This window comes from Ixodes scapularis, unplaced genomic scaffold, assembly GCF_016920785.2.
Source record: "Ixodes scapularis isolate PalLabHiFi unplaced genomic scaffold, ASM1692078v2 PGA_scaffold10__122_contigs__length_95168666, whole genome shotgun sequence".
Classification (NCBI taxonomy): Eukaryota; Metazoa; Arthropoda; class Arachnida; order Ixodida; family Ixodidae; genus Ixodes; species Ixodes scapularis.
The window spans coordinates 83,081,405-83,153,493 of record NW_024609836.1 but is presented as its reverse complement, the minus strand read 5'-3'; the positions used below and the strand labels follow the sequence as shown (position 1 = coordinate 83,153,493).

Below are 72,089 nucleotides of genomic sequence, written 5' to 3'. Positions count from 1 at the left end.
TGTACACCTTCTAGCATATGAATATTACTTTTAATGAACGGGTCCCAGACAGCATTTGAGTATCCTAAAATTGGCCTTTATATCGTTTTATAAACTTTAAGTTTTGTGTTGGGGGAAGAGTGCCTCAAGAGACGTTTCAAGGCCCAAAGTCGCTGGGTCGCTTTCAGTGTAATGTAATCAATGTGCTTGTCCCATAAGGGTTTATTACTAAAATATAACCCCAAGTACTTGTACCCTCCGACGCGTTGAATAGGCTTATCATCAATTCAATAGGAAAATTCCAGGGGACACTTTTTACGAGTAATGGACATTGAAACAGTTTTTGATGTATCGCAGCTTCATTTGCCATTCCGGACACCAAGACAATATCCTCTCTAAGCAATTATTCAAAACTATTTGGCCTTGTTAGAACTTAACGTATTTGTTAAAAACGCAATCGTCTGCGAATAGTCTACCGTTGACATCAACGTTTTTAGTGATATCGGGGTTATATAATACGAAAAGCAAGGGCCCCAAGACGGAGCCTTGTGACACGCCGGAGTCAACGGGAATATAAAATAAACGTACTGTTCTCTTCCTTCTAGGTATGAGGTTAACCATTTCACTAACTTATTTAAGTTAAGTATGGTATTCAGTTTTAGAAGACGCTTGTTGTGAGGAACTTTATCGAAGGCTTTATTAAGATCCAGGAATAAAACATCTGCCTGACTTCTGCTATTTATTACCTGACCTAGATCATGCGTTATTTCTATTAACTAGGTTACTGTAGAAAGGCCTCTTCTAAATCCATGCTGACTTGCCGCTAAGACCTTTTCAACGTAATCGAAAATGCGCCTAGAAGTTATATGTTCTAACAGTTTACAACACAGATTCGTTATGAAAATGGGCCTATAGTTTGCAACATTTTTTTTTGTCGACTGATTTAAGAATAGGCATAATTCTAGCTATTTTCCATTCTTTAGGAACAATACTCCACCCTAATGATTTTCGGAATATGATTACCGTAAAATACCGGGCAAGCGCCCACTGAAACTTTGCAGGTAATCTAAAAAAAAAAAATGCGGGAGTGGGGATGGGCGCTTGTCCGGTCATCAGTTTTACATATAAATGTACTTTCTCAGATCTTACAAATTTGTTCAGGGGCGCTTAATGTGGAATGGGTGGATGCGTGGTATTCTACTAACAATTGTACTTAGTTATCCACTCGGGGTAACGCACCAGAAAAGCACTGGGAAATTAATCTGGCCCCATTGACTTTTTAGGACCGAAGTTAAGAAGCAAATTAAGGATGCCTTCATCAGTTAAAATAAGGTCAGAAAACTCTGGAAGAGCCTGATCAACAGTGTAATTTGGTAGCCGTCGAGTAAAAACAGATTTAAAATGTTCATTAAAACTGGCGGCAACCTTTCTGGGCTATTCAACGATCTCGGCGTTTATTTTAAACGCAGTAGGAGGATCTTGTTTGGCTGATACATATTTCCAAAACTTCGCAGGAGACGATTTCAGGAATCTTTCCAGAGTTGTATTATGATAGCGAAACTTTGCCTCAGATAACATACATTTTAGTTCCCGGGACAGAGTTGTTACAGCTTGTTTTCTTATTTCTAATACAGTGGCCTTGGCCCTTTCACGAGCACGCGCAATCCTACGTTTCAAATGTATTATGCCACGATTAATCAAACGCCGCTCGCGCTTAGTAATCTTCATTTTGTATGGGACAAAATTAGTTAGACACTTCTGCAGAATATTTTAAAAATGAAGCCAAAGCTCCTCTATATTAGCGTTGCAATGCTCTAAATGATCAGCAAACTTATTAAGTGACTAGTCCAATGTATATCTATAATACTAACGTCATCTGCATTATTGAAATCAAGCACTTTAGTCTTCGTAACTTGAGGCCTGTGGAAGTGTAAGGGTAGCTCTAGCCGCACCAGCTTATGATCAGAGATTCCGTCCAGTACTTCAACGCTAAACTCTTTGTATTCACTACCCCTAAACAGAACATAACCAAGTATATAAATTTAATTTCCCCGAATTTTAGTATAAGATTGCACTATCTGGACTAGGTCAGACGTGAACGCGATATCTAAAAGGCATTCCGCGCTGTCAGTTTCTTCAGAACCGGCCGATAAGGAGTCCCAACTTATCGATGGCAGATTCACCTTACATTCGGACTGTGCCCCCTTCTCCAGGGTCACGTGACAGCCACAAGGTCTTTGATTGGCTCCAATGGCTCGTAGCATCCGCTGCGCTGGGACGTAAGGTGAAATGGAGTATAGCAGAATTTTACTGTCACTTCTACAGTGATTTAGAAGATATGACGTAGTCTCTTCTAAAACCGAAAGGGGTGCGTTAGGAGGCCTGTTTAACGCTCCAAAGTCTTAACAGGAGCCATGTATTCTTACCTTACACCAAAGTGCTTCGGCCCGTTTCTGTTCTTCCATTTCAACGAAAGAAATTCCCGATTTCAACACTATTGAAACACCTCCGCCCAAAGTGTGCCTATCCTTTTCGAATTATTTCATACCTTGGAGGAACGATTTCATTGTTCGCTATACTTCCGTTAAGCCAAGTTTCAGTTATTACGATAATATCTGAATCGTACGTCAACAGAATGTGTCCCAGATCCGACACCTTGTTTATAATACTTGTTGCATTCAGATTTCTAACGTTCAACGTCTGTAACTTTCCTTGGGTATTTTGTGGGGTTTGTCATTTGTTCTTCTGGCTATTACATTTATATCTCTCGCCACTAACGTGATTCCAACCATAAGTTTCATTCCTCATGATCATTTTATCAAATCTCAACTTAATTTGAACGCCGTTATCGCTTTCCTGCTGCTAACTTTCCCAAATACATTTCCGTGCCGTCCTGACAACTTTAGAATAATCCTCAGAAATTCGTAAAGCCGTTCCCCTAAGCTTGGAGCAGTTTCAATGCAGGCGTCTGGAATTCGCGAAATTTAGTGGCCGTGATTATGTCCTTCGTGACTGATTCGCGAAAAATAGGGGCTGCGGAAAAGAAGGGTTTTACAGTATGGTTTGGGAAGCATTTTTACATCCGGATTCGTCTGATGGCACTTTTTTGTGTATGCGCTTGTGCTGCTATGCCTTGAACGAGGCGAGCAGTATCAGTAAACAAGAAATTAATCTTAAGGCCTAAGTGGTGGTGGTGGTTGTGGTGGTGGTGGTGTTTGCCTGACGTGAGGTTTTTCTCACTGGCTGTGGAAAAGTTTCACGGGCTTGGTTTATTGCAGTATTGATGAGAATGAATGCAGGGGAAAGGAGGGAGAACAGATGGTGATGAGAAATAGTGTTTGTTAGCCAAGTGTATTTAGTTAGGAGCCTCTACAATGCTGAGGTCAGTGCTCGCAGCAGGCAAAGGTAACGGAGCGAACAGTGCAGTCTTGCGCTTGCCACCTTTGATCGACGAAACTGCCGAAAGGCTGGACAGGAGACGTGACAAGTCAGACAGCTGCAACTTACCGCTTTCAGATCAAACCATGTGTTATATGAGGAGGTAGGCCTTGACATCAGACGTCCTTGCTGGACTTAGCCGTCATTTCTAATCTTTGCCTCGTTTTTTTTTTTTGGCTTTGTTTCTTGTCGTTTTTTGCCGTGTTGGTTTTAACCTTCGTAAACCCACACTCGTATAAGTATCACGCGTGTGGCAACATGATCCCCGTCGTCATCGAAGAAACGTAAGAACTGGTATGATGACTGAGAGGGTCAGAACGGCAGGGCAACTCTTTCGGATGCCTCCAGCGCGTTGACCTCCATCGCGCTTCGTGGTAACCAACCAGAAGCTCACCGGACAAAGGCTGACCTATTATTTGGCGGACCCGGACAAGGGCTCACTAATGTTTTAACGAACCCAAACAAAAGCTCACTTTTTTTTTAATAAGTTAGACGAAATTTACTTGGGGTAACATGGGCTGACTAAACTGTGGGCTAAATGGGGTCATGTCAACAGCCCTCTGAAAAATATATTGTTTGAACCCGGCTAACTAAAAAACAAGGTAAGACTTTTAGAGGTTGAGATGGGATTTTTTCCTACGAGTTGACGTGTACGCAGGGTGACCGTGCTCCGACGACGACCGGAATTTTCTCCAGATGTGTTGAATCTGCACGACGCCACGCTAAAGGGCGAAGACAAAACATATTACTAGTGTCACACACACACAAAAAAAACACAAAAAAACGGGTTTTACAAGTTTGTGGGAAAGAACGATCCAGGTGTCTGTAGGCTGACCGAATGTCTTCAACAGGATCAAGCGTTCGTCGTGCTGCAAGCAAGGCAAGGTGAACCCTTGGGGGCAGTGTTCGGCAGGCAACGAAACGTCTTCAGAAGAATCAGAACCACCTGAGGAATCTATATGTGTGGACATACCAGCTGGGCAGAGACATGCCGAAACTGCTGGAGGCAGTGAGAGTTTGTATTCGTATTTTAAGATCTTACCGATAAGCATCTTTTCTTTAACATTAAATATACCTTGCGCGAGTTATACGTACTTTTTTTTTTTTTAATATAGAATGCGCTGCTTATTTTTTCATGTTATTTGAGGTAGGTAGAAAAGCAAACAATTTTGACTGGGTGAGCTTTTTTCCATGTTCACAAGTAAGACGGTGAGCTTTTGTCCGGGTCTGTAAAAAATCCAGTGTGGTTTTTTTTTTTTTTGGTGATCTTCTGTCCACCGAGCTTTTGTCCGGTGAGCTTCTGTCCGGGATTCGCGCTTTGTATGCTTGTGCACGTCCGAAGCTGACGAGACATCGAAGCGGAAGTAGGAAGCTCGGTCAGTAAAACGGAAGAACCTCTCATTCGTTCTAATTCTGTCAGTGACTATAAAAAAAATCACCTTCCTTAGCGCGGCCAGAACCAATTCGTCACCCCTTCCTTCATCGTCGCCAGGATCCATGTTTCAACGTGCGCCGAGAGCGGACGACGTGCGGCGGTATCCACACTAGCAGTGTTTCCAATATCGGCCGCACAGTGGCGAGTCTGTTCGATCTCGAGGCCAACAGACCCTTTTCTTTGCAAATGCTGCCAGGCGGTGCTCCAGTCTTCGACGTCCCATCGAACTTCCGGTTCATAAAAAGAATTAACAAAGCCAACCTTAACACCGCTGCTTGAGACGTTGATGAAACATTTAACCTGCAATTCTGCGAACGAGCGCCCAAAGAACCAAGAAGCACGAGATCTGTTTACATTTTTCTAATATTATTGTAAACGAACTTGTCTCCTCCAAGATGTTTAATCCTACAACCGTAGGTACTCGTTAAATGTACAACTTTGTTGTCCGTGAACATTTATGCTTTCTAGCGCTGGTGACGTAAGCAAGCTCGACAGGCTCACAAATACGGAGCAACCGGAAGTCACTTGGGACGCAAGCAGCGGTTCATGTTAGTAAACAGTAAAATGGTCTATAAAAGTATGGCGCCCTGACTGGTGCCCCATGCCATAGCCTCCTCTGTACTCACAAAGCCCGACAATTCGACGACGGAGCAATAGAGTGTTCGGTCGCAGATTTGGAGCGCGAGGATCTGGTATCACAGAGCATCAAAGGGCCATTTCTCGGGAAACCTGGACGCCAGCGCACAGCTTTTGCAGCGGCGGGGACCCGAAACAGGCTTGTTCGCTCGGGAGAAGTGTGTTTCGGCGTTCCGCCGCAGCGGTGCGCTAGTCACGTGGCTTTCCTCTCATCCGTTGTCTGCCGCCCCACCTTTTCCATTTCGGCAGCCGCTTCTCGTAGCGATCTTCCAGGCTTTGTCAGTATATAAGAGAAAGGCTGCGTCTGCACGTACAAAGCTAGCCGCGTGCGTGCGCAATAGCGGCGTCTCTGTTGCAGAGAGCAACGAATGTTAGAATAGGGCACCCAAAAGCTTTGCGTAAGCTAAGAAATAGCGATGTCTCCAGTGCGCGTGCGTCGAGTCCAAACCGCGTTTTGAATTGGCGCATGGCTACGACGCTATTTCTTAGCGCGCACAAAGTTCTCGGTTACGCAATTCTAGAACTCGCTAGCGCTGCCGCTCGTAGCGTCTTGTTTCGCCGCAAGTCGCTCCATGATGTGGGGAAGACACCCCTCAGGCTCTCCGCCGCCTTTGGCCAATACACCATTTTTGTTTAATGTCGTCCCCAGCAGGGCTGGGTAGAGATACTCCAAAAAGTATTCGGGAATACAAATACTGAGATACATGTGTTTTAAGGCCAAAATACATATACTGAGATACATTTGTCTTTTATGCAACGGGATATCCCTGAGATACTTCTGCAATAATAGCGAAAAGGTATTCCAGAATACAGATACAGATACTCATAGAAATATATTTGTTCCCGAACGGTGCTACGTGAAGAGGGTGCCGTTCGTGGCGAATGCAAAAGGCAATTTATGTTTGTGCTCCTCTTTTTGTGCCATTTTATGCACTACTCATTACCTAAAATTATTTAGCTAATATTATTTCCGCAAAAAAAAAAAAAAAAAAGAAAGAAAAAGAAACATGTCACCTCCGTTTAACCACATAGTTAAAGAACGGTAAAAGCGTCTACCCGAAATGAACCCTATTTTGCATTGAGGGCGCATCTGAAACTGTCATAGTACAAGCTTCTGAGTCACCCATTGTGTAGGGAGATTGGACAACAGGGCCGTACTTTTTCTCCACTCAACTCCTCTACAGCGTCAGCTCCGCTAAATTGGAAAGAGTGGAGGGCTTTTTGAGAGGAGCTGATTTTGTTATTCTTGCAAGTAACCTTCTTCAAACTACAATTTTTTTTATTGTTGGTGATTGAGATGGATTATGTTATAGGGCAGGCTTACATTATAAATTCCGAAGCAAGCTGCATCAAACAGATGTTTGTATACTTTAATTTTATCTTGCAAAGGGCACCAAATGTAACGAGATGCCTAAGTCAAACAAAGTATCGCGATACAAGCGATACATTTTAGATGTATTTCACTACTGAGATCCAAATACATTTTACAAATGTATCTCGATACACAGATACAGATACTCGAAAGTATCTCTAAGATACTATCGCGATACATTAGTATCGCGATACTGCCGAGCCCTGGTCCCCAGCCACCTGGTACACATATCTCGTACGGTAGAAGAAAGAGCGATACATAATTTGGGTACAGGACATTTCATCGAACGCCGTTTCATCGAATTAGTGGCCATCTCATCGAACGCCGATTCATCGAACGCCGTTTCAGCGAATTTCAGTTTGCCGAATTTTGGAGCATTATAGTGTTTTTAGATGATTTACTCTCGGCCTTACGCTGTTGTCGAATCACCGGAAATATAACTACTACCTTGGTTACTTTTTTTAATCAGAAGTTTGATTTTTGAATCATAGAACATAAAACTTGAGTGGTTATATGTGACTTACTGTTTTCAGGCAACATAAGCGGCTGTGCTCAACCAGGTCTAGGCCAACTCGTCGAAAGCCAACTCGTCGTCGGCCCGTTCGTCGACTAGGCCAATTCGTCATAGGGCAACTCGTTGAAGGAAAACTCGTCAAAGAGGTCAACTGGTCGTCGCTCTTTCAAAGCCAAAATATATAACCTTTGTCTTAAAACTTCAAAACAAAAAAACAACAAAAAAAAAAACAAATTATTTCAATGAAATGCATGTTTTGATGCACAGCGTCTAGATGGCGTTTCGCCGTACTTTATAGAAAAGACAGCTCTGAAACGAAAATCTAGATGGCGCTTCAAACGAAGGAAGGCCAGAGCCGTACATTGGGAGAGTCTGGCCAGTAGGTGTGACGACGAAGGCGCTGGAGAGGAGAAACGTGAAGGAAAGGTAGGAGAGCGCCGAACGTGCGAGAGAGGACGGAGGGAGCAAAGAGGAAACAACCGCCATTTTGACGCAACACTGAACAGGCTACGCGTCGTCTGTTACGGGCCGACTTCTTTTTCGCCTGAACGAAAGTATGCAGTCAAACGTCAAGAAAACGTCATTCGTTAGCTTTTTAATCCAACGAGGAATAACACTGTATCATTTTCGTTCCAGAGCCAGCAAAATTAAAGGAAAGAAGCGAAATTCGGATGTCGATCCCATGCATTCCATTGGGCGAATGAAAAAAAAATGGCGGCCCTTTTCGCACAGCTGGGAGCAGCCGGGAGTTCACGCGCATGCTCTCGCGCCTCGTACTCTGCGCCGCGGGCTGATTGGCTTACTCGGGAGGGGGGCGTTACGGCGGCGAGATCATAAAATAGCCGAACTCTCCCGATATACGACTCTGCGAGAGGCAGACGGAAGTGAGGAAGGGGGGGGGGGGGGGGGAATTCATTCCCTCTGTGGGAGTTCTACAACTGGCCTAATCCAGAAATTTTTGCTTCGCACCACGGGTCACGTGACGCCGCAACCTATTTGATTGTCTTAAGCCCTAGTCGGGTGAACGAATTTATTACAATCAGTGCCGCCAGATATTTGGGTATCCGCTCGTGTTCAATCAAAGATGAGAATAGCCGAACTCTAACAATGTCTTAAGCTCGACATATGGTCTATGTAGTGAGCACGGTGGAAGAAACACATTTAGGTGATGAATCTGTCTGACGCGGCGGCCACATTATGTTCAGTGGACTACGCGCTTCACTCGCACGGGGATAGATGGCGCCCAAGTATGGGGTCCCTCCAAACCAACCGCTCCGGTTGTTTCTCCCAGCGGAGGTCCAGCCATTCCTTCGCTCACCGCTTCTTGTTGTACCTCACCGCCGCCACGCCGCCACCAAGTCGTCAGAGTCAGTAAATCTCCTGTTCTCTTCCTTCTTCTTCTTCTTCGGGCTAAAGGCGGGGGGGGGGGGGGGGGGGGGGGGGGGAGGAGGGTGCAACGAGTTGCGGACTTCGGTCAAACATTTGTGGAAGTTACCTTCTGACACTTCTAATGTAAAGAACAGAAAACTTGTTTCGCCTGCGTGTCCTAGATGTTGCGACAGAAAAAAAAGAAGATAAATATTGGCATTTCTGGCACCCCTCAACTCACACCCAGTCTTCGGGGTCACACCTGGTCCCCCTCCTGGTGACGTTATTCGGGGTGTCGTGTAGCTTCCCGTGTGCTCTCTCGGAGGACGCTTCCTCTCCCTCTCTTTGCTGACATTAGCGGGCGTTATGCTGCGGCTTAGAGCCGAGCGAGGTCACGTAGGCTTTTCGCCGTAGTTCCTTCGGCTGCCATTCGCGGCTGCAGGTGGGTAAAAAAGCTCAACTTTTGCTTTGTGACTATGCAGCGGAATCGCGGCATTTTTAATGAAGGAGATTTTTTTCTATATCGTCCGGGAAACAATGAACAACGTATAAATGACGAAATGCAAATTCTTTTATTCTTAAAATCGTTGCACCCCCTTTACGGCTCACGCCTTCGTGCACGATGGTGGCACCTGTGATGGACACAGCACCAAAGCACAACACAAGGCCAGCCACTGGCCTCACACCATCACCACACCACGAAAAAGGCGAGCACGCTACGCCGCCGACACCGTGGCCGCCGAGGTGGGACCTCATACCACAGCACCCTCCGCGGCGGCGCGAACTACTCCTGGCCTGGACAAGAATGATGAAACTTTTCGTCATTCTTGTCCAGTTTGCTTGCACCTTTACATTAAATTGCATTATAATCATAACCTTAAAAATGCAAGCTTTCACTCTTGTTGCTGTTACACTGGTGGCAGCTAATAAAACCTGTTTGCTCTTCTGACGCTAAAGGGGGGGGGGGGGGGGTCGCTCTCCTAAAGTGGAAAAAGGTGGGAGGAGCTTCCACTTTGTAATTGACCCGGCAGAAACACAACCCTGCCCATTACAAAAAGAGAGAGAGAGAGGGGAGACTTTTTTTTTCTTTTCCTGTTTGATGCGACGTAGACATGTCACTGCTTCAAGCACAACTTCGTGCTTAAAACAGGGTGTCTCTCTAAGGACGGGGGTACACTCTTGAAGAAACGTACGTTCGTCACTGTACCCGATGATCGCAGGTTTCATAAAATGTCAAGGCGGTGTTCTCGTTTATTATTGACTACATTACCGAGAAATGGAAGATGTAGGTGAGAAAATGAAATGCATTATTATTATGAGATCCGGTCTCTGTGGGGAAAAAAGTACTATCATTCCAGTGTTTAAGAAAACAACTTTTCTTGATCAATTTTATTTTATTGCTCAACTATGCGGTGTTCGATGAAATGGCGTTTGATGAAACGGCTTCAATGTAACGGTATTCAATAAATCGGTGTTCGCTTAAAACTCCGAAACCAAAATAATTTCATCCTGCAAATTATAACAAAAAAAAAAATAGAGACGATGTTAAAACGAGCTTTCCCCCTCCCCCAACAAAACGTCATCACTATCCACGCAGTGCCGCCCAGCTCGCGTCAGTGTGTCGTGCGTCGCGTCAGTGCGTCGCGTCAGTGCGTCGCGTCAGTGCGTCGCGTCAGTGCGTCGCGTCAGTGCGTCGCGTCAGTGCGTCGCCTCAGTGCGTCGCGTCAGTGCGTCGCGTCAGTGCGTCGCGTCAGTGCGTCGCGTCAGTGCGTCGCGTCAGCGCGTCGCGTCAGCGCGTCGCGTCAGCGCGCGTCAGTGCGCGTCAGTGCCGCCTAGCTCGCGTCAGTGCGTTCGTCGCGTCAGCGCATCAGCGCGTCGTGTCTCACAACGAGCGCGACGCTAGGACGTGGCGACGCCAAGACGAACGCGTCTGCCACTTTGCGTCGTCTCTCGTCGAGATTGCTTTCAACGTGCGTCGTGCGGTGGGGTGAATCGGGGATCCCGTAACGATGACGTTGTGCGCAGGCCTTCTCTTCGAGGTAGGTAGAGCGTCCAGGGGGGCGTCATCTACAAGATCCCGTGTATTGACGTAGTGCTTCGCATATTGGTGAAACCGAACGCAGGAGAGACACTCGTCCGAAAGAACACAAGCGTTGACGTCTCCTATGCACCGCATCGTGCAACCAGCCTGAAGATCGAACTTGTGGAGCGTATTTTGGACAATGGGGTCATTCTTTTTGTCTTCGCGGCCGCAACGAACTTGGCGAGGGAGGAAGGGGGGGGGGGGCACCGAGAACTGCTAGAATCGTGGTTCATTCGAAGGGACAACGTCATCGTGCAACAAAAGACCGCGGTCTTCTCCCCGAAGCGTACACGGAACTTTCCGATAAATGCCGAGCGCAAGTTCGTCTGCTTCTTGCACGGGGGCTGCGACGATGTCAGAACGCCAAAACCTAAATGGCTCATTCAAAAAAAAGAAAAAAAAAGAAAAAGAAAAAGAAAAAAAAAGATAGTGCGCACATCTTAAGGAAATTTATTGAGTTTTGCGAACTATTCTTTTAACCAAAGCCAATCAGAGCTATGAGTCGTTCTGACATTACCGCAACCCATAGGCAAAGAGCAGACGACTTCCTCTCCGAATAGAACTTTACATTGCTGCTGTACTTACTGAGGATACCTCCCACATGGTAGGCGAAACGTTTAATGAAATTGTTTTTCTTTTACAGCGAAACTGTGTATGGCTAGGGTTCCATGAATATTTCGTGTGCGTGACCAAGAACTCTACGCTCGCACGGTATACCGACGCGCCGCACCGCACCCATTCGCCGCACGAGCCGGCGTTTGCAGCAGTAACTGTTCTAAAGCAAAAGCCTAAAACGAATGGCATCTTGCACGCGCGTTCGTCAACGCTTTATTTGGGTTACTTACTTAGAATCTTTTATACGGGGAAGGCGTGCGCGTGCGGTGCGTGAAACAACATTCCCTGCATTCCTCTTGAAGCTTGGTTAATTTAGTAATCTTCGTGTGCGTGTTCAAAAAACTAGGCTCGCACAACCCTCCCTTTGTCGCCGTTCCAAGCGTCTGCGTGCCTAGTTTCCTTTCCTTCCGCTGTCCCGGGGTGGCGGTCCCGTCGCGCGTGTCTAGTTTCCTCCAGTTCCTCGGGTCGGCGATAGTCGTCCACGCAATTGCATACAAAAAAAGAAAAAGAAAGACAAGTTGCCCGTCTTCCATTCTCAATTTTACTTCTCTCGTCGTGATGGGGAGGCCGCGTATGGTCCGGACTCCCGAAGAGCAACGCGCCTTCGAAGAGCAACGGCGGGAACGGCAACGAGAATGTCAGCGGCGGCGGCGGCGCCGGCGGGCGGCACGTGTACCTTTCGTCACGATGACCACCGATCAAAAGAATAAATGTGTTCGTACCTTTGTTCAAAATTCTGCGTCACGTCTGTGTCGCATTCTAAACCGCTTCACTGGGCGTCCACCTTCACAGAGTTGAATGGCTCCCAATTTTTTAAAATGTCATGTCAAGTCGGAGTCTTCATTTTAATTCACGACGTCTCTCGGCTTTTGGAGTACTTTCGCAACAATTCAAACGAATCAACGATTGGACCCGAGTGGGACAGCGAACGTTGATTGGACACGAGACCCAGCCGTACGCTGACACAGCGCTCGTGTGCTCGATCTCACGGTGATGACGTCACCATCCCAGCACAGCCTTTCATTATTCTGGGCGGTGTTTTGCCTTCGATACTGGCGCCATCTAGAAGTCGCGCGTTCAACCGGATGGATGGATGAATCCGGCTGATCCCTCTGGATCGGGCGGTAGCTTACGCCACCTAGCCATTTCAACCACGTCACGAGCCGCGCGCCATCTGGTGTCTGAAACGGAAGAATAAATAGAGGTACCGCACCCTCTTAAATCAAACAAATACGAGCGTTTTGTTTTTTTATTATTTATCTTCAACTTTATTTACTACAACCCGGCTTCAATCGCTCAATTGCTTGTAAACATCGCGTAATAAAAATATTAAAGAAAAACGAAAGAAATAAATGGCACCTTACAAACATACTTACATATACATACATGCGCACATACGTACACAAATACCCACACATACGCACTCGCACATTGCCTCAGGGCGAAACGATATAAATCTAACAGTGACAATAATTCTAGAGAATTACGAACGCCGTTTTCGGGAAGTCGACCGCATGCATGAAGAACATTCCGCCACTGGTGAATGAAACATTGTATTGGGACGCGTCCACAAATTACTTTCGGAATTGTAGGCACCAAATGAAATAGATATAACGAAGAAAAAACAAATTAACATTCTGTATGTTGTAGTAGCCATTCAGTCTCCACAATCGAATGCACTACCAGCATTATGACATGTTCTTCCTTCAAACGTAAAATTATTCCGCATTAAAAAAAAAGTGTAGGTTTTACGTAAATAAATTTGAAGTTTGTTAGGGCAAATGTACTTTGAGAAAATAGAAGTATACGTTTAATATCTAAATTTAGACGACCGCATTGAGCGCTAGTCTTATAGGACACGGGTTTCCATTCCTATTAGTTTTAATGAAAACCTTTAGAAAAGCGACGATTTTCTATGGTCGTTAAAAAAAATTAGGATGATATTCAACAGTCATTAAAGTAATTAGAGTAATTAAGGAAACTACTTAATCGCTATGTAAGCTCGAGCACCAAATAAGAGCTTTCATTTTAAAAGCGAAGCTCTTGCAAATGCATACTGAAATCATTTTACGAATGATATATGTACAGGAAAGGAACTGCAGTCTTTTGTTAATTTTTTATTTCTGCACCCCAATTCACTTATGTCTAAAAAAAAAAAAAGATTATCAGTTTCTGTTTACAATGTAAACACACGTAAAATAGGAATTTTTGATGTAATCCAAAACCTGCATTTCTTTAAAAAAATTAAAAAAAAAACAGAAAATTTATTTACATACAGACCCTAATCAAAGACGATTAAAACCATATTGTCTATTTCTGTCTTGCGGAAGCTGTGCCAAAGCGTGTGAAGAAGGTGTATAACCTAAAGTTTTTTTTTGTTTCTTTTTGAACTAGGCGTTATACGATGTTTGATTAGTGTCCGATGCATTCCTTACTATGGGAAACTTGATGCCTCGGGACGCTAAAGTGTGAGGCAGGCTGAAGTCACCAGGCGAAGTTTTATTTGGATAAACGTCAAAAGTACCAGTCACTGAACAAAATTCAATGACTGGACCAAAGGTCCAATCATTTCATTTTAGATTGTGGCACGACTCAGGGTACCAAAGACACCAGATTCGAGCCTATGGGAAACGGAAAGACTAGATGCGCCCCCGGAGCTGAAAACATGCGTGGGCGCTGCCACAAATGAAACAAACAAACATTAAAGAAGATGAGAACAACAATAATAATAATGATGACTATATTGTAACAACACTCAAAACAACAGCAGTATTCGGTGCCTACACCCGGCTCTCAAAATAATAGAAGGAAGAGGAATGTCGCTACAGCACGCTATTGTTCGTGCTGAAGCGAAAAACGCTGAATTGTGAAAGGAACGCTGAGGTAATTACTTTGAGTTTGAATGACCGGCCGGCCGTACGCTCTCGAAACTGAACATATCAATGAATGAATGGCTCTACATATTGTTTCGGTCGTGATGGCCGTGTGATCTGAATGAACCCTACCATCCTAAAATAGTCGGAGCCCGTAAGCAGCGTAACATATCATCACACTTGGGTGACGCTGAGCGTTTTTCGACGGGTGGACTGGACGCAGCACCCGTATTCGAACAAAGCCTGCACTTAATCTCACTGCGATGACGTCGAAAGTGGAAAGGCTGGAAAGGTTGCGCCATCTATGGGCGACGGCGGGAACCTGAGAACCGGCAAGTCGGTTGCTGCCGTCGCTCATAGATGGCGGTAGCTGCCCAGAGTTTCGTGTCATCATTTGTTCGCTGACGGACACGCTTCCGGAGAAACTAGCCCTTAACAGCTCCGCTGTTGCGAGGGTTGCTTGGTTGTATGGCTTAGGCGCCCTGACCTCTACCTTAGTTTTTGTAGTGCTGTCCAACAAGCATAACTGCGCATGACCGGGAGCTATAGAGCTATGTGAAGCGTCACATGGTTGGAGGCAAATTAAGAGAAGCGTTACTACAATAGCCACGATGAAAAATCGAGCCACATTTAATTTGAAGGTTCAACTATTAATAATATTGTTGGGACGGTTGCTTTCCTGCCTTAAGAATAAAGACAAAGGAGAGGAGAAAATTGGTGCCGTCAGACTGATAAATTTGTCGCTGTATAAAATTAGTGGTTCGTGGAAATTTGTAATTATGAAATGTCTGGATAACAGATTTTTTTATTAGGGGTAGGTCACTCGCCGTAAGGCGACCCTACCTGTTTACACAAGATGTAAAAAAAAAAAAAAAAAAAAAAAAACCTGGTCGAGCATAATTGTTTTTGAACCAGAAAATACCAATCTTATACTTGTTTTCTTTTTTTTAGTTCCTATCGAGTTTTCAACTTTACTTCCAACAGAGTCCCGTACCTTCCAAAATATTTGGCCTTGTCGAAAAAGAACTACTTATTTTATTTTTCCTACAAAAGTTTCACGCGGCTTATTTTCTAAGGTAAACTTGCGTTAAGTCTATCGCTTTCCGTCATCTCGATCAATAATTACATCCACCATTTTGTTTTCCACATTACATAATTTAATGAAAAATGACATGCGTTTCTTTTGGCACGCTTTTGTCGTTTCAAGCACACATAAAGAACACTCACATATGAAACAAGCTGAACTAGCACTCACACACACACAACGTCGCGATTATAACTCTCCCGCTCGCTGGAACCGAACTTTCACAACAATGATACACGCGCGAGCTCTCCAAACAAAAATAAGAACAAAAAAATGCAACTAGAAGGAACTGGACAAGTATATCAAAGGGGATTCAGGTTAGAACAAATTTCGAACATGGTAACCGCCACTACTACGAAGTAGCACGCTCAGGTGCTACGGCACAAAAAACAAAACACAAAGCTATGGTACAGCACAACCCCCCCCCCCCCCCCCTTTTTTTTTCCCCCGCTCAAAAAAGAAAAAAAAAATAATAGGAAAAAGATTTACGGCAGTTACAAATTGGGATTGAAGGCAGGTGAATTTCGCTCGGGACGCTACACCTGAGCCGGGACTTCCGAGATGCATTTATACCACGTGTCAGCAATGAGCGTGCCTGGCTGCATTGCGTTTTTAATTTTAAAACCTTTCCGCTGGTCCGACAGAAAATGACATTGGACCCCCTAACGTGAAGCGTGACACGCGCAAAACACGCAATCATAGCATCAGCTTAAAAAAAAAAAAAAAATATATCGGCACTTTTTGCGCATATAAAGCGTGATAAGTTTCACGGCTAATGCGCATCACGGCTATTATGGCCTTACATGGGAGACTCCTATTAAGCGTTACGCAAACCTCATCAAGTGACGTACTACGTGTACCGTAGGCGTGAAATGCAAGTCGTATTACGCGTGACAGTTTACTTATCTCAAGTGACTGGCGTCATGCCTAGTGTGGATAGAGGTTCGCGCTCAAGATCGATCGGAGTAACAGTGAAACTAAGTGGAACATGAACCAGTCACACAGTCGCCCTCGTTAACGCTAAACGTTCCAGATCAACCTTGCTTTCAACAGGACAAGACGAGGGCATTTCGACCAATCCGCGCTCCGCTTCAATCGGTTTTCACGGCATGCGACCGTATGCATTTGCGCCAGTAATAAACGAGTCAGCTGTGAACAACGTCACCATTTGAAAAGCCTGTCTACAAGGTGACACGTGGTATTCCATCTCGGCCGTCGCTATCAAAATATGGCAGCTCTCGACAAGCTCGCACAACCTAAGAGCGCTATGCTATGTACAGGCGTAGGAAAGAAAACAAAAACAAAGAACTAACCAAACATAATGGAACACAACCTATGGTCACTAGAGGCAGTAAACTATACATGCACAAGTGTTTCTCGTCTTCACCCAACTAAGAGAGGCTCCGGTAAAGTTACGTGAACGAACATTAATATGACAGCGACGGGTGAGTGGACTGGGGCGGAGAAGCGTTTTTTTTTTTTTTCTCTTTCTTCCTCCGCACGTGGAATCATCGCTCCCGGGCTGTGTGGTCACGTGACCAGTTCTTTTTCACGCAGCCAGCAGAAGCAGCAGCCATTTTGTTTTTGGTCGGTCCTTCCGAGGTTGCGCCGGCGGCCGTCGCCGAGCGCCCCCTGGTGGCGGCGTGGCTGGGGTTGGTCGTGACGTCACCGTCGCTTCGTGCTCGCCGATTGGCTGTGAAGGGTGGCGCGGTGTTTCCGGGCGTGGGGGCCCCGACTACGCCAGGCTGTTTTCGGCCCGGTTGATTTCCATCACTATTTGGGCGTGTTCCTCGAGCAGTTTCGCGAACTCCTCCTTGCGAAGTTCGGCGTTCATCTAAAAAAATAAAATAAAATAAAAAAAAAGAAACAAAGGAGGTTACGCAATGATTTGTTGTTTACAAATAAGCGCGTTCGTTCATAGCAGCCGAGGTTCTTACGCGTACCATAGCCTCTGCGCACATTCCATACGACAGGCAGCGTAACCACCATTGCGTGACGTCGGAATTATACGAGATGAAATATTCACGCCGCTATTTCTTATAATTCTAAAACCGGCAACGATACACCGAGAAAAGAGTCAAAGTACAGGCTAGCTGGTGGAAGTCAACCATTTCGTCGTTTACCCTGAGACTGGGGTTTTTTTTTTTTTTTTGAAGAGCAGAAGTAACAGAAAAAACAGACAGGTCTCAAACTCAGCTACGCGTTTTTTTCTTAAAAACGCGTAGCTGAGTTTGAGACCTGTCTGTTTTTTCTGTTACTTCTGCTCTTCAAAAAAAAAAAAAAAAAAAAAAAAAAAAAAAAAAAAAAAAAAAACAACAACCCCAGTCTCAGGGTAAGCGGCGAAATGGTTAACAATACACCCTTTTCAAAAGTACGCGCCATACAGCAGCTGCTGTGCCAGTTATCCCGAGTCCATCAATGAACGGGCACCTAGTCTGACCTGCGCTGGTCACGAGGGCTGTGGCAGCGTTCGGCTAAGACACAAATCCTACCACACGCTTCGTGGGAAAAAAAAAAAAAAAATGGCGACCGCCAGTGTTGTTTGGTGAGGTTTTGAATGGGGCCCATTGGTTACGGCAGTCGGCGCCGTAACAAACCGTCGCGACCTGCAAGAAGTCAAATCTGGGGGTTTTAACGTTGCCAAACTTAGGAAGGGGGTATCTTGCGGAGAAGTGAGCTAGACTGATTTCGACCACGTATGAATCTTTTGACGTGCAACCGAAATCTCGGTCGTACGTCGTCCTCTTCTCCGCGATAAGCCTCGGTCAGATTGCGGGCACCTCGGCCGGGATTCGGACGCGCCACCTGAGGATCCGTATAGGCCGGCGTTTTTCGCCTCGGAGCCGCCGAGGCACCACGACCTGCTACAAGCACAAGGCGAGTCTTTCATCTGGAAAGATTTATAGATCTCTTAAGAGATTAAAGGCGATCCGTCTCAGATTATTTTTAAAAACCGCGATCTTACCACTAATGCATCGCACAAAAGAGAGTCCGCAGATATTGTCCGCAGATACTGTCCGTAAATACTGTCTGCAGATACTGTCCGCAGATACTGTCTGAAGCATGTTTATTCCTCGTAGGGCGTTCCTGTCACGTTGGTCATACAAAAACTGTCTGGAGGCGTATTCGAAGCCTACATATGAATAAAGCAGAAGCTTCAAACATATGCTTCAGGCCTGCCCGCAGGTAATTTTGCCATCTTGTCTGCAGTGAACAGCGTGTCTTTTGTATGAGCGGTGTTATTGCGGCTTAGAACTGTATAGGTGCACCGCACTGCACTCGAGTACACCAATCACGTCTCATCAGCTCAACCAATGACAGATCGGTTTCACATGTTCCAATGACGAGGCAGTCTCAGCGTCAAAACGAGGTGAAAGGGTCGGACGCCATTCCGGACGCCATTCCGGCAGCCATATACCGTCGCCCTAACTTTGGGAAAGACCAGTGATCGGACCAGTGATTGGACCAGTGATTGAACCAGTGATTGAACCAGTGATTGAACCAGTGATTGAACCAGTGATTGGACCAGTGATTGGACCAGTGATTGGACCAGTGATTGGACCAGTGATTGGACCAGTGATTGGACCAGTGATTGGACCAGTGATTGGACCAGTGATTGGACCAGTGATTGGACCAGTGATGGGTACTTCGATGCCTCGCGCGGTGCATCTCCGGTTAAACGAGATCGCAGATGGGTGGCGACACGTACGATTAGACTCCGCACCATGTCCTCTTCAGCCGGTGTGGGCGTTTTGCACACTGGAATGAAACAGCGGAAAGAAGGCTTAGACAGGTTGCATGATCTCAAAGCTGTAACGCTCTTTTTTTTTCAGTGAAAAGACAACGAACTGTGCATGGAAGTACGGTGTCTGGAACCCGTCTCTGATTGGTGTGTTTAGCGTCCTATTATCCGAAGTAGCAACAAAGTACGTCGCAAAAGCCGGATTTAATGTTACTAAATTAACTGAATTACGGAACTGCCCATAGATGCTGCTTCCACAAGCAGCACCCCCTCTCTCCCCACGTTCGTCTCCCTTCGTTTGACGCGCCACCGTTTTGGGGACGGCTGCTATGGTAAATGCACGCAGTGCGTTCCATAGAATACGTATACGTCTTGAGACACAACGTTTTGATTGTGCTTCGCCGTATACTCTATAATAAAGCGCTTTACTCTTGGGAATACACAGTTTTGAAACAAAACTCTGGATGGCGCTTCAAACGAAGGGAGACGGACTGGATTGGGACACGTGGGGTACGCTAAAGCACCTTGATAAAAGAGGTTTTTTTTTGTTTTTTTTTTTACAAGTACAGTACAAGTACCGTTAACTATTGTTGTGGAAATGCGCACGACACGTGCCACGAGCGGGTGCTGCGGGTGCCGCCATTTGCGTCCAAGGGCCGCTCGAGACAAGGGCCTCGTGCACTGGGGCATGTGACGTCACTAGGGTGCCTTCATGTGCGCTTTGCTTAGGGTGGAGACGTTGGGCCCATTTTGTCCCACACTTATTCTTTCTCTTTTGTTCAGGAGAGCGTAAAAAAGCGTGTCCCTGCACGCGTTTGTGGCGCTGACTGTGCTATGGCGACATTTTGTTTTCGTCGATTTCTTTGTATTTTACCAGTGAGCGCGTGCTGTCGGCATCGGGTACTAGAAAGGGTGGCATCACCCTATACAGAGGTACATTGAGGCACCCTAGACGCTACTTTTAAAACAAACGCAAACACACATGGCGCTCCCAAGCACCATATACTAGAGGTATTCCGTCTGAACTCACTGTAGAGGTCGTCGTCGGTGACGGCGTCGTCGTCGGTGGCGCTGTCTGACGGCTCGACGGGCTCCACCACGATGCTCACCGTGTGCACAAGGCCGGTCTTGGCCAGTCCCTTCTCGCCCAGGGACAGCATGGCCCCCTGCTCGCCGCCAGACACCACGCCGCTCTGGAGACGTCCTTCGCTCTGCTAAGAACACAAAACGCGCATGCGCGCTCTGGAGACTCGCCGTAGTGGGGCAAAACAAGAACGTCCACGGGGGCAGTTAAGTCCAGGACTAGCTATATCGGAAGAGTTCGCGTGCGCAGTTTTGATTGCCACTCAAGATATGCAAGTGCGCCCTCACTCTTGACGGCCCCAGAAAGCTGTCAAGGGTGAAGCGTTGTAACTGTGGTTAAGCGTAACCGCAGTCAAACGCGCTCGTGTAACTAGGGTGTTAGAAACCTAAAGCCGCACTTCACGCAGCTCGCACATCCTACCATAACCCCCTCTATACTCACACAGCCTAGCAGTTCGACGACGGAGCCATAGAGTGCCCGGTCGCAGATTTGGAGCGCGAGGATCTGGTAGCACAGATCATCAAAGAGCCATGTCTCGGGGAACCTGGACGTCGGCGCACAGCTTTTGCAGCGGCGAGGACCCGAAACACACTTGTTCACTCGGGAGAAGTGTGTTTCGGCGTCTCGCCGCAGCGGGGCGCCAGTAATGTGGCTCTCCACATTACTGGCACAAAATGGCTAGGTGGCGTAAGCTACCGCCCGATCCAAAGGGCTCAGCCGTATTCATTCATCCATCCATCCATCCATCCTGTCATCCGTTGTCTGCCGCTCCACCTTTTCCATTTCTGCGGCCGCACCTCGTGGCGATCTGCCAGGCTTCGTCAGTATATTATAGGAGGCTATGATCCTACAAAAGGTTCGTTGCAGACATGTTGAGACAAGTGTCTGCTGGCATTCCTCAGGCATATGTTCGATCTCTGCTCGCTTCAATATCTGAAGACAGTGTCTGCATGACCGATGTGACCGTCATACAAGAAAAAAACACGCGTCAAACAGTAGCCTTGTTCCCATTACCTGGACCGCCTGCACCGGTGCAGAAAAGTGCAGGGCAGTGTACTTCCGGTATCTGTATGGAGATACGACCAGAAGTGACCACCATACACCTTCTGCACCGGCACAGGAGGTGCAGGAAAATCGAACGAAGCTATGGTCTGCAGGCTCTCTTTGGTACGATGTAAGAGCACCTGTGACAGCCGCTCAAAGGATGGTTCGCACACTTGGGACTGCTTAGGACCGAGCGCCTTAAATGCCGACGACCAGACCCGAGATTCTGCAGGGCAGAAGATCCTCCTCACCGTGGGGGAGGAGCAAACAGGCAACGGTGGACAGGGTATAAGGGGGGAGAGGAGGAAGTGGGGGAAAAGTGGAAGGCGCGAATTAGTCGTCGGTCTTTAGTAGAGCCACTCTATATGGCAGCGCAGCTACGCTGCCATATCGAGTGGCTCTAGTCTTTAGAACCTCTTGGGATCTCTCGCGACAAGAGAACACACTGGCGCCATCTACCGGGTAGCCGTGGAACACTTTGTTTCCTTATATTTCCTATTTCTCTTTCGGGCACCATTCATTTTCTCTCTCTTTCTCTTGGCTCGAAAGGCATTTTGCAATGTTATAAACGACCATTTTATATAGATGGTACGCTCATTTGATCCGACAAATAATGCTTCAAGACCTTCGCTCTAGTGGTGAAGTTACTTATTTACACCTGGAGCTGACAGTTTTTGAACATTGGTGGGAGAAATGTTGTACGAAGAACTCCCTACATTGAAAAAAAAATCCAGTACGTCTACTTCCCTGCAAGGAACCTGGGATCGAGAGAGCCAGTCGCTGCAATGTATACACAGAAAGATCGGCCGAGATGACGAGGCTGATGTGCTCAGACCTAACACACAGCCTGCGCCTTGAAAATGACCACGACGGAGGCACGTGAAATCACATGTTCAGTGTCACAGCGCGCACGTTGTTTGGAGGGATCTAAGCAGAAACTCAGCCGCATAGTCACTCGCCGAGCACCCCCCGTAGATTGCAAGATTCCAGAGATCGGCTCTCCCAAGTGTGAGATGATGATGTTAAGCAAGTTGCCATCCGATCGATAGATATTTGTGTTTCTGTGTATTCATCCATCCATCTATCCGGGTTTTGAGGGTTAAGATTCGTGTAGCAATACACGTAAATCACTGTATGCAGACAAAGTATATTGTCCCAAATAAAAATATAAAAAATAGTAGAATGCAGAACTGGAAACAAAAGTTTACTCCGGCGAACTTCTGTTTGCCACTAATAACAGTAAAAAACGTACCGCACATACTGCGGTGGCAACAAAAACGCAACTGACCCGAACCAGAACACTCGATAACTATCGAAAATAAACTGGAACTTTCCAAAAGAGCAATGAGTGGTCAAATGAAAGAAAGGAAGAAAAAAAGCTAGGAGTGTGGACTCCATGCTTTCACGCGGCAACCGCGCGCTGCGATATGTGGATGGCAAATTTAAAGCATCCGCAAGCCGTTACATGTTGAAAATTGTTGAGATGTATTCATCCATCAGTGCCAGCACATAGAGGACTGGCACTGGCAACACGGGCGTCGACAGTACGCCGAAGCGATCGAAGGGCCAACTTAAATCAACTGAGATAGTGCGGAGCGGCATGACACGAATGATGGATCGTTGGCGGTGTTGCGTCGATATCAGCTCGGTGTTGACTCGCAACTAGAGATTGATAACAGGTGTTACGAAAAGAGGCAGGAAAGCCGTTGCGACGCTTCAGACGTCACGCCGACTGGATGACTGTGCAGGTTTTAGGAAGAAACCATAGGCGTACAATGAACTGGAAGAGCGCAATGCTCTTAATGCTAAATGCACGCGTGGTCATGCTTGTTGGTAGTCGTTGCTCGTAAAAGGTGGTGAAAAGAACTAATGCGCAATCAATGTCCGCAGCAGCATATGGTGTCGCAATACGAATATTAGAGAGTTTTAGCGGATCGTGTTTTCAGGCCACGCTTTTTGCAGTGGGAGCTCGCGGTACTATACTTCGATGCATGCACTCTAAAGCGCGCGCCCGTAGCGGTAGCGGGCCTTTGAAAACGATTTACTAAAACTCCATATTAGGGAGTTTTCGTAGACCGCGTAGCCTCCTCCGCTAAGCGTTCCGGAACAAAGAAGTTGCTACTGCGCCTGCGCGCCGATAGCCTTGACTGTGGAGTTCCCGCTATCGTAGCGGGTTGCGGAGGGCCTTGCGGGACGGCGAAAACGATCTACGAAAACTCCCTATTGATTTTGTTAGCGCTCCTGAGTGTACAAAAAGAATACTAGGCGAAGATAAACACCTCGCCCTTTCGTGATATCGGACCACCGTGGTATATGATATGCGAAGGTATACTTATCATGCGGACAGGTCTCATTTTGAAACCCGAGATTGAAGATAAACAAACGGACCAAGTCGGCCGCGGGGATCGGTATTACGAACCCATTTCCCCAACGGCGCCGCCACCGGCGTCGTGGAAGCGGCAGGCCATATACGGGTCGATCGCTGCATGACGGCCAAGACTATCTACCGACATTGTTTTGCAGATTGCCACACCACCACGAGCATACTCCCAATTTTCCTTCACTCCCCAAAAAATGAACAAACTACGCCCTGAAGCTAGCGTATTGGGTTTAGTTCTGGATATCCTTCAACTTGCTTAACCTATCTCCTGGATATTGTGAAATCCTCGATCACGCAGCTTCGTCAACAGCGCCTGAAAGTTGGGGGCAAAAGTTTAACGGAGCGCACCGACTGGATTCTCGCGCGTCGAGGACGCCACGTTCTTGTCCAATCGGCGTGCTCTGCGACCTTTCGACTACAACTTTACGTTTGACGAGTGAAGAGATACCCCTCAAGAAAAAAAAACGGCATCGAGGAAAGCCCATCGTTGTAGCAAGCTGGTCTATAAACTATAGAGTTGAAATGACTGCCCCAGTAGCCCTTCTCGTATATATACACCATACATCGCTGCAGACAGTGATGACAGGACTGTCTGCGAACAAGCCTGAAGCATGGTCCAAGTATGCATGCTTTGTAGTCTGTCTGCAAACTTTCTTTTGTGTTAGCAGTGTTGACCGCGCTCAAGATGAAACCCGTGGTCTACTCACCATGTTCGCTGCTGCTTGGCAGGCCGGCCTAGCTTCAGACGCGCTGCAAGTCGTAGGAAGCTGGGCCCGCGGTGCTGGCGTCAGCGTTGGCTCTGGCGGCTGTGGCGCTGTCGACTGTCCCGGTTGCTGCGGAGGACGGCTGTCTCGGTGCGGCCTCTGCAAGGGCGCGGCCACGAAGGGAGAGTTGCCCATCAGGAATTAGGCGTAAGTGCAGCACAGCGCGAAGGTCACACGAAGAAGGCAAGCAAGAGACGGCACCAAAACAGCCCGAGTTCTTTGCAATGAGTGTATACGTCGAGCAAGTTGTTCCAAAGTACGCCTTTGGCGCGTCCAAATGGAAGACGCGCGGAAGATGCGCGATGACGAGACGGCTAAGCGAATGGGCCGTCGTTGGTTGAAGTCGGGGAGGAAGTAAACCACCCGGGCGCATTTGGCGGATGTACATACAAACGCGGCGCGACAGGAGCAGCCGAAATTGCACGCCGCGCAGGCTGGACTGCGCAACGCTTCCTGAGCATGCGCAGTAGCTCTGATCTATGGAATGTCAGACCCCGCACGTGTGACCACAATTCAGTGACTGTGCAATTTCGCCCGAGTGATAAGCGCTGGATACCTTGTTTCACCTTTCGCTTTTTCTGTTTTCGCTAAAAACTACTTAGGATCACTCCCTAACGTTAATGAGTGAATCAACTGGCCTTAGTTTTTCTTTCTAGGCAATGGCAGTCGCCAAATAAATTCGAGAAATACGAGCATCGTTCTTCAACTCAAATCGGAGCCAGAACAAGCGGCCACGTGGCCTGGTGCCCATTCTGTATGCCGTCAACGTTAATCACAGCCACGCGCTGGGGGTCGGCAAAGTGGGAAACGCGTGCTGAGCTCCAGGCATTGTTAGGGCTCGGCCATTCTCATCCCCGCAGTGGTTGGACACGGTCCGTGCGAGTATACTTGCCTAGACAAGACCAGAGCGCCTCTGTAAAGTCACGAACATTTCAACCCGATATCCTTTCATGGCCCCTTCAAGTCCAGACGCATCCGACGCTACGAGGTAATAGACAGTTTTAGTGGACCGTACGCTATATCTTTGCGTACGCAAGGAAATTGCGGGTCGTGAGTGCGCATGCGCAGAACGCAATAAAAGGGCTAGAGTATTGCGTACGCACGCAACGCTGGGGATTTTGCGTTGCTGGCTAGCGGGCCTTGCGGGACGCTCTCGAGAGATCTCGGACCCAACGAGAGCGCCAGTTTCAAGATGGCGGTTGCCCCGACTGGCGCAGCAAGGGCTACGGGATGTTTTCGAAGTTCTGTGTTACGTGAAATTGCGTGGCGTTCAGCTCGGCGATTCTTTCTGGGACCTACCGCGGTCGAATCAGAGATCGCCGTGCAGCTGAAGGAGTGCACAGTGAAAATGTTCGCCGCTCGGAATGTGCGTCGACGCTGCGATCTGCTCAACGCTAAGCCAGGGGTGCTATGTTGCGCTTTTTGCACTCCCAGGAGACTAGGGAGAGGGAAGTGACGTTAACGACACAGAAAACGCAGATTGGGTGTTGATTTCGTTTTCTTCTGTCAACATCCAATCTGCGTTTGCTGTGTCGTTGACGTCACTTCCCTCTTCCAAGTCTCCTGGGAGTCCAAAAAGCGCAACATAGCACCCCTGTTCCCACAGTTCATCGCCGACGGACGAACGACTCTAAAAGAAATCGCCGAAGTTCTCGCTATGCACTGGACATCAGGGTCATGAATTTCATTCCGTGATAGCATTGATAAAAGGTGCCGTTTCCACGGGACGAGTGACGGAGGCTCCGTGATCGAATTTGGCTACGTACTCGTAGCCTCTGTACCCCGCAGATAAGCGCGCTTGACGAGGCAGCTGTGGCTTGGTTTAATATGAAATAAAATGATTGGACGCGTTTTCATTTTCAATATGTCTATCCAGGAGCGTGGTTGCGCTATAAGCACGTAGAATTTTACGGCTCTAGCAAATTTAACCAAGATCATGCGCGGTGTTCACTCGAAAACGTAACGCACAACTAAATTCGGTCCGAGCAGGTCATTTTTAGCGTACGCTATACTATTGCGTATTGCGTACGTAAGGTCCAGCAACGCTATACTAATACTCTCTAATGGCACCAATTAATAAGCGTAAAAAGCGTTTTCGTTTACTATTGATTCAACGATGATAGAACAATTGTGGAGAAACATGACGAACACCATGATAGTGCAATTTTGACGCTGTCCGATTGGTTCACTTAGCTCGTAGGGTCAACTGCGTAAATAAACCAAACTCCACAAAAAAGAAAAAAAGAAAAACCGAAGCGCGCGATAAAGCGCGTTTGATGATTCCTTCTTATCGGGTCGGCTGACGTGTGGCGCTAAGCCTCGCGGACTATATTAAGGTGAAAGTGACGCAGGTGAACGAGATAAGCCGACGAGTTGCGTTGGAGTCTCAAGCATGGGCTCCGCTTATCCGCTAAAGGCGATAAGCCGCGTCTCGGAAGCGTCCACATATTCATTTGGGGTGCATGAACGTTTCAAGTTTTCAGCGAACGGTGTGGCGTGTTCGACCAAGACCGGAATCGGAAGTCACATGCTGGTTATTAGAAGGTCGGAACCACTGCACAATAACGGAACGATTGGAATTGTGAAAGTGAAAGCCATTTCGTAAGATAGCGAACGTCGGAGCGCGGTGAAACAGCGTCGAAAGTCCAATATCACTGCGCTCATCCCCTTTTTTTTCTATGAATGTCTTCTCACCGTCGTCCAACCAACCGCATAAAGCGTGCCTTGACGCTACGGTTTTAAGGCGAAAGCCTTATATCTCTCATTGTTCAGTCGACCTTCAAAATCTTTGAGCGAAAACGCGTCGACGACACGAAAAGTACGAAAACACGTCGGCGACACGAAAGGTACCAAAACCCACGGTTCTTCACTGGACCACGAGATGGCGTTACTTGTGCCGGAATTGGCGGAGGCGTGGCGGAAACCAAAGGGGAGAGGAGGACACCCTCGCTTGGGCAGCGGTGAAGAGCGGGCGTGCGACATGCCGTGAGACTAAAGCGCGATCCAAACCAACGCTTCTTTCTGCGCCTGTAGGTCGTGCGGCTGCGGATGTGACGCATTTCGTGGCGTTTTTGCTGTTTCCGGGCGCGCTTTCTGAGTCAGAACCGTGCGCTTTGTTTTGGACGGGCGACAGTTCGGGCGAGCGCGCACGCGCGCACGCGGGCACGAGCGCACAAGCAAAGTGCAACTGCGACAGACTGGCCGGCCAGACGGCCAGACGGCAAGAGAAAGAGAGGGAGAGAGATCGTGTTGTCATGTTGGAAGAGAATAAAAGGGGGGGAAGAGAGGGCAGCCAGACGGCGAGAAACGCGGAGCCGGAACTAGCTTGCCCTCCACCGATTGGCCGGGACACAGGAGCGCCCTATACGTCACCGCGCGTTTTTGTGCGCGTTGAGAAGAAGTTGAAATCATCCAACTTTCTTGTGCGCGCCCGGAAGGAGCGAAGAAGCGGCGCGACGTCACGAAAATACGTCACATCCGCAGCCGCACGACCTACAGGCGCAAAAAGAAGCGTTGGTTTTGATCGCGCTTAACGGCGCCAAAAGTGCGTCGTCAGAGAGCTGGCTGTCTTCGGAGGTTCGCTAGCCCCGGGATCGGTGCTTGGGCTTTTGCCTTCAAGTCTTCCTAGGGATAACCTAAAACACCCTGTGAATTTTTTTGTCCGCCATTGTGCAGGAATTCCACAGCTGCCAACAAAGGGAGGTCGTTTGGAAGGGGTCTACGGACGTTTCTCGTTTCTTCTCTTTCTCAGTCACGTGGATTCCGTATCTGGTATGCGGGACGAAAGTATAATAAAAACTTTCGACCCGGAATATGCAAGAAAATATAGGCGAGGCTAGAGCCACTAAACGAGCTGAGCATAGAGTGTCGGCATTCCGTTCCCCGACATTGTTGTGGGCGCCGCCATTATTGTGCTTGTGAAGAGCAGACGCAACTGCCGATCGTCATGATTCAAAAGTGCGACATCTTGAGCATTAGATTCGGTGTTAGGAAGCTCATGTAACATTGCTTTGCTTTGTCGCGAACTGTCTAAAGATATGTGGAGGGCGGAAAAGCGTTTCCTTTGATTCTAAATAAAGCGTCAGGTAACTGCACAACTATGATTTTAAGCCACAATATGGCCAAGTGTCGTTACTTTGGTAGCTTATTTAGTGGCACTAGGCGAGGCAAAACAAGAATGCGAGATAATCACGCATTTTTTGTGAACACCTTCCAGAAGCGTTGAGAGATCAAAACAAAGTTTTACCGCGTACCAGAAGTGACGACATCCGAGATGGCTGTGTGCGCCCTCGTGGAAAAGGCGCATGGAAGGCAGGCTTCGCGCATCTTACAATGAGGGACATTCTTCGCCGCGACAATGCATGTTTTGAGGAAGGAAACGAATCAAACGATCAAGTGAACGACGCAATTCGTTTTCGCAGTACGCGCTCTTCGACATCTATGTCGTACTCCTTTTCACGTTAGGTCCAACCGAGTGGATCGTCAGGACGCCATACTTCGTTTTAGCTCAGGTCCGGGCGCAGACGATGCTACGAGCGCGAGCATGTGGCCCTGAACAGTGCCTGCCTGCCCTGCACGAGCGCGCGTGCTTGGCAGGGACCCCAAAAGCCCGGAGCCCAAAAGTTTGTATTGGCGACGTGAGCGATCGAAAGCGTCGCGCTGCAGTCGGCCTGAGACGAGTGGCCGAATGCTGACTACGACGTCAGCAAAGTGTTTCTCATGGACAGAAATAAGAGAAATGTAAGAACTTTAATGTTGACGGTGTTGGCAGTGTTGCTTTGAGGGCGCATTGATTTTAAGCTTCCACCTTGCTAATTACAAACACCATTGAACTTGTTGTTCGCAAGGTAATGACGTCACGAGAGGGAACCATAGAAGGGCGCCACCACAACATCTCGCCGCTAATAGAGGAGGCTGGCTTAGAGAATGCGTTAGTATGACCCTTGGCAAAGGCCGCACACGTACCCTCTTTGGGAAACGATAACAGTGACCCCGTAACGAAGCCAGAAATAGTCTGCAAAATATAGAGGAAGAGAAAGAGAAAGCCAAAACAAAAAGGTGAAGGGTTCAGCGTTAGCGTTTCCCAAAGGGCGTTTTTTAAGGGTCGTATTAACGCACTCCTTAAAGATACACCGATAGATTTGCTTTTACTCTTGTAGTCTATGGGTGCGCGAATTTTGAATTGAATAGCGCGATAGCGTCACCGCTATAGGCTCACCACTGACAAGAAAAGAGCGTGGCTTTTCCCCCTTGCACTGTGAAGGTTACGAATGACGCGGAGGTATTGAGTTCGAACCACACCCCCGCTTACTTCGAAAAGGCGGTACACACTATCGATCAACTTCGAGTTGGCGTGGAAGAAAGTCGATGGCACCGCAAGCGTTCATGCGCGACCATGCGCGGGAACTTGTAGAAACAGGAACGAAGGTCTTTAACCGGAATACGGGTTTCTCTTTGTAATAAATACGAATTATCATTATTATTACTATTATTACTAAATATTAGACATCGCGGAAATAAGTGCGCGCGGGAATTGATAACAAAAAACAATTGCATTCGATGGTTTTTGGTTTAGAAGGAGCCTATCGGAAATAATTTCGCGTCATCAACTGGGAACGGCTCGTGACAATAAAAAGAAAAAGAACAACGAAAAAACAGAGTATTATAGTTTGTTTCATTGTAAGGCCGAGCGCGGACAAAAACGAGAGGACTCGCATAATCCATACGCACGCAATACACCTCGTTTCATTTTAAGCCCAGATGCAGCTCACGCAACGAGCTGGGACTATTTAAAGCAAATCGAGCATGAATAAACATTTAAAAAAAGCATATGGATGGTATCCTATAAGCCGTCTGGTTACCTCTCTACAAGGAACTCTTTGTGTCAGAATACGGTGAAAGTCATTTGATCGTATTCTGCATTATCGTATTTCTAAAAAAGGCGATCATCCTTCCAGAGCCACTTCGCATCGCTCGAAAGACGATCGCAGTTCTGAGATTGTCTTGGGAGCCCGTGACCCTGACACTCTGTCCAGTATATGCGATCAAAAGGAAGGACACTTTATATGTATTTTTCATTTTTGGTTTGTAAAACCACTTTCAAGCCGACAGATATTTTATAAACACGAAAATTGACAAAAGACAACATGAATTCATTTTATTTAAGCGAACAAAAAAAAAAAAAAAAGGGGGGGGGGGGGGGAGGAAAGGCGCTTACTCGCCGCAGCAAGATACTCGCGTATGTATGGTAAGGCGCTAGTACAGAACAAGAAAAATATTACAATACTTAATAATGCCAACACTTCCTATCGGTCTCCATTTTAAACACGAACCCGTCAAGTGCGTGCTCGGAACCATATACTTAAAAACAACTCGGTGCCAACTGTCGATAAAAAGAAAACGCACAGACACGCCACGTTTCACGTGTCGAGGTTGCTGTGTAGAAGAAAAACAAAATATCGTCAACACGCACGAATCCCAGACGGGGTCGCCCCTCGAATTAATACCCGCTAATGAGAAGTTCCTTCCTGCTGGCGCACTTGCTGCTGGGATGGTACGCACGAACTGCGCTATAAGAAGGAGGTTCGGAACCTGGTGCTGGCGCAAGTCCCACGACTCCAGGGAATCGAATTCAGTCTTTTCATTATATACTTGTAGGCTTTGCAGGCTTCTTCTACTTTTTGTGGCTCGTACGTTTTGAGTTTTCTTTGCCCAAGAAACGTTTTCCGCTCTTTCCCTGGCAAACAAGAACACGCTTCCCGGGACGACTGATAGCTCTGCGTTCCGATATAAAACGTTCTAAAGCGATCTTTCGTGAGAATCAAATCTCTATTGACGCAAAGAACAATCTTCCCCCCGACTAACTCCTTCCGTCTAAGAGAGTAGTTTGCCCCCGCAATACATTCGACGATGCACTTCATTGTATCACTCACTTATTCACTCTCTACACCGTACGGTAGCACAGGTATTTATCCGGACTCGCGGATATCCGCATCCCAGTGGCGTACGCAGGATTTCATTTCGCGGGGGGCCGGACCAACGAGAGTAAAGGGGGACAAGATAAAAAGAAAAGAAAGTCCAAGAGAAAATAAAAGCATGTGAATTTTTTTCTAATAACTATGCATTCTTCTATTAAGTAATTAAAATAAAGTTGTCATATTGGTTTTGGGATGATTATGATACATAAAAATGATGCTCCGGAAATTCCACACTAGGAAGGAATGTGCATTTTACTTTTTTTATTTACAAGTCACGTCAAAAGAAGGCACCGGAGTAAGCAGAAAACAAGAATCATAAAAACAAATATTTTATGAAGCACGACTCCAATGCACAAAGCCTCCAGTCATCGGGACTGATAAAACAATGATGCATAAGTAGAAACGCGGAACATTTTGATGGATAGACGATAAGCACTGGAAAGCTGCTCCACCATAAAGTACTCCCTATCTTAACCTGATCTAACCAACAAAAATCTCACGTGATTTGTTTGTTGGTGTCGATTTCTAAGGTTTCCGAAGTCCGCTCACAAAAGAGTCAAGGAAGTCACACAACGCAACAAAGGGACGATGTAAAATGGTTTACACACTCAGATATTGCACTTGGCTCTCGTCCTGAGGCAGCAGGTCGCACACTCGCGCCCCTATCTCGCACGGTTCTCAAACTGCCGATGACAGCTTCCGTGCTCGAACCTTGAACCGCAAATCCCGCGCCTTTAGGCGCCTATATTCACTTTTCTAAGACTTTTCCCGCCATCCGAGGAGCCAATCAGATATCGCTCTTTTTAGACCAATGGGAGCCACGCGGTACAAAACAAACACATACAATATAAAATCCAACTTAGAAAGGACACGTGCATAGATCCACGAAAACTCCTAAAAACCTTCGCCCTAACTATCGACCGTCAGCCGGACACCGCTTCAAGGAAAAACCCCTCGTCGGGGTGCAAGAGCAGTACCGACGCTTCTTCTCAAAATAAAAAAAAGGCTACAAAACATTGAGGGGCCCCGCTGCGCTCGAGCGAGGCACAGCGCATGGTATACCCAGAGCGGGGTCCTCGAGGAACAATTAAGACAGGGGACACGGGGGCCGCTTCGTGGCGACGACAAGCCAGCCCTGGCGGCTCCGCGAGAGGGACATGGGGCACTCGTGAAACAATAAAAGTAGAAGTAAAGAAAGATCTTCGTTAATTGATTATTTTCCAGTCATATTAAATAAAATACGTTAAAACTACACATTTTTTATTATTTTTACTATGTCATAAATGGCCCCCCATAATGCAGTCCCTTCCTTTTTATTTCCTTTTTTTTTACAACTTCTCCACGAAGTTTGATATTGATAAACCCGAGAGTCAGTAACCTCGCCGACTCCCCCCCTGTGTACGCCACTGCCGCACCCGATCCGCAATCCGCCAAATGAGATTCATTTTTATCCGAATGCGCCAATTTGCAGAGGATATCCGCGGATGAAGGCCTCTACGGCAATGACGCACTGAAAGACGATGACTCCACGACGGTAAGCTTTTGGTGGTATTTGCTTGGCATTGCGCGGTCCCACTACCAGCACATGGTACCAAAGACAGTTTGCAGACACTCTCCTACGGGTGTTTTCTTCCTCGTATGACGGTCACACACACCAAAACAGTCTACAAACGTTCGAAGCACATACGAGGCAAACGTGCTTGGAACATCTCGCGAGGTGTGTCCGGGGAGAAAACGGGCAGCCGGACAGTGTTTGCCATGCCCAGTGGTAACTGTTTCAGGGGGGGTTGCCTTGCCCCCCCCCCCCCCGCCCCCACTCTGAGAACTGGGGGGGGGGGGGGCAAGCGTTGCCCCCCCCCGGGTGGTACGCCCATAAGTGCCGTGACCCTGCACGTGTCGTATATCGCGACTGATCCTAACTGCGTCGTCTTTGAACGCCGCTAAGGGGAATTTGAGTGTTGCAGCAATAACGAAACCGGTGGCTTTTGTGTGCGCGTGTATCGCGAAACAATACTAAAACAAGATAGAAATAAATAAAAAAAAAGTATATATATATATATTCCGATTGTTAAGGGTGAGCCGAGACGCCCGGACACTCCTGCTTCTTTAGTACGGTTTGCTCGGAGCCGAGGGCAATGATACAAGGCGGCAGTGAGGATATGCCAATGTGCTAACATCGTTCATGCCACTCGGCTGTATGACGCAGATAGGGGTGTCGGTGAAGCGCATTGAACTCGGAAATGGCTCTCGGTGGAGCCGCATTTGAAAGCGGGAGTATTTCTCGTACGAGCGTATACAGGTACACTCCACGACGCTGTTAGCGCGAACAAGCCGTTTTCTTTCCTTCTTTTGTTTTTCTTTTTTTTTCGAATTAAGGGGCTATCATCAAAACTACTAGTGTGGTGAAAGCAGCCATTTAGGGCACTATTGGGGAAGGACATCCAACCGTCGCGCCCCTAGTGGCTAAATTGAGAAGTACACCGATGATAAAAACAACGACATAGATAACTAAAAAAAAAAAAAAACAGACGAGGAAGTGGCACCTAAAATACCATTTTCTGTTGTATGTGTCACTTTCTTGTTCGTGTTTTTCTTTTTTTCGTTTTTAAGTCTTTTAGATCATAATGAACCAACTAGCCCAATTCCAAAGTTTTAATTGATGATGAAAAAAACTTGGCACGAATCTTGCCAAGTTTTTTGCCAAATGCCAAGTACCCATGTGCCTTGTGTTGGTAAGCACCATGGAGGTAGGAAGTGGAGGCGATATAGACCGGCTCAAGCCAGCCAAACGAACAAATCCCCAAGTGAAACCGCAAGTATAGGGCTCGTGGTCGTCGGTAAAAACGCCAACGGGGGTGACAAAAAAAAAAATAGAGAGCTAGACGTGGTAACTTTGGAGCAAGGGGACAAAAAAAGGACGGTCACAGCTCGCTCCAGGGTTACTATCTCGCCTGCTTACCTGCATTAAAGAAAGAAAAAAAAAGCACTTGGCGCTAAATCAGCTGTCCTTTCCGTCCAATGGCGTCTTTTGGTTCTGTTCGTTTTTGGACATCATTGGGGTTCGTGTCCCGTCAAGCCCGAAATCTCCCTCCCCCGGTTTCAGCTATGATGGCCTCCATGTCGCCTCCAAAAGGTTCCCAATTCCATGGTAAACACAAAACTGTGGTGCTAATTAACAAGCTGAACATTACCCCATCCCCTCCAATAGTTCGATCCTCTCGCCAATAGTTATTTACGTCCCTTAAAATACCCTTTAACAGAAAAATTAAAAAAAAATCGTTCAGCTTTTCCACTTTCGTGAAGAAGGGAGACCAGCGGAGCTGTACTCGATACACTGTGTGCTTCTTCTTCGTCGTCGTCTGTTTTTCGCGCTGTTTCCTACGATGAATTCCCACCAACGCGCCCAACTATCCCATTATAGCTGGAAAGGTTGGCGCCGTCTACGAGCGACGGCGGAAACCATACTGGTTGTGTGCTTGCCGCCGTCGCTTATAGATGGCGGTAGCTGTTTAGATAGTTTTGTGTCGACATACCGGACACGATCTTGGGGAACCTAGCCCTTAACAGCTCCGCTGTAAAAAAAAAAAAATAAAAAATAAAAACGCCAATGTAGTTTTTGTGTTAACAGTGTCGCGCACTGTACAGGTCACTTTAAAAAGAAAGTATGTGATCGTGCATACCGTTGAGGCCCGTTCACGCACATGCCTTTTCTTACGACCGGGTTCTTGCGATCTCTGACGGCGAGAGAACACACTGACACTCTGACGCCATCTATGAGGTGGCTCCGGAACTGCGTCTCACTAGAGCGAAGGTTTCGTACTAGCTATGAAAAGTGACCGCTTAAAACCTTGCCAAAAAAAAAAAAATGTTTTGAAACAAAAAAAAAAAAGAAAAAAAAAGAAAGAAATATGAGCAAATAGATAAGCAACCCACGGCTACCCAATAAATGGCGCCAGTGTCATTATCTCGTCGTAAGATATTTCAAGAGGTTTTCAGGTACATGATTGTAAGCGTGAACTAGTGTATGAGCCAGTCTTTACTCGCTCCTCACTCAAATATTTGAGCTGCACTAAACAGGGGTTTTAATTCGAATTTTTATGGTAATACCATAATCCACGCACTTAAAAAGGGGACTAAACTCCCTCTTCCCTCAACTCCCCCCCCCCCCCCCCCCCCCCAGAAAAAGAAAGAAAAAAATCGAGTGTCTGGTTAGAACAAGTATGCCACAAAATAAAGTTTTCTCGAAAGAAAAAAAAAATGTGCAATATTTTGGTCGCGAGACACATTTTGAGCATCGCGATGTTTTGAAATTACAAAAAAAAAAAAACACAAAAAAAAAACACTTACTTTTTTTTTTTTAGAAAAGTTTGCTTCGTGATATGCGTGCCCTATTCATACAAAATTAACCAAATGAAACGAAAATTGCGGGCCTTCGCCGCACTGGCGTGGCAAAGGCCATGGTAACACAGAACGTGCTGTCTTCGTGTGGGACTTTCTCAGAGCCTGTTGGAGTGTGAGACGCCGTAGACACGGAGCGTGCGGAAAACAGAACAGTTGGTACGCAGCTGCGCCGAGCAGAGCCTTCGCGCCACGGCAAGAGACGCTCAAACTCTCGTACTATTTCAACCCGTTGCGGCAAAGGAAGCACCTGTAAAGTATATATCGTAGCTCTCTCTCTCTTGCACTCTTTCTCTAAGGAGACTCGGAGAGGAGCGGTTTCACGGAGCAGATTGCTCCCGTACGTATAGATGCCGAGTGCAAGTTCGTCTGCTTCTTTTTGCAGGGGTTGTAATGACGTGAGAACGCAGAGCTCTGATTGGGTATATGATTGAAGGATAGTGGGTAGACTTCGAGGCAGCTTGCTTTGAGGTCTGTACCCCCGATCCTTCAATCAGAGCCAATCAGAGCTTGTCGTTCTGACGTCACCACGACCCGTGCAAAAAGAAGCAGACGAACTTGCTCTCTGCATTGGTGAAGAGGGCTGCGTCTGCGTTTGGTGTGAGCTCGGCTCAGCATGAAAAAAAAAAAAAAAAAAATCAATGCTGCCGTTTTTATTCCGTCACTGACTATATAGCTGTATAATCCACGCTAACGTCATCAAAATCCGTATACCTATGATACTTTGTGAGAAAAATATGTGGGATCGTTACTGTCGGGCCGCCGCTCGTACAAAGAAAAGCGAAGAGCGCTTTGTACGAGGGCTCTTCGCTTTTCTCTCGTCCAAAGTTCGTACAAAGCGTACAAAAAGAAAAAAGCGCTCGTATAAAAAAAAAAAAAGCGAAGAGGGAGATTCTAGTACACTTGAACTGTACACGTATACGCGAGCGCAAGGCGGAACTTGGCGGAATAAAATCCCCCGAACCGAATCAGGAAGTGAGTTTCGAAGACTTTCTTTTCATTACGACTTTTGAATAGCGTCACACTAATATGCGCCCCCCCCCCCCCCCTCTCTCTCTCTCTCTCCAAAGAAATCGACGTCCTGCGGAATCAGCTTCGGAGTTTGGTTTCTTCCAATTACGTGTGATCCCTCTCTTCCCCGTGCCCGTTTCCGTGCTCGCGTTTTCAGAAAGCGCTCGCCGCCAGCCTCCTCCTTTCCCGCCTCTCACCTACCGATCTCGGCTCCGAGACGAGAACCGACGAGACTGGAACCGCTGCCGGCCAATTAGCGACTGTTCAAGCGGGTCGTCGTTCCTCCACTGAATAAAGAAAACAAGAAATAAAAAAAATCGCCCAACAGAAAGCTAGAGGTACGAAAAGAATAAGCGCAACCTGTGTGTGTATATATATATATATATATAAAAAAAACACTGAGTAGAAATGAAGTTTAAAAAAGTGTTCCTGTAGCAGTCTAATTGAATCGCAATATTTTTTTTTTTTTTTAGTTCTCTACTTTGTCACGGATGGGGAAAAATGTAGTCGGTAGGTGTGTTTCACATCCAGCGAACCAACGGTGTATATACACATAAAATGATAGTAGAAAAATGTAAAAAAAGGGGGGAGCGAGAATAACGTCCTTCTTGCGCATGCGCGGGAAGTCGCATCGTCGCCCGCACTTGACCCGTTCCGTCTGCCATTTTCACCGGGGCGTTTTCTTGACGATGTAATTTATAATCACGAAACACGGGACGTGGCGTGTTCCGGACATCTTGTTATCGCTCCAGCGAGATAGCGGCGTTATCCGATAACACCGAAGAACGAATCACGCGAAGTGATAAGCGTGAACACATTATACACCATGCTGTGAGCTAGTGTCAGTGACTAGACTCTAAAGAAAAAAAAAAATCTGAAGGGCCTACTTTCCCGGTAAGCGCATGGGAGAGCCCCAATCGCTGTAATTTACAGAGGGCTGAAAATACGGGGTGTTTCCGAGAAAATAGAACCGCGTTTTTGGGCCCGGGTAAATAAAATATGCATCGCAGAAAACTTAAACTCCGTGCGAATGTGATGCTAGTGGTTGGGATAGAACGCGGAAGTGTTTGAGAACATGACGTTACCTGGATTAAAAAATAATTAAGAAAGACCAAATTGCTCTATGAGCCGCCATCCACCTAAGCCTAATATCGTCAAAACAAGAAATGGTATTGTGGGCACGTTTGACATCTATTTCAGTAAAAAGAAGGATCCAGGTAACGTTATGTTCTCAAAATTTCGCGTCACCGCTAGCGTCACGTTCTCACGGTGTTTCAGCTTTCTGCGATTCATACAGTTCATCGACTAGGCCCCCCAAACAACACGCGGTTCTTTTTCTCTCTGAAACGCCCGATCTGAACCTCCAGAAACAGCCCGCGCAGTCATAGCGAGCATGGTGAAATGTGTTTTGTGTCACAGCGTCCTTTATGTATAATTCTAAACATAACCGCTTCAGCCTCGCCATTCGGCCATCTCCCTCCCCAGTCTGAGGCGATTGGACAACTCAATATATCCCCTAGAAGAAAAGGGCCCGCGCTTTTCTCCCCCTAAACCTCGCAACGGTTCATGCAGCGATGCATGCAGCTGGCTTGCGTCAACATCGCCGGCAGCGCGTCTTGCATGCATGCGTCTCGTATACAAGCTCGATGCTACGCGGAACGCAAGTCCGTCTGCTTCATGAGCAGGGGTTGTGGTGGCGTCAGAGAGATGCCGAGTTCTGATTGGCTCCGATTGGATAGGATAGTGCGTAGACCTCAAAGAAAGCTGCTCATGACGTCTGCCCACTGTCCTCCAATCGGAGCCAATCAGAGCTCAGCGTCGTTCTGACGTCACCGCAACCCCTGCAAAAAGAAGCAGACGAAACTGCGCCCCGCATAGAACGCGGCGACGCCAAGACGAAAACGCGCGTCGGCCACTTTGCGGCGCGGGTCTCGTCGAGCTATTCAACGTGCGCTTGACGCTTGGGAGCGGGTAGGAGTACCACTAAAGTTGACGTCGCGCGCGGGCCTTGTCTTCTATAGGTGGCCTTCGCCAAACTGCTCCGCGGAAAAGCACACACCAGCTTTCTTACGAGAATCACACGATAGAGCTTGAGAAACCCTGTGCGTGTCATCTTATCGCTGCTCCACAGCCAATGAGCGTTGGCCGACAAGAAAGTCTAAGAACCAATCACAAACCAGTAAGGCAACGTTAAACCTCAACCCCATTTGTGTGTGCGTGTGTGCGCGTGAGCGCGCGCGTGTGTCTGTGTGTATGGGGGGGGGGGGGGCTTAAGGTATTTTAACAGGTAGGTGTCCCGACCCACGGTTCGATGAGTCACCCTTTTTTTAGCTGCTGCGCAGCTAAACACGTCCTCAAGTATTTACGCACCTCGACCGCTTTGGTTAAGAAACACGTATACGCCAGAAATATATTCTCGTCAATGTTTCGTTATACGCGGCCGACAGTGTATTCTTGGCAGCCCGCGGAAACTATAAGTGTAAACCAAACATCTTTTTTCTGCGCTGTGTTCTTGTTCCGTTTTCTTTTTAATCTTTTATTTGCGGTATACGTTAAACATGACGACGAGCTGTTAGAGTTAAGAAAGGCAGCTGTTTGTTCCAAATTCCCAAACGAATTCCCCGCTGTTGCGAATTCCACGAGCGCTTTATTGTTTTAGGTCGGCTAGTTCGAGATAAACTAAGAAGAGTGAGTCAAATCATTCGAGTCACTTTAAATAAGTAGCAAAAAAGGTTTCGCTCGCTAGAAAGCAGTAACTTAGCACTTGGGTGCACCTATAGTTGGTGCGATTGATTTGTGAAATTACGGGGGAAAAAAAACTTACCTCAGTAAAACGTTGCAATTAAAAACAATACTATACACCTGCAGATTGACCGTGGTTCGTCCAAAAGCAAAGTAAACGTTATTGTGGGCCACCAAAAAATTTAATTAAAAAAAAAAAAAGCCAAAGGGAAGGAAGAAACTATTAATTTCGATATAATTTCCTGATCTTCTAATCAATGGTTTTCAATGGCCCACAGTAACATAAAAAAAGAAAAAAAAGCTTGACTTTACGTTTTTACGCAGGATTTTTTCTTTTCTTTTACTTATGCAGGAGTTACACTGCCCATACACAATACAAATGACAAGATCTTTGCTTCATACGTATATACGCTTAAAGGTCGGTTCAGACACTTGCGTTTGAGTGCGTTTGACTGCGTTGCGTCGAGAACCGAAAGCGAGTCACCGGCACATCTGTGCTTCGTATAAAGCGTGGAATCCAATTCAAGGAATCATCTTGGCACGCGATATAAGCAGCAGGAATGTCTTGGCTTCTTGCAGCCGCAACGCAGTGAAACGCAGTCAAACGCAACTGTCTGACGTTTGACTGCGTTGCGGCTGCGGGAAACCAGGACATCTCTGCTTCTTATATTGCGTGCCAAGCTGTTCCATGAATTGGATTCCACGCTTCATACGAAGCACAGATGTGCCGGTGACTCGCTTTCGGTTCTCGACGCAACGCAGTCAAACACACTCAAAAGCCTGGTTCAGACAGTTGCGTTTGACTGCGTTTGACTGCGTTGCGGCAGCGAGAAACCAGGACATCCCTGCTGCTTATATCGCGAGCCGAGATGATTCCTTGAATTGGATTCCACGCTTCATACGAAGCACAGATGTGCCGGTGACTCGCTTTCGGTTCTCGACGCAACGCAGTCAAACACACTCAAAAGCCTGGTTCAGACAGTTGCGTTTGACTGCGTTTGACTGCGTTGCGGCAGCGAGAAACCAGGACATCCCTGCTGCTTATATCGCGAGCCGAGATGATTCCTTGAATTGGATTCCACGCTTCATACGAAGCACAGATGTGCCGGTGACTCGCTTTCGGTACTCGACGCAACGCAGTCAAACGCAGTCAAACGCAAGTGTCTGAACCGGCCTAAACGCTTTCAAATGGAAATCTGCATATGGGTCCTCAGAACATGCATTCAAGGAAGAATCACGCCTGACACAGGGTATTCAGGCTGGATGGATGAATGGATGTTAATGGTTGTACCCTTTGCAATGGGCGGTAACTTGCGCCACCGAGTGTAAGTCTACAAATATGCATTGTCAATGCAACCGCGGCTTATAATGTGCTTACATATCTCATTGGCTGGAGAGATGATTGACGTGTGAAAAGTTGGTTGTAAATTTGCATCTCCGTGCCTTAAGAGTATTTGAATCGACTACTTGTTTATGTTTGAGAAGCAACTAGTCAAGATAGAATCGTTATTGTTTTCAAATGTATTCTGAGATTCCTTCCTCCCACTTTAGTTTGAAACGTTAATAAACATGGCTGCCGGCGTCTGCGGAGTGCTGAACGAGCGAAGCTCGTTGAACTCGTCCATTTCTATGGGTGCGGGTCGTTTCGAGCTCACAGGGGTGTTTAGAGGAAGATCTCATCGACCGATATAGTTTGCAGCAAACAACTGTCTCAGGTATACGCGCCTTCGAAAACACTGCGCGGGTGCTTGATTTCTTTCTTTGCGCGTGTTGATGCTAAATAAAGATGTTGGTTCCCTAAAAGCGGCCCCGCGCAGCTCTGTGGATTGTGTAACCGTCGTGATAGCGACCATATACCGAGAAGATACCTAACAGGTAAGAATTTGCCAGCCATTTGGCTGGAGACAATCGGGCGTTCGGGTCGTATCAAGTTAGCTCAGTTACGTCTCCGTCGTTCCGCTTGGAAAGGCAAGTAGCTCTCAAGTTTTGCAGTGCACCTGGTCTGCCGAAGCAAATACTTTTACGTCACGTTTTAATTGTGCGTCATGACCTTGCTTCCGGATGTCATACGAAAAAAAAAAAAATAGGAATATAGAAGCTGAAATGACTGCATATTTCTTTTGTTACGTTTATTTAATCCTTCGGTCGCGTTTTACCGCACATCGACGGAGGCTGAAAGACGATTGTATTGTACCGTCGCTCGCGCATGATGGACCGCAGAACGCGGCTTTCATGGTCGAGTCTTCCGAGCGTTGTAAAAGATTTTAGGCGGGGGCGGAATAGCAGACGGACGAAGGCGAAAACGGACGCCGGCGGGCAGCGTTCATGTCCGCGTCCTTCGGGCATGGCAGACGACGATAGACGGTGGCGAAATAGCAGAACGATACCGGAGGCTGCAGCGCGTCTGCTCACACAACTAGCAGGCGTCGGCAGACGCCAGACTAGACGCATCCTATGCCGGGAAAGGGAGACACCAGGATTGTTAGCGTGTTCGGCCGAGCATCCAAGCAAATCCTGTTGTAATGGGCGGGGCATCTGAATTGTGGGCGGGGCTTAGAGCGGGCCTTGACCTACACCTAAATTGCGTCTAACAGCGTAACTATTGCGTGAAATATATTTTTTCCCGTGGGAAAAATTACGAAAAAAAAAAGTGTCCCATCTATGCTGGTAAAAAACGATTTTTTTTTTTAATTGCAGTGTTTCTTGAAGAGTTTTATCCAAGAAACACAGGCGCTCATATAGATATGCGTAGCGCGCGCTCGCTAATAACATGACTTGCACTGTTTACGACGAAACCGTAGAATGTAAAAAAAAAATAGTGCGTTCGTGCTGAGTTCCGCGTAATGACATCATTTCTCCCTGGAAATGGGTGCCTCTACGACGTTCACCAGTTGCAAAAGATTATAAACCAAACCGCTGTTTACAAACCAGTCCGCGTGTGCTGACACCAGGTGTGGGCGGCTTGCGTGGAAACTTTTAAGATACACCTGAAATAAAAAGCGTCACGCCAACACGGTGGCGTGACGCTCCTGCGCACGGCGCATGCGCAGTAGCTTCTCGCGGTTCTTGTTTCTGCGCATGCCCAGTGGAGTGTAGGCGAAACGCTGGCTTGTTTGTAAACACTGTTTTGGTCTATAAGTGGACCACGCTCCACTTTATCCACAACGGAGCGCTGACCCCCCATGTTTTCCTCGAACAGACAATTCACGTCAGCTTCAGCATCATTCCGGTCCCATGACGACATCATTCTGTTCAGCTTTCTCCGCTAACACCGTGGGTCACGGAAAAGAATAACCGGCCGAAATGCGTTGAAACTATACCTACATGTTGTAGCATTTAAGAAACAATTATGCGAACGTTTGTACTATGAATAGATGGTACGTGTAGGACTTTGTATACCTTGTATTCGTTGCTGATCGCTCTTTCATTTGGATACAGTGCCGCGGTGGTTAGCAGACAATATTCGGTCACGCTTACATATGTCTTTCATAAAACGTGTCTCCCCAAGAGGTCTTTGAGGTAATCAAATGAAATGCATTTTGCCGTTCCTTTCCCCTCCCCCCCGTTCGAACGTGGTGTGCATCACCAAATATGGGCGTGGCTTTTTATGCTAATACTCCCTATCGGCCGCAGTCTGATTGGCTGCGGAGTGATAATGAGAATCTCGACACGCCCATCGTTTCTTTAACTGTCAGCGTCTAGAGGCATCATTTCTTTGTTTTTTCCCTCTACCTATACACATTTACACACATTTACACGTCAAGTTCAGTTCCGTCATTTAAAGGACAAGGGGGGGGGGGGGGGGGGGGCAATGAGTAAGTGTACATACAAAAAAAAAAAAAAAAAGAGAGAGGTTAATTTTAGTTTCGCGATGATTTCGATGATACAAAGGACTTTGTATTGTTACGCATGCAATGTGAAACGTGTGTAAATGTTTACAGGATTTCATTTTTCTCAATAAATAAAAAAATAAAAAAACTATTTTTTTTTATTTTTATCATTGTGCGTACAGCTACACTGAAGCAATAACCGGTGACGTATACCTAACGCCAACGCAATATTGTTTGCTACCATGCTTTTTTCTCTTTTTTTTTGTGGGGAGGGGGTGGGGTGCTATGTAGTATTGTTCTTCATTTGACGTCACTATACCAATGGTTGGTTGACCGCGCTTGTCATTTCGACTTCGTATTATCCTTTGTGCGCTGAGGTTATTGAGCGATAAGTTTTAGCGGAAAAAGAGACCTGCGGACCAAATCGTGTAATTCTCCGTTCTGAACGTTTCCGATTCTCGGTATATTTCGACATTTTAATTCTCAGAAAATATTGCATCGCACTGTAACAGTACTTCCGCAAAACAAACTCCCGGGACTTTTTTTTTTGTAGAATTTTATTTTAGGGAGCCAATCGCGCTGCGAAATATTCGAAGGCAACTGGTCGAATGGCAAGACTAAAATCATTTTTTAAATAAAAAAAACGACAAAAAAAATTAGCGCGTATTTTGACACCATTTTACGCGCCTTGCTCAGTGTTACAACGCATTTTTTTTTCTGTTTTAAAGTATTTTTACCTCGGTCCTTTGCCGATGCTTCCTCCGCAGACCGCAGCGACGGACTCTCCCTAAAGGCAACGTAGACACGCACTAGATGTTCTTACCTATTTCTTTTTTTCTTTTTATAATTCCGAGAAGTCTGAAGCCGTGGTCACACTGCATATATACATGATGCAAAAGACAGCCTGCACACAAATTGTAACGCGAGTCACCGCGAGATCCGTGCTTCGAGTGCGGCATGGCAATATGAGTTCAAGGAGAAAACGTGGCACACGGCATTCGAACCACGGATACACGGCAATCGAACCACGCATACCACAGTAGTATGCCACCCCGCGCATCGCCGAAATCGGCCTCGGAAACTATCTACTATAAACGAGTGTTCCGAATCGTTCCCATTATTCTGTAATATCCTTATCGGTAGAGGCCGTAGACTTTCCTGAATTGAACGTAAGGGCGGAAACGAGCTGGTATATTATGATTAATCACGACAGAAACCTCTAGACGGGGTGTAAAAACGACGCACATACACTAAAAAAAAAGAAGGTATTTAATTGTATATATGTCGTTTTTACCCGCAATATCGGGGGTATTGTCATGCTTAAACTTTTCTGTTTTAATCACAAAAAAACAAAACACCGATAAACATCCGTTCATGTCATAAGTACAAAACGGGTTCAAACCAAAAATCACTGATTTCTTGACATTTTTGCTCTAGCTAGCAGCGTTTTTGTCGAAACTTAGACTAAAATTGTTAATTTTGTTTATTCGTTTTTTTTTCCCCACAAAAATACCGTTTTTAGCGCCCGTCTGAAGAAGACAACCGAAATACACCGATATCTAACAAATAAATAAACACCGAAAAACATCCGCTGACTTTCCTTATAAACAAAAACCCGGAAATCAAGTTGACTAACGCAGAAGTTTCGGCGAGTCGGTATTTGACAATTAAAATAAAAAAAAAAAAAAAGAAAAAAAAAACAGCGCAAAGACACGGACAAGAAGGAAAAAGTAGATGTATCTTAGCGTTTTTTTTCTTTAATGTTTAACCTGAAAACGGTTGGTGTATTATCAAATATCGCTATCCAAATAAAGAGAGAGAGAGAGAGAAACACACGGTATAGTAAAACGCTCCTAATACCCATTTTCGTCGTAGCTAAGGGATTGGTCAAAGTGGCTCCGACGAGGGAAACTTGGGAACGACTTTTTCTCCTAGTGCCGAACGATTTGCACTCGGGCGCTATTCGGGGCACACCGGCAGTGGCTATTTCCAGTCGAAGATGGCGTACCCTAATCAGCCCAAGCCGGCGGTCTCGGTTGCCGGCGCCTCCAGATCGATCTGTGGGGGGGACGCGAACCATCGGGCGCCTGACGTCACAGCTGATATCACCATCTTCTTTTCGAGGTGTTTGCTTTTGGCGCCAACTCTTTCGTTCGTCTTGTCTCGTACGGAGGCTTGGCTCAAGGAACCGCGGAAAACTAAACGAGGAACAGGAGGAAGAGAAACACCAACATAAAGAGATAGAGAAGGGGAGAGGGGGGTGGAGCGAAAGAGGGAGTGTCAGGAAGAGCATGGCGGACGCCCCGTCTCAGTCATGCACCCCATTTCTGACTTTAGTCTCTGGCAACTCAAGGAGGTAGGGTGAGGGAAAGGAAGGCCGGGGAGGAGGAAGCTGACTGGACGTTGGAGAGAGGAGGAATTTTCGTCCCTCTCTTCTTCAGAGTTCCGTCTTTCTTCCCCAGCATTCCTTTCCCTTGCACAACACTCCTTGAGCTGTAACTTCCCGTTTGCGTCAGCCCTTGACCGAGAGAGCCTCGTGATCTCTTACGACGAGAGAAGACACTGCACGCTGGCACCATCTAGGAGGTGACTCTGGAACTCCATTTCGCTACAGCGAAGGTTGTTCGGTATTTGCGAGATGGAATGTATACGGGTTATATATGAGAAATGCTAGTTTACAACATTGCCAAAAGTTTTTCGAGCCGACAAAAGAAAGAATGAGGAGCGAAAACGATATGAAATATACGAAAATGCCAAGTGTCTCACAATCACTGTTTTCGATAGATGGCGCCAAGGTTTTCTTTCGTCGTAAGAGATCCAAAGAGGTTTTAAGGCACAAGGTCGTAGGCGGTCGCAAGTGTATGAACCAACCTTAAAACGCTATTCCTAATGTGAAACCTACCTGCAATACGTTAACCCACTAAAAAAAAAAAGCGAATACGAAGTGCACACACGTGGCCTGCACGTGACGTTATCGAAGCATGCTATTTGGTGTAACAAAATGTGTGCTTCAGAAAGTACTTGTTCAGCAGCAAGGCCACCAAGATGGCAGCCCATGTGACGTCAGCAGTGCAAGCCATGCATAGTGGCACAGCTCGACACTGGCTCAGTGTGATTTGTATTCGCTATATAAAAGTTCAAATTGTTCCATGTCTGTGTGTGCATGTGTGTGTGACTGTGAATATTAAAAAATATCTCACTTATCCCTTTATATGTTTCAGCCACAATTATTATCGTACAAAAAGCTGCGGGAAAACATCTTGTATGGAGAGTCAAGCGTGTTCATGTCTACATTAGGAAAGCGGAAAAGGGACACAGAAGACAGACCACGCACACGTTTGTCTGTCGATTGTATGCTGTCTTCAATGTATATTGTCTTCCATGTCACTTTAGGCCGCCGTCTGATGCTGCTTTTACTCGCCGAAAATTTCCGTAGCGTCAGCTGACGCCTTCCGCCGCTATTTTCATTGCTAGATACATATTACTGCAGAACACTGTATGTCGACAATCTCTTTCTTACAGATCGAGCTCGCTGTCAGATATCGCCCATTGCACACTGCAATCAACCCTTCATAGAATTTTCCATGACTAACGTCGAGCCATGACGCGCCATCTGACGTCACAAGTGACGTCACGGACGCTGCTCCCAGCGCCTTTTAATCGGAGAAGAAAAAAAGTAGTCCGCCGTATACTGGCGTAACGGGCTAAATGAGGTGAATCGACAGATCCAAGGACCGTGAGAGGGCCTTGCGAAAGATATCCGACCGCGACGATCGAGTCGAACGTCACGACGACGCAGCAACGCGATTGGCCAACGCGTGTATCGGATGCAAATGCATGGTCACGCTCGCGAGTATATATCGGGAAGTTAGGTTGCGACATCCGGCGGGACAAAAGAATAATAGGCTTAACGCGAGCGTCGGGACTTTGTGACGACACATTTCGCGGGTCGCGGGAATCAATCGAGACGGACGAGAATAGCGAAACGGGCGAAGCCAAAAGATAGAGACCTTCGACGATCTCATTTGTCATGTGGTTTCGCGCTTCTGGTTCTTTCTATACTGATACGCGTTTTTGTCGAGCGGAAAGCACTGGTGCTGTCGGCTGCGTCCAGTGGCGTACCAGCTTGCTTTTGAGTGGGGGGGGGGGGGGGGGGGGGTAAACCAGACCACCACCCCCAATCCCCCCCCCGCCCCCTCACTGGAGGCAGTGCCCTTGGTATCTCTTTGTATCTTACCCAGTGGCGGCTGTTTCAGGGGGGGGGGGGGGTGCAAAACACATGCCTTGCCCCATTCTGAGATCTGAGGGGGGGGGGGGCAAGCGCCCCCTTTGCCCCCCCCCCCCCCCCCCCGTCGGTACGCCCATGGCTCAGTCGATCTGACGTTACCTGAACGGCGAATGTATGCACTGCGGGACACTATCAGTAGGAACTCGACATCGGCGCAGTTTCGCATTTTATCTGAAAGGGTAATTGGAGGACAACAAATTATACCGTTTATAAGTTAGTAGCCCAACTGAGCACTTTGCACCAGACTGTACTCGGCGTCTATTTTCTGCTTCTTTGTGGAGGCTTGCCTATAGCTTCTGCGGTGCTTTAACTGCTGCCTAAGCTATAATATATCTGCGCGATCGTGTGCCAGTGGGACGCAAGACAAAGCACCGTGGAAGCCAGACTAGCCTTGAAAAATTAGTACAAACTTGTTGACGCCGAGTAGAGCAGTTTTGGCTCTTCAATGCCAAAAGAGAAAGAGAAAAAAAACAAAAACGAAACGGCGATCACTTGCTCTGATTGACAGCGTCAGGCATGCACCTGCAAGGTCTGAACAATAACTTGGCCCAGAATGAATAGCAACCCAGGTAGGCAATATAGCACGTGGAGTGACACTTCCTTCGAGTATATATAAAAACACGCTTTCACGAGACAAAAAAAAAAAAAACAAGTCAAATTCGTTACATGTAGGTTTGAATATACAGAGGGAAGATGCACCTTCCGGTAAATATACATTTTTTCTAAATTAGACAACCGGCCTGCCGAGTACACGCGCCACACGTGCTGGCGTCTGCGGCAGCAATTGTTTTAGGCCAAACGTCGAAATGAAGCGGGACTTTGCGCGAGCAATTGTCAGCGCCTTGTCTATACTTCGTCTCACCTTAGCATGAACTAACTGCGAAGGCTGTGCAAGCGAGAGAGGCTGGCCTTGACTGTCTTGGCTGGAGCACTCGTTGCAAGAGCGCTCGTGCAGATGCCGAGGCTTCATCCAAAGCAACTAACTCGCGCCTTTAGTCCGAATCTTTAATACAGACAAGGCGAGCGCGTGTGCAGCATGTGTACTATACAATTTCAGCATTGTCCTCGTGCTCCGAGTTGCTATGCGTACGCACACTCGGCCACCGATCCCCCTTTTCGCGTAATTTGTAAACAAAGGTGCGATATTTTGGGGTCTTTAACGTGCACTGGCACGATGTTTATTCAGATCGAAACAAGTAGCAGCGCGAATCGGGACACGCCATCGGGGCGTATAGCTATTGCGTATACGCACCATTTATATCCGGCCTCGTTTGTCAAAACCGCATCAGAAACCAACAAACGAGGACGAATATGTGCAGAAGATATCTGCGCATACTTAGGAGGCTCGCTCAACCCGGCCCACCCACGGCCCGCCCACGGCCCGCTATTCATTTTCGACGGCCGGTCCGGCCCGGGTCGGCACGACACTAATTTTCATGCATGCCAGCTGAGGACCGCTTGATTTTCGCACGGTATGAATAGCGCACAAGTTGCGCGGCATGGCAGCTCGCTCGCCATTGTTATAGATGTTGACTACGGTACCTTATAGTCAATAGAGTAAGCGTCTTTTTTTTTTCTGTTGTTTTTAGTTTGACTAACCTGCGGGGCCTAGGCAGCTCGTTTAAAAGAATCATCCGTGCATCGTTCTTTGTTGCGATCAAACCCGCGTAGAGGGAAGGACGAAAAAAAAAATAAAAATAGCAAGCAGCAGTAAACAAAACCATGTGTCAAATTTAAAAAAAAAGAAAAGAAAAGAAGGGAAACGTGGCGACGGCATCGGACAAATAAGATACGAAGTTATAAACTGCCCATTCCCCGTAGCGTGCAAAAAAAAAAAAAAAAAAACAAGTACCGCCGCTTTTTGCAGCAGTCTGCGAGAAATTGTTTGGCAAAAGCCTTCCTCGGGGGAACATCTTCACCCCTATTTTAGATGCACGCACTTGTACGTAAAGGTGGTTTACAGCCGTTAATGGAGAAGAGAAGCAACTGTAGGACCGTCGGTAACGAAGATGAACGACGCACCACTAGGAAGAGCATTCGCTGCACGCACACCGAACCGTACAAACACACACACACACACTTCACCTAAGCGAACAACTGTGTTTCGGGTCCTCGCCGCTGCAAAAGCTGTGCGCTGACGTCCAGGTTCCCCGAGAAAGGGCTCTTTGATGCTCTGTGCTACCAGATCCTCGCGCTCCAAATCTGCGGCCGGGCACTCTAAGGGTCCGTCGTCGAACTGCCAGGCTTTGTGAGTATAGAGAAGCCTATGCTGGAGGTGACTGAAAAACCTCCCTGTTCTTCTTGTCCTGTCGGCGACTGTAAGCGGAGAGCAAGTGTTCCAAAATACGTCTTTGGAGCATCGGAACGCGAGGAGAGGCACACCAACCAGAGGAAGACAGACGTGGAGAATCGCGCAGGGAACGGACGTGGCAGTCGAGCGCATGCTGTGATTGGTCGATGTCGGGGAAAGGGGGAGGGGGGGCTGAAAAGCACGTGGGTGCAATTGGTGGGTAAACAGAGCCACCAGGTGTGCGAGGGGTAGACGAACTTGTGCGCCGTATAACTTATCGCTATGATTCCGCGCTTTTAAATTTCATTTTATTATTTATTTTTTACTTCGAGGGTGTTATTTTGAATTTATTTTTCGCCACACATTCGCGGTTTATCGGAGTTAATTTTTGTTAGATTCCCGATTCTCCGAAATTCGGTGTATATTTTTACAGTTTTTTTAATAAAAATAATGTCGGGACTAAAACGAACACTAAATTCGTAAAAGAATCACCGGTAAATATATTTCTGCAGCTGCATTTGGCACTGACACCTTTGCGATTGGCAGCACTATTACTGTCCCACGACACATCTTGAAAACAAGTTTTCCTACAATAAACGTCGATACTTTAAAATTTCCAAACTGCTGGACGCATAAAACCTTCAGCTGCCCTCGCCCTACTATGAAATCTAAAGGTTTTTCCACTGTTACAAAAACACAACCCCCTTCTCTGTCTAAGAAGCACAAATAGTGTGGTCAATACGAGAAACCGGAACAGTAGCTTCTGTCGTGGTCCAGAAGCACATTGTCCCATTTCACTGAACAAACCTTGGCAAAATAAACGCTCAAAATAAAAAATAAAAAAAACGAAAAAAAAAATATTTCTTTTTATTTTTTTTTTAGGGTTACTAGTTTTGATAATCTTATAATTCGACGAAAGCCATTATAGGCCCCATTACTCAAAAATCCGGTGGCGTCGGCGGCGTGACCGAGCGGTGGTACCAAAAATGGCCGACGGCGCAAAGAGTAATAACACGTAAAAAAAGCCCATTTTAAAGGTCTACAATTCTCAACTTTCAGTGTCTTTGCCAAGCACGGGCGCTCGTGCAGGGTAAGTATCCTTCAGGACATCATGCTCGTGCTTGTAACTTTGCCTTTAAGTGAAACCCATAGCCTCCTCTATATTCACAAAACCTGTCAGTTCGACGACAGAGCCATAGAGTGCCCGGTCGCAAACTCTTTCACGCGCTTCAGAACAAAGAATAAAAATAAGCGTTAGAAACAAAATGGCCAGATGTCATCACCCCAAGCAAAGCGCACATGAAGACACCCTAGGGGAACCTAAAGCCACTTCATGTTTCAAAAGTAGCGCGAGGTTGCTTCGATGCACGAGGCACGTGCAAGGTGTAGCCCTTGGGAAGATCAGGGCGGCACAGCGCACCATTGAGCTAGATTTCAGACGCCATGTTCTTCCCACAAGTGGCGCGCGGCACGTGTCTCGAGCATTTCCACAACAATGAATGGTTCTACTTTTCCCAGTGGGCTTTAGGGGAACCTAAAGCCCCTTGATAAAAACGTTAAGCGGAAACATATCGAGGGGCTTTAGGGGAACCTGGCCGTCAGCGCACAGCTTTTGGAGCGGCGAAGACCCAAAACATAGTGTTCAAACCTGACAAAGAAAAAAAAAGAAGACCGTAGCGCTAGGAACGCAAGGAGCACGAGCGGACATTCCGTCGCTCGGGAGAAGTGTGTTTCGGCATCTCGCCGCAGCGGGGCGCCCGTAACGTGGCTCTCGTTTCATCCGTTGTCTGCCACTCTACCTTTTCAATTTCGGCGGCCGCTTCTCGTGGCGATCTGCCAGGCTTTGTCAGTATATAGGAGGCTATGGTGAAACCAACTACCGGCGGCATGCGCAACCAAATAGTCGTTTTTTTTTTTATTTTGTTTTTACTGGATGGACTTTTATTCACAGAGATAGGATCAGTTAGGGTGCCTCAATGACCTTCTGTTTAGAGTGATGCCACCCTTTGTAGTACCCGATGCCGATAGCACGCGCTCACGGGGAAGATACAAAGAAATCGGCGAAAACAAAATGTCGCCATTGCACAGTCAGCGCCACAGACGCGTGCAGTAACACGTTCTTTCACGCGCTTCTGAACAAAAAATAAATGTAAAAGTGGGAACAAAATGGCCAGATGTCTCCACCCTAAGCAAAGTGCACATGAAGGCACCCTAGGATCAGTCTGTCAGGCTTCGACGGCATTGATTTAAGAACGCGATGACTCCACGTTTCCACGGTGCTTCTAACACACACCATCAAACTTATAGTTTGCAGCTGATGATAAGTAGCCAGGAGCACAATTCGTGACGTCACGAAAAGACAAGGCTTGCTCGTGACATCACGGGTAGAAACCATAAGAGTTAGGGCAACACCGAAACAATCTTGACGCTTATAGACAATTGCAAGCATGGCGCCACAAGTGGTGCCCCAGGCGTGCAAGCGCGTGCAACGCGCGGGTGAACGTAGCTTTTGCAAGCTCGTAATCGCACGGGCGTGCCTGCTCGAGCAGAGACATGGCGGCGGCCAGTCGCCAAGCTTGCAATCGTCTATAGTCAGGGCTCGTTTCCCAATACTACACGCTCACATTACTTTTAACAGAAGCCTTAGAGAGCAGTACCACATAGAAGACAAGGCCTGTGCGCATGACGTCATGGTTAGTTGACCCCCGGCCCGCAAAAAGCGGCCAACGCGCTGAAGCTCGACGATCGTCGCCGAAAAGGGGCAGACGCGTCCGTCCCACTGTCTGTCCTGACCTGGCCGCGTGTGAGAGACAGAAGGTGGTATCGTAGAGTAATTATAATGTACGCTAGACGCTAAAATGGCGCTAGTGTCTATGCGACTTCCGGAATGCAAATTGAAGCAGACAGCAACCAGTCTACTTTTGCGGCTCTCCTAAGCATTCCTTTATGGGAAAACGCGCGTGCATTTTGTCTCTTCGCCGGAATATAACATGAATCCCTTTTGTTATTTTGGTCGTACAGGATAGTATGTACCTTTATTATTATTGTAAAAATGTAACTGTTTCCGTTGCAGCATTTTTATTCACCACTGAACGCTATTAAACTTTGCTAAGGCCCACACCTCTGTTCCGTAGCCCATTTGTAAAACGAGCGACGATTCTAAGCAAATAAACAATCGACAATCGAAAGGAATGTAGAGTGCGGAGCCAGCGCTCCGGTGACGCTTATATATTTCTAGCATGCCAGCCCTGTCACTATGTGAAAATGACCCCGTCCCGCGTGCATTTTTACGAGCGGTTAAGGACATTTAATAATAATTGGGTTGTGTGTATGTTTATACAGCCTAGAACTTGGTCTGCCTCACAGGGGCGACGAGTCTCCCAGCTGTAGATGAGCAATTTAAGGACATTTAAAACGCAAAGAATAAAGTGCGCGGGCTGTGAAAGGTGTGTATTTCTCATTTCCTATGCCGGCCAGCTTTTATCGCGCACCTATTTTCTGGCATCTCCAGAGTTTCAAAGATTTCCAGCCATGTCATGTTTTGAACAAAAGAATTCGAGCCGGGTCGTGTTTTAAACGAAGAACAAACACCTTCATATTGACAACATATTGACGAGCAGAAAGAATAGCCAGCCGGCAACAGCCAGGCGGCGCCGACAGAGTGAGAGACCACGGTTATACCCTGTCTCAAATACTTTGCAAAGGGTGAACGATGAGCCCCATATTGCGTGCCGAATGCTTCGAAATGCGCCACGTATACGAGCGCAACGCACAGATATTGGAGCATGACGCAGCGGAAAGCCTGCTACTTCTTCGCAGTAGAGGCGCGCTCCGGTGATACGCAGTCACGTTCCGATTGGCCCGCCAGGGCCGTAGCTTCCGCTGTACTGGCATGTTACGCGATCGCGGCTTCCTGGGATACCCAGTATTTCTTGCTTCAGACACTAGGCTCAGCGGCGCCACCAGAGTAAAAGCTCACGTTTGAACAATGCAGCCGCCACTCCCAGGGGTACCCAATATTTCTTGCTTCAGTCGCTAGATGGCGCCAAACCAAACAGCATTGGAGGTTGCCTTTAAAGCGGTATCTATTTATTGCGATTTGGACTATATTACGTGGCCTTCAATTTATTTCGATCGTCTATATTTTGAAAGAAGTACAGAGAATTACTGATCCAGTGTTACTGCGTAGTTCTCTTTTGGTTTTCTAGGTGTCCTTCTTTCGTTTGGCACTATATATCACCCGTGCTGAAAAGCGGCGACGCTGTGTTGGCGCCTAAAGGGCCACCCACACTAGCGAGAAAACGCGCGTGGCACGCCGATCGCGGCAAGTAACAAAATGTCGCCGAAGCACAGTCAGCGCCACGAGCGCGTGCAGAGACACGCCCTTTATCTTCCCGCTTAACCGATTTATCGGCGTGCCGGGCGCGTTTTCTCGCTAGTGTGGGCGGCCCTTAAAGGGCCACCCACACTAGCGAGAAAACGCGCTCGGCGCGCCGATAAATCGGTTAAGCGGCAAGATAAAGGGCGTGTGTCTGCACGCGCTCGTGGCGCTGACTGTGCTTCGGCGACATTTTGTTACTTGCCGCGATCGGCGTGCCACGCGCGTTTTCTCGCTAGTGTGGGCGGCCCTTAACACTGTCCGACAGTGCACAAAAAAAAATGTATGTATAAAGTTGTTTTAACACTGTGTTTAATGCCATGGATTTGAAACAAAAAAACGTCGTAGCAGGCCAATATTTTCGTCCGCGTTACTGGAAAATGTTTTAAGCAATCCGTACGAATTATTCGTGATATTTTCTTTTATAACCGAGCGCAGGGAGAAAGTGCACTCAGTTTCCCATAGAAATGCATTACCGGAAATCAACTTTCGACTGGTCCGCTTCAATTTTCAACAGCACAGTGGCGCCAGTTGAACCCCTAGCGTACGGGACAATAACTCAATGGGTGCTATTGCCGAGGGTCACTGTCTCCGGCGTTTTTCAGGAAACGGACTGAGCAAATACATGCCGCGGGCATCGGGTGTGCGTACCCTGACGTGAGTGGGAGCTCCGCCCCGTTAGTCGCCACAGCTGGGGCAACGGAAGACTTGCAGACGCGGCGCGGTTCTTTTTGTTTACACCTTCGGAACGTTGTATTGTCGGTACAACAGCAGTGACTGGTGTTCCTTTAACCACTTCAATCGATAAGTTATGGTTATACAATATGCATCGTGTGTTTCACTGGTACACTCTACGAAATCTGGAGGCTCTAATATCCCGCCAAGCAGAAATTCGGAGAGCCACTTGCTGCAATCTAGAGAGAGCTGAGCGAACGACTAAACCTAAAATATAACCCCCCACCCACCCACACACACACACACACACACACACACACACAAACACACACACACACACACACACACACACACACACACATTGTGTGTTGTAATACCGAGAACGGAGAAGCATCATAGTGTAACCAGCGCGGGCTGCTCTCCTTTCGTTTTTTTAAGCTTAGACATATTGTTTCCCTCGTCGTTCGCCTTAGCTCTCTCCGTAGAATGTATGTATTAATAATTATTGTGTTGTGTGTATCTTTAGACAGCCGGAAGTTAGCCCCAATGAGCGTGTGCTATCTCGGCAGGAGATGAGAAGTTTAGCCAGTGCACTACAACCGCTATAGCCCGGGATCCTTAACCTGCACCACGCAGTTCTAATAAACGACCCCACCAGCGCCCTATAGTTGACACTACGTGAAAGCAAGCCTGCCAAACCTGGGACGCCAGAGCGCCTAATACTCGACTTCACATACCACTCCGCTCGTGCCCTATAGCTTTAGCAGTGCTTTCTTTCACACGTGAGACGCTTTCAGACAGCTATGCGTGGGCGCCACCATAATCGACCTTTAGTTTTAATCCGTAAGCATTATTAATGCGAAAGCATCAACTCTTCCATGGAGCAAAGGCGGCAGCGTCTGTAACCGCGAAAAACGGCACCAAGATTCCAATTGGCTGAGGGAAACGGCACGTAAAGTCCCATTGGCTGCGACGCTTCATATCAGCGGCGGGTATCGCCGCGCCAGCGCAGTGGGGGAGTCTGATGTCACCGCCGGGAGCGCCCTGTGCGACAGGAAGATGTGGCGCTCTGCTTGCAGGAATGCGCTGCGTGTGCAGGCGAAATCGAGCATCGTTGTCCAGTCTCGGAATACGCGGCGGGGTGCTCGGCACGGCGCACCGCTGCACTCCCTGCTGGCGCTGCGGCCGCGTTTGTCCCTCTCGACGCCCGAGAAGGCTTTCGCATATAGGAAGTGCTCGGGTGTCCTCGTCATTTTTACAGCGGAACTGCTAAGGGCTTGTTTCCCCAGGATCGTGTCCCCCGCACAGAAATGAAGACACAGAACTCTGGACACCTACCGCCATCTATGAACGACGGCGGCAAGCCAAGTATCTGGTTGCCGCCGTCGCCCATAGATGGCGGCAGCCTTTCCACTCTGGCTTGCCGACTTGCGGCCGGCCATTACTTTCCATTGTACAGCTCCGCTGGTCTTCCTTCTTTACCAGAGTGGAAAGGCTGAAATTTTTGTTTATTTGTTTCCTCTTATTCCGTTCGCTTCACTTCATCATTGCCGCAGCAGAACAGGTTATTGCCACTTTAGGTGCTACTGTCTCCTTCTCCACAGCATAGGCCTTTGTGGAGGCTCGTCAACGCCCGCTTCAGTGGCTCGGCACCTCGGTAAGACAAGAGAAGGTAGGCAATGGCGGCTCAATCTGGCGCGTGTTTCAAGCTTCTATAAAAAGCCAGCCCAATTTTTTTTTTTTTTTTTTGAGTTACAGTGGCAGAAGGGGGCGAATGTTTTTTCGCCATTGAAACCGCTCGGTCACTGGATCATTCGCGAGTTTTAGTAGACCGTGTTTTCCCCTCCACTAACCCTTCGCTACGAAGAAACCGTTACTGCGCCTGCGTGCCGATGGCCTTGGCTGTAGAGTTTCGGGTAGCGGAGGGGCTTAGCAGAGGGGGAAACACGGTCTACTAAAACTCGCTATTATATCGATCGCCCTTCCGATTGGCTGAACTGAAGGGTCACGTTTTTTCCACAGAGCATTGTGGCGCAGCATACACGCAGTGTGGAGGGAACGGAAAAGTCGAGGCGGAATACGACGGTATGTCAGCATAAGCAAAAGGCTATACAAAGATAAGGTTGGAGTTCCGGTTAGTGTTGACGACATAGCAATGCCTTGCTGTTACAAAAAAAAAAAAGAAAAAAAAGAAAAAAAAACTTTGCAGCGCATTAAAAACAAAAACAGATTGGTACATTGAAAATGTAAAAAAAACAACAAAAAAAAACATAAAATAAAATTTAATACCCGCCTCGAGTTTTCACTGCGGTACCAATGACGCAATTGTTATTTTGATATAACAACTGCGTCTGTAGAAAAAACGCAATAGTTATTTCGATACCAATCACGGCATAAACACGTCCCCAGGTTGGGAAGAAAAATAAAAAGAAAACAGACTCGGCATGCAAGGATTGTGAATTCGACGAAAAGAATAAACCATTGCTTCGCAAAACACAATCAACAGCAAAAGGTCAGTACAGAGCTTGAGATTTCAAAATATGTTATTTCAAAAAAAAAAGAAAAAGAAACGAAAAAAAAAAAACGGTAGAGAAAGAAACTAGCTAAAACGGCAACGTTAGCAAGTTTTTTTTTTCTTTTTTTAATTTAGTATTACTACTATTCAGTGCAGGATAAACAAGTGTTGCACCACCATGAGGCTGTTTCGAAATGCCCATTCTTTTCTGTGTGTGTGTGCGCCACCATAATCTGTGTGTGCATGTGGGCACGTGTGTATATGTGTGTGTGTCTGTGCGCATGTGTTTGTGCGTGAGTGTGCGTGTTCACGCACCCCACACAGTACAGTCCCAGCTATCGCTGTTACTGGGATTAACACAGGACTGCTCCAATTTTATGTTAAACTATTAAGTACATCCACGCAATATACGTGCCGACAGCCGCGTTTAGAGGAAGGATATGGTAGCTATAAAACGAGTAATATACGGCTCCACGAGACTCAAATTAGCCGAGGTTATAACTTCTCGGGGGTGTAATGAACGACGAAGCATGCAGCAACGATAAAAAGGTCTTTATGACTTCAGGTACCGTTTTAATGACTAAAACAGTTTTGATAACGTTTTTAGATTATATGAAAGTTTTTTTACATAATTATTAGCATGAAAGCCTGGACAAGCTCGTTGTTCATAATGAGAAGTTTACAGCGTAAAAAGCGCACAAAAACAACAAAAATCACCGCAGCACATTTTTTTTATAGTTGTCTTAGCTTCTGTAGCTTTCTTAGTTTCTATCAGCGTTCCTGACTCTATAACTGGTTTAGGTTCTATCGCCGTTTTAGCTTCTATGACTGTTTAAAAATAAAAAGCTTTTAAAATTTTGTTCTCGAGCATTAAACTAAATTAAGGGGAAATAAATCTGCTTTAAAGAGGATGGAACACTTACAGCAGGCTGTAGAACGAAAAGATGAAAAATTTGAACGAACAATTATTGAAACAAGCTATTTTTACGTATTTATACAACCGTATAACACGAGATGTCAAAATAACTTTCAAAATGTAATTAAATTACATTACTAATTACTTCCTTGAAAACTGCAAAACTTTAATTGAACCACATTACAAATTACAGCAGACTGAAAGTAATGATATGACATTACGGTTACTTTTCAGAAGTAATGAAATTACTTTTCAATACCTTAAGGTAGTAAGTAATTCGTGCTAAATTTATTTACAGTATATATGTACCAGAATTCAGATCTTCCTGTTTACATCGCAACAGCCTAATGCATCTCAAGGTGAGTCATACTAAACAGCTGTTTTGCTGGCGCACACGACATAAGTGTTAAACATGGTGAATAGCTTCTTTCGATGTGACTCAAAGATAGTCGACTCACCGGTTTCGCTGTTCATTCAACGATGAAGGTCCGGAGTTAAAGGGTGACAGGTTACCGTTTTTCTAATTTAAAAATGTTTTAGTCCGTGTCAGTATGCTAAGGTCGGGCTATGAAAGCTCGTTTTTACTAGGAGTAGTCACCGTGAAACCTTTCCTCCTTGCCTCGAACGCAATCTAATCCTTTTCGCGTAGTAAACTTCGGGACAAGAAAAACATTGGATCGGTTCGACCCAGCGCCCAAACCGGCGAGTTGCAAGCTCTGGAAGACAGTGATCTCCTAATTTTACGGACGTCGCTCTAATAACGCGAGTAATAAAAACCAAGTGAACCTATACACGAGTGGAATGCGCACAGCACACCTCGTACAAAGGACTGTTCAGTTCAGTTTATTATACCTCAAAGGCACTTCAAATGAATTGCATCGCATGAGGGGGGATCTATAGTAAAACATGATTAAACAATGAGGGTTGGCGAATAACAGTCTACAAAGAATGTCTGGCAAACACTGCCTGGTGATAGTTAGGGGGATAAAGTTGGTTCACAAGGGCGGGAGGAATCAGATGTTTGTCTTTTTAGACTTAGGCATAGCCGGCGCAAGCTACCGCCCGTCACAAGTGGTATAACTAGCGTTCCGCGTTTTCGGTTTCTATTTTTTCAAAATTCGGCGTACTTTTTTCTGTGTTTATTTTAAAATTAAATTTTCGGTTTTTTTCGGCGTATATTTATGCGCACAAAATTTTATCGGCTTTTTTCGGTAAATATAAAACAAACAATAACGGACATTGGATCAGATGATCCTTAATTGTAGCTCTATTATTTGTGATCAATCAAAGAATAACGGCACAGATACATTGAAAAAGAAATGGACACTCTATTTGGCAAATCTGTGCAACTGTAAAAGAAAAAAAAAAAAAGACACAGAAGTACAGACACGTCAGATATGAAGCTTAGGCCCAAAAAACATGGAACTTCATCTTCTGTACATCAGGATTACGTGATCTTATTATAGTACACACACATGTACTTTTTCAGGTTCTCCTCATTGATCCGTACTCTTTCTTTCCTGTTAATATGACCCTGAGCTTCGAGAATGCCCTCTCAACGCTAGCACTGGACGCTGGCAGGCTGAAGAGATTAAGCGCTGCCTGAGCCAAATCGGTCAATCAACCAATTGTGACCACCGAAAGAGACATGGTGCGACGTTTTGAAGCACAACACAACATCCAGAGCTTGCATCATGTCAATCTTCCTTACAACGAGTTTGAAAACACGCTCGTACATGGCGAAGTCATGGGGTATTTCGGACTTCACGTTCCGATCGATGATGCCCACATTAAACCAAAACGTCGTGATGGCATCCTTGTATCCCAGTCATTCGGACAAGTTTCGATAGACACTGTCGTTCCACTTTTCCGCCACGGCTCTGCGGTACGACTGGAAGGTCAAAGTGACCTTTTCCAATTAAAAATGAATTTTAGAATATGGATTCGATGTACTTTTATCGGTTTTTATCGGTTCAAATCGAAAATGCCGAAGCTAAAAACTGACCTTTTTCGATTAAAACCGAATTTCCGAAAATGGATTCGGCGTACTTTTATCGGTTTTTATCGGTTTAAACCGAAAACTCCGAACCCTAGGTATAACTATTAACATTCACCCATTCATTATTTTTTTTGTTAGACGGTGTTATATTAGTCATAGAAAAAAAACTGTCTGCACAGATGTTCGGAACACACAGAAGTATGAAGACAGCATGCTTCGATGTCGCACGACGAAACTCAAACATAGCATGTACCCAGCTTAACGTATTCCTTGACCTTTGTCGGCGTGATCGAGCGTCCTCCTCTCCAGCGTTCGCTCTGCTCAAGTGAAAAGAGGTGGGAGGAGCTTCACCTAAAATCTTAACCTTTCACCCACTACAGTATACCGTATTTGCTAAAGATTCAAAATTGTGTTCAGTGTTCTTCTACAAAGAAACAAACAAGAAAACATTAATTCGTTACGGTCGGGTACTTAAAACTATAGGCTTGTTCACACAATAGCGAGTGCTTACGACCGTGTAACTTAAAACCTCTTGAAATCTCTTTAGAGGAGAGAATGACACTGACGTCATCTCTCGGGCAGTCGTGGAACACTTGCAGTTTCCTACATAATTACCTATTTTTCGGGAAAATCATTCTTTCCTACTTGGCTCGAAAAACATTTAACGATGTTATAAACGACCGTTTCTCTATAGGTGGTACGTACAGTTGATCTAACGAATACCGCAACCTCTCATAGAGGGCATCGGTGTGCTCTCTCGTCCTATGAGATCACAGAAACCCGGTCGTAAGCAAACGCAAGTGTGTGAACGGACCTTCAAGTGCTTCTCGCCAGAGTAACCTTAGCGCGCTGTGGGCCTCAAGTGTTTCTCGCTGGAGTCACTTCAGCGCACTGTGGGCCATGTGGGGGGGGGGGGGGGGGGGGGAGGGGGGGGGGTGTATTTTGACAGATGTTGCGGGACGGCGGCCACATTAATCGCTCTGGCGTTCCTCTATGTGCTATTGTTCTGTCAAAATAAACGCCACAGCTACCGTACCCGCTGTTTTTTCTTTTTTTCTTCTTCTTCATGATTTCGGCTAATATAGAATTACCCCATTCAAGAAAAAAGAAAGAGTTCCATTTTTGGTTCTCGCCCAACTAATTACAGCCACTGGGAATGTTCGAAACATGCATCTACCAAACACGCAAGCATGCAGGAGACCTGGTTAAAAAGGAATCATTATCAACCCCCCCTCCCCCCCCCCCCCTCCAAAAAAAAAAAAAAATATTGATTTGACGTGCGCATCTCGGGGTTTACACCGGCCACGTGGAATCGCGTGCCCGTTGAATATTATCATTTCATTCGAAAAATGAACTGCTTTATTCTTGGCTGTAACCCGGGCTCTATAGTGAAATGCAGTTCCGGAACCACCTCATAGCGTGCCAGTGTTCGTCGTAGGAGATCACAAGAACTCGGTCGTAAGCAGAGGCGAGCAGGGGTTTCCCCAGGAATTGATGTTAGGGTGGGGGAGGTCTAAATCTTTATGGGGGGAGGGGGAAAGGGGCATTGAGAATAGAGGGGTTGTTGCGAATTACACCCCCCCCCCCCCCCCCCACTAAGGTGTGTGTACTTAGGGGTGTGTGCAAGGGAATCCCTAGAAGCGAGTGTGTGAACGAGCCTAAATTTCGCGGTGGTGCGTGAGCGGTGTATAGCAGCGACGCACTCGGCTATCGGGCGCTAGTGAGTATACGCTCGATAAAGGTCGTCGTGCGGCAATCATCGCGAAGCTGGTTCTGCGGCGGCTTCCCGCGCGCCTGATCCAGACGGCACGCCGTTCGCGCAGGCGGAAACAAGTGACAGCTGGCCTTTGCTGCCGGCGCAACTGGACGCCGAACACTCCCTTCAGCCCGCCGGTTTGAATCGGCCCCACTTTCGCGATCACAATAATAGGCGCCTTCGCCTCGCTGGGCAGCCCGAACAGCGGTGCAGTGAGTCATCTGAATTTGAGAAACGTGTACAAAGACACAATAAAAAAAAAAAAAAAATTGGAAGAGGCAGGGCAGCATCTGAGCAGACATATTAGTGTAATGTTTTTTTTTTCTTCTTCGAACAAGAAGCGTGTGCGCAAATAAGGTGGTGTAAATTGAAATGCATACGTAAATAATAAATAAATATTAAATGAGAGTGAATCGCTGTGATGAATAGAGGGAGTTTTGCCTGACCTATATAAGCAATGCTCACGAAACGATCAAAACTCGAAATAGACCAAATCATTAGGACAATATTGAAATATTGTATTCTTTGCTGCAGAATGTTGAGATACATGATGAAACTCATTAATGTCATATACTAAAAAGAATAAAACACGAAGGACGGGCAAAACAACACATCTTTCGAAAGATGTGTTGTTTTCACTGTCCTTCATGTTTTATTCTTTCTACTATGAAACTTTGCCACCAACGCGCTCAACAAAAGTTTATTAATGCCCGACCGTACGCGTTTATCGAAAGGGCCTCTTCAGCCTAAAAATAACGATCGTAGGTCTTCACCTCTCGCGCGAGGTTACGTGAATTCAATTCACCTGCTACATTATCAAACCAACATGACTAAATTTCATCGAAAAATTAATTCGAGAAGTTCAGGTTTTGATACGCACATTTTCGTTTCGTCACCGGACGAAACCCGTGAAGTAGCGAGATACTACAGCCACTAATCGTGACGTCACGCTCGTTTCGGTTCCACTCCTAAACCAAGATCAACGACCAAGATCTAGCCGCTCTCCCTAGACACCCCTAGATATATGTCGGACAAACGGGCAGGTGTCTCAACGATCGGCAGCGAGAGCATCATAAATAATAATTATTGGGGTTGTGTGGATATTTAGACAGCGTGTAGTTGGTCAGCCATTTCAAGGTTGCGACGAGTCACTCGCTGTTGATGAGCAATTTAGCCAGTGCAGTACAACCGCTAGCCTGGTGTCTTTAACGTGCACCACGTAGCATTGATACACGACCGCACGCCGGTACGATGCTCATCCAGATCGAAACGGGCGGGGGTGGGTTCCCCAGCGCGAGCTTTCGCTCCACGTGAGAGCATCACGAACAAGTCTGTCTCTGGCCATTTAGGGATTCATTGCCAAGACTATGGTTGTGACGCCCAGTTCACAAAATGTAATGTATTGGTGCGGAGCCAGGACCTATTAATTTGAGAAAAAAAAAAGATTAAGACCGAGAAGATCGTGCGATTAAGACCGAGAAGATCGTGCGACTCAATGACGACTGATCAGCGTCCCTTCCGCTTCCTTATCCGCCAAAGATATACAGGGTCGTCGAGATAAATCAGGACGTTTCCCAGATTTCGTCTGCGAAAAATACAGAGAAGAATCTTCCGTATCGCGCTTCTGCGGCCTCGTGATTCGACAGCGGACCATCGCATGATAAACAATCCGCGACTTACTCAAAAATGAACAGGGAATACGACCGGAGGGCAGCAATACCAGCGCCGGAAAGTTGCCTCAGCAAATCATTGCGTGGTATGTAGGCACGTAGCCAGGATTTTGATTCGGGGGGGGGGGGGGGGGGGGGGGGGGGGGGGCGCCCATAACAAAATTGCTGTATGAGGGGGAGGGGGAGAGGAGGTCCCGGCAAAATGGAAGAGTGCCTGGCTACGTGCCTGGTGGTATGGCTACAAGAAGACACAAGTTTACAGCATTGCCAACAAGTTCAGATAATCTGTCAGTCAGGCAGAGCAAGCAAAGGCGAGCAGACAATGGTCGATATTAATTTTATCTTCGCCTCTGTGTGGTTTCCTGAATATGACGAATTTTCCGAATTTAGCTCGAGGACCCCGTATACTACTTGGCGAAGTAATCATTGTAATGAGCGCAGATTTCCAAGGTTCTTTTTCGATTTTTTTTTCAAGTTTTCTTTGCGCCATGGTCCTGTTTCTTTAGAAACAAGTGAAAGAAAAAACGTGAGCTATAAGCAAGCGCTGTTCGTACTTCTGTTTCCTCTCCCTTTGTCCTCGTTTGTAACCCGCTGTTGCAGCTGATATGAACCGGAGATGCGTTGAGCGACGCGACCGACGCGACGACAACAGGCGAGACCGAGGAGTGCGATGAACAAAAGCTCTAAGGAGACGGCATCCTGATACTGTTACATCACGACTTTTATCGAGTGAGTTGGGATACGGGAATTTCCAGAGGCGTTTTATACGCTTTATTCTTCAAATGGCGAACTGAACATTCGTGTATACATTTCCACGAGCAGGTCCTAGTACCTTCCACAAGATTTTTACGTGAAACTAACGACCCCCCCCATTTTAGGCTTGAGATGCCCTTTAAGCACGCCGACTTGGTGTCAATGAAGTTAAAGCGAGGGTACAGGCGAGCTGCTTGAGTATAGACATCTTAATCCTGGATAGTGGGGACAGGAAGGACAAAACGACGCAGATCTCCAGTGTCAATATATTTAGCGGGTCTAATTTACAAACTTGCACGTGACGCGTTACTTGAAATTGGTTCCATGGTAACGATTTCGTTAATTTTTTGAATAGGTGCAGGTAGAGAACCGGCAAGCAGTTTTTATTTTCAATGACCTTTGCCATAGCGACCTCTCTTGCGTGCTCCCTAAGTAGCACGGTATTTGCGTAACATTTTTCCAGCGTCGAGGAGATAAATGACCCAGTCTGAGTATACAGGCAAAAGGCAAGTGAGCTTGTTTGTCGACTTTGCTACCGTATCTGTACTTTAGAGCTTCACAGTGACACCGGCTCACTCCAACTCGAGAAAGGTAACGATAAAAGTTAGGCGTTAGGTTCAGGGAAGAGTAACATTAACGCGTTCCTCTTATGAAGCCTGGTAACCATCGAAACGTTTCTGGTTGCTGTTTGAGAATGCAACGAGTAGAGGTACTTAGGTACCGGCTACTCCAACTTTTATAAAAGTAACAATAAAAGGAAACAACCACACCCTGTGGTGCTTAAGTTGACAATGACTCTATACTGAGTCTCGATCGATATGACAGTAAACACCGGATCCCATCTTCATGCCGCGCGCCCTCAGAGGCTACTACGTGTAATAGCCGCAGCTCTTCGCGATTACCTCTTATCACCAATTACTGGTCTTTTTTCTTTCTTTTGTAACCAGCCTAGCCAATGAGAAGCGCGAGCGGTATCGCGTTCATTAATGGTCAAGTAATCTTACACCCTAGTTAGGCGGGCGCGCTTAAGTATGGTTAGTACTTACTGCCAACTATTTTGCCAGTGAAAATGTCATCGTGTTTTATGTATGTTTAGACAGCCGGAAGTTAGTCTGCCTCAGTGCGCGACTTGTCTCTCAGCTGTAGATGAGAAATTTAGCCAGTGCTGTACAAACCGCTAGCCTTGGTGTCTTTAACGTGGACCTCGCAGTAGTGATACACGACCGCACGCCGGTATACGATGCTCATCCAGATTGAAACGGGCAGGGGTGGGAAGTGAACCCAGGATTCCTGTTTTGCCGGTGAAACTGTCTGGTCATTTGAGCACGATACCAATAGTCCCTTCTGATTGGCTGAACAGTTTGAAGAAAATAAACAGCGGTTGGTTACCCGAATGAATTGCAGGGCAGTACACGCTTCAGGAACTGGCAAGCGTGCACAGTGTAACAGCGATAATGGTTTATTCCGCCATTATTTGGTAACACAAAAAAAGGAATTTAAGCTGACTGGACAGGTACCTTTTGGGGTTTGCCTGTATTTTCTTTTTTATTTCTTCATCTACTTTCAAACCACAATTCTAAGAAGCTCCGACGTGTACCTCTATTGTATTCTTCACAATATGGCCTACGACGACGCGTCAGCAGGTCTAGAAGAATGCGATATTCCGTTCAGTTGTATCGCGTTACCTATTTGTTAATAAAGCATATTGATCAATAAAGGCTTGCAGATTGTGGTCTTTTGAGGAAAGCGTTGGTTAACCTGTAAACTGGAATGTTTTTGCGAGAATAAATAAACAAGATGAAATGAAGTATCCGTTAATCTACATAAATAAAAAAGATAAGTAGAGAAAAATAGATTACGCAGGGCTGTAACGGAAAGTGAAGTCCGATTCATTCGCGAGAACGCTCTTACAAGCGAAACGCGGTAATACCGAAACAGAAAAATAAAGCAGGGTCACTTAACGCAGCAGCCCACGGGTCAAATCCCGCAGTCTCCGTCCACAATGGAAAGGGACAATCCTCGCCAACAATCGCGTTCGACGCTAAAGTAGCAGCGCCGAAAACCAGACAAGCGCTTCGTCGCCGACTCGAAATAATACGAATCTAAGTGGAACCGCCGCTCACTGAGTTGACAGAGGGGAAAAAAACGTACCGCTGTGCTGGTTGTTTGCTTTCCACTCTGCTCGATGGAATCCCGGAGGGCACTCCTGGTCTCGAATCGTCAGCGCGAAGTGTGTGTGTAATCCAGAAAGAAGGCGAGCTCCTGCCTGCTGCACCGTTGACCCGCGGGCGTCGTCTGCTCGACTGGCCGACCGGCCGACCGACAGCCCGTCTGCTACCCGCTGGGAAGCCGCGTGCTTGGTGACGCCATCTCTTGGCCGCCGGGCTCACTACGTCGCGCGGTTCGCTGACACGGCCGCGATGCTGCCGCGATGCTTCGCCGTATTTCACACCGCGGAGGTACGTCCTTCATACAAACGATAGCCTGCATACATTGTCTGAGGATCACTATCATTTGAGGCCAATCGTTGCAACGCAGGGGTGTTGGCGAATGCCGAGGATGGGGATGTGTTGAGCTACACTGTCAGGTGCTCCTGAAGGTATACTGCACCGCCATGCGATTGGAACGCCCGTCATTGATATACCTCTGATCCGTACAGCCAAAATTATAAGTCAGAGCAGTATATTGTGGCAGCACGATGATTACACGAAACTGCGCGGTCGTGGGAGCACGATAGCGATCGCTCTTCTCGCTGGATGAGCAGCCTACCGGAAATCCCAAAGATTTGTTCTCAGGTGGTGTTCAACATTTCTCTAGCGTGAAGATAGACGTGCGATGTAAAGATGAGAGTCGACAATTATTAGGCGTGATCTTTTCGGCATACTTGTCACCCTTGAGATGCCACCTCAACTATAACTATAGTTACATTTGCTAGTATGTAATACCCTAGTTACACACACTTAACTGCGGTTCAAGGGTGCTCGTGTAAATAGGGTTTAAATGCATTTATAAATTAACTGTTTCAGCTCTTCAAAGAGCTCTAACTGTTAAATTATCTCTTTTACGAGTTTCGCTTTAGTGACCCGGTGGACTGCTCCAGGAAGCGCTAATCCTCCACATCATTATCCTCCAAAAAAGTGTTTCGTGTATTAACCACTGTGTGTCCAATATATTTGTAGAGGACAGCTCGATGCAAAGTCCCGTCGTCGTCACGCTCTCATATACGAAACGCGCGAGTGGTGTGTTTCGTCAGCTACATCCGAGTACAGGTGTATACACCAGACGACGGGATTCCCCGCACCACACAGCTGGAGACACTACGCGGGTCCTTTATAGCGCGCCGGATGTGTCACGTGAGTTCACGTACCGTCCCCGTCACACACATGGTTAGGCGAACGCGCGGCGTCGACAGTACAAGGCTGTAAAACCGCAATCACGCAATGCTACACCATAAACAAAAAAGTATTCAGAGGAGATTGCATTCCGTCCCTCCGTGTGACATGCGTTGCCCGCTCCGTCATGCACCCGACAGTGTACATGGTCCTGTAAAACATTGGTCGTATGCTAAACCTGTGTGAAGAAATGTTCGAGACGTACGAGTGCATGAAGAAAACATGCCTCGACCGTATATGCTTTGGAGCGTGTGCGCAGATCGTCCTGTCGTGATCGTGTTTGTAGCGAACAGTTTCCTTCGTACGTTGCATGACCCATATAAAACTATATAGGGCTCTAGACGGGTATATATTGGGAATGGGTGTACATCGCCGATCTCAATATGTACGCAGTTTTCATCGATTCGGAAACTCGGGCACGCTTCCTTCTCGAACGTGAGTCTTTCGTTTACTTATTACATTTTTTATCCGCGATTATTTTATCGATTTTTTGAAGGAATGGCTTCTTAATGACACCGATATATTGATCGTTTTGCGGGCTGACCTTTGTTTCGTAGCTTACTTGGTTTATCGGATGCTTTATGAAATACGATTAGTTTTTGTACTCTAATAGCGCGTGGCTTCTGAAAGATGGTTATTTAATTGAACAGATCTTTATTCGTATTTAATTTAGTGTTCTAGATCGTAAATATTTTGTCTGTGTCGCCAGTGTTGCTTCCGCGGTCCTTGATCGTTCTTGCAATATGATTAAATATAGTAATAGTAATAATAACACCCTTTCTTAGCGACAGCAGTGGTACTCTGGGTGGCTCACGAGGCTACACAGAATACTGTTATTCTTATCATGTTAGCTTTTATTTCCCGAGTTGGTGCTCAGGTAAACACAGGAACGAGTGTACTGGGCCGATCGGCCTGTTCCGTCGTCTCAATGTCCTAGGCTTCTTAAACGCGCCGTGACCCGGGAAGTCATGCTGCGCTCTGGAGGCGTAGCAATGGCTGCCAGAACAAGTAGAAGGCGCGCGGCCGGTGGTACTCCCAGCCCTCGTTAAGACAGCCCTTACGCCCGCTGGAGGTCCCCGTGCTTCAACGGGGTCTCTTCTCACAGATATGAATGGGTGACATGCAAGCGAGCGCCGACTTTATTTTCACGCAGTGCTGAGATGAACTACTTCGTCAAACGCGGCAATCGAAATCGAAACCGTGCCACTCCTCTCCATGGTCAAAGAGGTTCCATAATGCAACGCGCGCAATCTCGCGTGCAGGGATTTTCGGAAGTAGTCAACTGCGGAATGGAATCTTTCGCTAAAAAAAGATTTTTACAGAAACTAACACCGCTAAATTTCAATAAATGCTCACTCTCTTTCTTAATCGTAGTAATAAGAACTATAGCTGCGTTATCATCTTAATTCTATGCCCGTGTGTGCTTCGTTCTTGCTGTTTTTGTTATGTGTTTACTGAATTTTGGAATTGTAATTTAATACCCGGAGACGGGTCCTCGAGGTGAATACATGCCTAAATAAATAATAAATGTATCCGAATGAATACAAAACTACTTCAAAAATTAAGCGATTACAACTACTAGTAATGGGTAGCCTACAAGCCTGACTGCAGCTGATCACTGGCAGAAGCACACGGAGGAGGAGGACACCCCCCCCCCCCCCCCCCCTCTCGTGAAATCGCCTGGTGACATCGTGGGTGACGTCATCCCCAGGGACGATCCAATCAGTGGAGAGTCCCTTAGGCAATCCTCGTCGGTCCCGTCTGCCGTCGGCTCAGATAAAGCCCGCGGGTTATCGCTTGCCGAGTTATGAATTGAGGCTTCCTGAAATAGACGCACGTGTTCGGGAAACACCGCCGGCCGGCCGTGGCTCGCACATTATCGGGAGAGCGAACCAGACGTTTAGTATGTCACGTCGGTTATACTGAAATAAAAAAAGCGTGGATTGTATTGGCCATGCTTGCTCGTGAAACCGTTTTAACTTACCAGTCTCTCTTTTTTTTTTTTTTTTCTCCGAACATATCATAATCGAAGCATACATACAGTTTTTTTTAAGCTTTACAGATGCGTTTAAAAAAGTCCGGGACAGTTACACTTAAGCGGTGTGTGAAGGAGAGTTATACGGCCAGGGGCATATTATGTGGGTGGCTAATCTTTGCGATAAGTCGGCTAATTAATCAAAATTCGTTAATGAACTTTTTAATTCGTGAAAATATACATATGGTTCCAATTAGAAACTTTCTGAGCGTCATCGAAAACTACTAAATCAACTCTTTTTAGAACGACTTGGAGCTCGTGGGAAACTCGGGAGCGCGCCAAAGTTACCACTCGTGCAGCAGGCGCAAAGTTATAGTCGCTTACAAGTCAAGAAGGTAGGAGAAGCTCCTCCGACAAGCCTGATGCGCCAATTTCAAATCTCTCCGCAGTCGAAAGAAGAGTTCACTGGAAACGCTCCTTGTTCCGCTTCAATGAATAGATATCGGCTACAGAGTAAAGCCAACTTGTATCCGATCCCACATTTTAAGAAAGCGACCTTTGTATTCATCGGAGGGGGAACCGAGCCGCTGAAAGCAGCCTTTGTATCCATCGGAGGGGGAATCTAATCCCTGAAAGTCGTGTTTGTTTGCATCGGAGGGGGTAATCTCCCTCTCGTGGCTTCCGCAATGCTCAGCCGAAGTACCAAAAAGAAAGAAAATATGTACAGGAAGGCAAGACTCTCCTCGCGCGTTGGCCGCGACGTCACGGAAACGGTGGGACGCTATTGGATGCGGAGGTGGCGGAGGGATATATGATTCCCTTTGAGGGGCATTTGCCGCTACCTTCTTGACTTGTAACCTACTATAGCAGTGGCGGAACTCGATGATAATCTAATCGCCCGCGTTCCGCCACTGCCGGCTTTGCGCCTGCTTCACGAGTGGTAACTTTCTGACAGAAGAACAACGGTTTTTGTTGTATGGGGCGAAGTAACTTCTCAAGTTCCGATTCAACGCCCGGCTTCACCGCTTGTCGTGACTTCAGAGACACGACTTGACGCAAATTACTACTCATTACTTTTTTTAATGGGCTCGCCTTTTTATTTTTTTTTTTCCAAGGGGCACTTGTTTAATTAGTCACTCCACTTTCCAACGACGAGTTTATACGCATTTCCTTATCAGGAACGCGATAAGAGATAGTCAAGTTCCTCGCATAGCTTTGCCCGACGAGAAACTTCATCAGGGCACGATATAGGCTCTATATAGAGACGCATACAACATTCAGAGCCGTGATCCGAGTAAAATGGGAACGCTCGCTGCTTCTGCCTTCGATCCCGCCAAAGATATATCTCCGCGTGTTCGTACGCGTCTCCGGCGACTAATGGGAAATCGATCTAAGCCCACGCTTGTAGACCGATGTATATAAAAAGATATATGCATATGTGGACACCCACCCTGCTTTGCGAATGGATAAGGTCAGGACGTCCCATTTTGGGATGCCGCGCTTTAAAAGTCAACATGTCGATCACGCGACAGAACGATTCGATTCGTTCGACACGGGATTCTCGTTATAGTACCGTTACGGAACGATACCATCTGTAGAGAAGGCCCAAAAACAAAGCAGTATGACGTCATCGTTAATGGATCCCCGACCCGAGAGGCGACTGAGGGGGAGGAGGAGACAAGTGCGCGGGAGGACGTTTGGGGGGAGGGGGGGGGGGGGGGGCAGGCCTTATATATTGTGGGCGGTATTGACCATATAGTATAATGCGCGCGCCACGCGTCACCGCGGTTCGCGCGCTTAAAAGCATGCTTCAAAGGCTCCGGTATAGTGCGGTACGCGGAACACGGTAACGGTTTGCTAAAAAGTTCCCAAATGAACAGCTGTGTGACTAGAACGCGCACACGTTTTATCGGAACTGACGAGTAAATTACTAGACCCCTAGAGACAAAAAAAAAAAAAGTCCGAGGACATCTAAGCACTTTTTATGAGTTGTGAATGCGAAAGCATCAATGTCGTTCTCCCGCTCCCTAAGTTCGTCAGCGGAGTACTGGCGTATGAACGGCCACGTTTCACTACTGCCGAGGTAGCGGCCGACGGCCGAGCGCGCGCTCTC

General features: G+C 46.9%; 1 protein-coding gene across 2 annotated transcripts; it reads right to left on the bottom strand.

The window, feature by feature from the left end:
- Positions 1–13,919: 13,919 nt before the first annotated feature.
- On the bottom strand, positions 13,920–66,942 carry LOC8037032. 2 transcript variants are annotated; one of them, XM_042288700.1, is made up of 5 exons: positions 66,761–66,942; positions 24,355–24,510; positions 20,170–20,353; positions 19,107–19,156; positions 13,920–17,231 (listed from the first exon to the last, which is right to left on the bottom strand). In XM_042288700.1, the coding sequence occupies exons 2-5, from the start codon at positions 24,355–24,357 to the stop codon at positions 17,133–17,135; spliced, it is 336 nt and encodes a 111-aa protein (XP_042144634.1). In that variant the 5' UTR covers positions 24,358–24,510; positions 66,761–66,942; the 3' UTR covers positions 13,920–17,132. The 2 variants fall into 2 exon arrangements, with proteins under 2 accessions (XP_042144634.1, XP_042144635.1); XM_042288701.1 differs by having other exon boundaries at positions 20,170–20,350; positions 66,761–66,924.
- Between the last annotated feature and the right edge of the window lie 5,147 nt (positions 66,943–72,089).

Bases quoted from the DNA above. Each gene is read 5' to 3' on its own strand.
- LOC8037032 (XM_042288700.1), bottom strand. The intron at 19,157-20,169 runs GTGAGTTCAGAC...GTTTCATTCCAG, and splicing joins CACCGACGACGACCTCTACA to TGTGCAAAACGCCCACACCG. The intron at 17,232-19,106 runs GTACGTGTCGCC...TTATTTTTTTAG, and splicing joins ACATGGTGCGGAGTCTAATC to ATGAACGCCGAACTTCGCAA.